Source organism: Ovis canadensis, chromosome 10 (genome assembly GCF_042477335.2).
Source record: "Ovis canadensis isolate MfBH-ARS-UI-01 breed Bighorn chromosome 10, ARS-UI_OviCan_v2, whole genome shotgun sequence".
In the NCBI taxonomy this organism is placed as follows: Eukaryota; Metazoa; Chordata; class Mammalia; order Artiodactyla; family Bovidae; genus Ovis; species Ovis canadensis.
Window position 1 is genome coordinate 32,392,823 of NC_091254.1, and position 72,089 is coordinate 32,464,911.

A 72,089-nucleotide genomic window follows, 5' to 3' on the forward strand; every position below is an offset into this window, starting at 1 on the left:
TAAGATCCCACTGTGAAATGGGGGAAAAAAATCTTAGTCATGGTTAGGCAATAGCACCACATCAGAAGGGAAAGGAAAGGAAACGTGTGGTAATTGATAAACTGTGCAGTTGAGGTCTATTTTGTGATAATAATTCTCCCACCAATCTTCTGAAGTTAGCAGTTTATAATGTTGGCCTATCAAGTTCCCTTCTTATAGAAAAGTAGATTGAAACTTTACAAGATTGCATTACTGGCAGGGATCATTAAGATTCATTTTAGAAAACGGCTTACCACATTTACATGTAGATACAAGTTGCTTTCCTTTTTTCCCCAAAAAAATATAGTAACGAAATTAAAATGCACTAATTTATTTTCTTTAAATTCCTTTTCTATGTGTATTACACTTCATCTTTGGTACACTCTACTGTGGCTAAATTTTTTGGTTCATTCCTTAAAATTCACTAGTTCATATACTTTGATGTGTTTATGTTGCTATTTGGTTTATCTGTTGTTGTTTAGTCGCTGAGTTGTGTCTAACTCTTTTAGGACCCCGTGAACTATAGCCCGCCAGGCTCCCCTGTCCATGGGATTCTCCAAGCAAGAATCCTGGAGCAGGTTGCCATTTCCTTCACCAGGGCGTCTTCTGACCCAGGGATCAAACCTGCATTGACAGGTGGATTCTTTACCACTGATCTACCTGGGAAGCCCTTATTTGGTTTACTTACTAGGACTTTTATTTCAATGATCATATTTTTGTGTGTGTGTTGTTTACAAGAGCAACAAGTGATTCTTTAATTAAAAACTGCCTGCTCTTACAGGTATAGTATCCTGTCATATCTCTGCAGTTATTGATCATAGTTAACCTGAAATACGATTTGTTCTAGAAACTGTTTCCTTGGGCATTCACGCTTATACTTATTGCCTTTGATGCCTGTCTTCCATGGTGTTGGTTTGCCTTAAAACCTTGGTGATTCTTGGCGCCCCGCTTGTCTTCGTGTTTGAGCAGCCCTTTCTGTGGGAGCTGCTTCTGCTCCTGGGAGCTGTACCAGTCACTGTGGATCTCTCCAGCCCTCTTCTCCTTCCTCCTCCTAGATACCTCCCCCCCACCCACCGCAATTTCACTACCCTCTGGAACATGTTTCTCAATCCTCTTTTCATTGTTGTTCTTCTAAGAAGCTTTTCTATGACACTTCCCCCCGAGCCACTGCCTAAGCTCAATGAATTTTAGTACCACACATGTGCTGTATATCTGCTTATTTATTGTTGCCCTTTGTTGCTGTTCAGTCTCTAAGCTGTGTCCGACTCTTGGCAGCCTCATGGACTGCAGCACACCAGGCTTCCCTGTCCTTCACCATGTCCCGGAATTTGCTCAAACTCGTGGCAACTGAGTCAGTGATGCCATCCAACCATCTCATCCTCTGTCGTCCCCTCCTCCTCCTGCCCTCAATCTTCCCCAGCATCAGGGTCTTTTCCAATGAGTTGGCTCTTCATATCAGGTGTCCTTTGGAGGGCCGCAAATTATTGCAATATTTAAGGGGTTCTTTGTTTTTCTTCTCTCCCCACTCCCCACCCCCAAACCAATTTTTGCCACACCTGGAGGAATAGTGTACACACCCCCAGCTGATGCTGTGTGCTCTGAAGAACATCCCTGCCTTTCTGCACCAAGTGTCCTGGAGGTAAATGCTCTTACTGCCTTCTGCTTAGAAAGTGAAAGTGAAACTTAGTTGCTCAGTTGTGTCCGACTCTTTGCGACCCCATGAACTGTAACCCACCAGGCTCCTCTGTCCATGGAATTCTCTAGGCAAGAATACTGGAGTGGGTTGCCATGCTCTTCTCCAGCAGATCTTCCCAACCCAGGGATTCAACCCACTTCTCTCAAATTTCAGGCAGATACTTTATCATCTGAGCCACCAGGGAAGCCTCTCTGCTTAGAAAACTGTTGCCCAAAAAACTCTCCTGCTTCTCCATATTCAGTGCCTCTGAGCTTAGAACATCCCAACATTCCCTGAGTCATTCCTACCTCTAGAGTCTCTGATGCACTAGGATGTCTAGTTGCTGTTGTTCTTTTAATAAACTTTATTCTTTAGAGCAGTTTTAGGCTCACAGCAAAATCAAGCAGGAAGTACAGGCTGCTCTCATACACTCCCTCCCCAACCCACACACAGCTTCCCTCACCATCAACATCCGCCTCAGTGTGGTACATTGGTTACAACTGGTATTTTGTTTTCAGCTGATGTTTACTCTGTTAATCCAATGATACAAGCTTTCGATATTTCTGGAATTCTTCAAACACAAGGACCTAATCAGAGCATATTTTGTTATTTTCAAGCAATAATATGAATTCTGCTTTGTCTTTATAATTTTTGTAATTTTGAGGGACTAGAACAGGTGGGTAGGGAGACCTTTCCTTATAGTCCTCCATCTGAAATCAATCTTCTAGACGTACCATAATTTAAAAAAAATGAGGTTGAAGTGGTAATTAACTTCCATAGACTGTTATTTTAACTTGTATTAGCAATCTTCCAACTTACCAAGAATCTTCTAAATTCTAAAAGACGAGTAAGTTATTCTTCACTAAATATTCTACATTCATAACAAATCATGTGTGTTAGCCTATGTATGATGAAGTAGCAGGGCTCTATTTTCATGGGTTCTTTCTTTAGTGTGCTATAATTATGACTGTTGGAGTTTACGATATATTTAATTTATATAGTATATTAAAATGATATATCAATACTATATGTTTAAGTAAATTTACAGAAGACCACAAAAGCCATTAAATTCTATTTCTATTGTTCCATGTTCACTTTTAATCTGTCAGTATATATGTACACATATTGCATAGTCCTGTCACCCTGCTTATTTAATGTATATGCAGAGTACATCATGAGAAACGCTGGGCTGGAAGAACACAAGCTGGAATCAAGATTGCCGGGAGGAATAGCAATAACCTCAGATGTGCAGATGACACCACCCTTGTGGCAGAAAGTGAAGAGGAACTAAAAAGCCTCTTGATGAAAGTGAAAGTGGAGAGTGAAAACGTTGGCTTAAAGCTGAACATTCAGAAAACAAACATCATGACACCTGGTCCCATCACTTCATGGGAAATAGATGGGAAGACAGTGGAAACAGCGTCAGACTTTATTTTGGGGGCTCCAAAATCACTGCAGATGGTGACTGCAGCCAGGAAATTAAAAGACGCTTACTCCTTGGAAGGAAAGTTATGACCAACCTAGATAGCATATTCAAAAGCAGAGACATTACTTTGCCAACAAAGTTCCATCTAGTCAAGGCTATGGTTTTTCCAGTAGTCATGTACGGATGTGATAATTGGACTATAAAGAAGGCTGAGCTCCGAAGAATTGATGCTTCTGAACTGTGGTGTTGGAGAAGACTCTTGAGAGTCCCTTGGGTTGCAAGGAGACCCAACCAGTCAATTCTAAAGGAGATAAGTCCTGGGTGTTCTTTGGAAGGACTGATGCTAAAGCTGAAACACCAGTACTTTGGCCACGTCATGCAAAGAGTTGACTCATTGGAAAAAACTCTGATGCTGGGAGGGATTGGGGGCAGGAGGAGAAGGGGACGACAGAGGATGAGATGGCTGGATGGCATCACTGACTCAATGGACGTGAGTCTGAGTGAACTCCAGGAGTTGGTGATGGACAGGGAGGCCTGGCGTGCTGTGATTCATGGGGTGGCAAAGAGTCGGACACAACTGAGTGACTGAACTGAATACTTTATACATACTATTTTTGTGCTGTTATGTTAGTGTATGTGTTTACTTAGAGTTCTACAAAGTTGCCATTTTTACTACCCACCTAATTACTTTTCAAATAATTGCATCTGTTTATGGCTGTGCTGGACCTTCACTGAGGTGCTCAGGCTCTCTCTAGCTGCAGTGCGCGGGCTTCTCATTGCAGCGGCTTCTCTCTTTGTGGAGCACAGGCTCTGGGGTGCGTGGACTTCAGTAGCTGTGGCATATGGGCTCAGTAGTTGCAGCTAGTGGGCTCAGTGGTTGTGGCGCATGGGCTTAGCTGTCTCTCGGCATGTAGGATCTTCCCCGACTATGGATTGAGCTCGTGTCCCCTGCATTGAGAGTAAATTCTTAACCTCTGCACCACTCGAGAAGCCTTAGTTATATAATTATCATACAGAATGTAAATCACCGATATTTATGGACATCTTCTCAGTATTAAGAAATAAGAATATTTTTATATTGTGTCAAAGAGTATGAATACTATCAAGCGGCTTTCCAAAAAGCATGTCCCCATTTACAATTCACCTTCAGCCTTGCCAAACACAAAATCTTTTATTCTTTCGGAAGTTTTTAAATTGGCTTTTTTTTTTTTTTCACATTTGTGACTGTGTTTTCCCACTCAATGACTTCCTATCTATATTGTCCCAGGCATTTCTTAATCTGTCTATATCAACCTAATCATCCAATACATTTTTCTTTGACACTCTTCCCACTGAGAGACAAGCTCTATGCTCTTCCCCTTGATTTTGGGTGGGCTTATGACTCTGGCAGAAGTGATACTATGTGACCTCCAAGGTTAAGTTTAAAAAAAAAAAAAGCAATACAGTGTCTGCTTCAGTTCAAAAAAAGTGCATCGAATTATACACTTGCTCTTAGGACTCAGCCACTTTGCTGTGAGAAAACCCAAGTCACTGTGAGGAGGTCCAGGTGAAGCAGCTATACAGAGGGCTGCAACGCATAGTCCTGGCTGAGCTCAGAACAAAGCCAGCACCCACTTGCTAACCGCATGCATGAGTCAGCTTGACTCACTAGTGCTCAAACTAGTCGCTCCTGCTGATGCTGTGGGGTGAGAGCAGAGGTAAGCAATCCTGCTGAGTACTGCCCGAATTAAAGATTTATGAGCAAAACACATAATTGTTTTTGTTTTAAAGCACAGGATTTGGGGCTGATTTGTGACCCAACAGTTGATAACTGATACAGTGTGCATATCTCCTTTAACCACTTATCAAGTGCAGTTAGGAATATTGTTTAACTCTTTATTTGGAAGAGCCACTTAAAAAAAAAAAGAGAAATATAGAGACATGAGAGGTAGTACAGCATAACATATGAGTATTCTAGAATTTGACTGCCTGGGGTCAAATTCTGGCTCTGCCAAGCACTTACAAATTGTCAACAGATAGCTTGTTATCTGTTAAGTGGGATGTTAATGGTAATCACCTCATTAGAAGTATTATGAGGATAAAATGAGTTAACATATATAAAGTACGTAGTCCAGTGCCCAGCCAACTTCAAACCTTATTTAAATGCTGGCCATCCCCAGCAGTTACATATTTTTGCATATTCTCTATTGTGTTTTCTTTCTTTCTTTTTCAAAAAAGTTGCACTGATACACATTTACTTTATTTTTATACTTGGTATCAGTCAGGATTCTTTCCAGTACAGCTATAGAAAACACAGTGAAAACAAAACACAATAAAAACTGACTTAAGGAGGAAGTAGCTTAACTAACTTAATCAGAGGTAAGGTGAGATCTGCAATGGGTCAGTATGTTATCTCAGTCTTGACATCAGAGGACTTCCCTGGTGGTCCAGTGGTTGAGAATCAGCCTTCCATTGCAGGGGACATGGGTTTGATCCCTGGTTGGGGAGCTAAGATCTCACATGCCTCCAGGCAACTAAGTCTGAGCACAGCAACTAGAGAAAACCCAAATCCTGCAATAAAGACCCATTGCAGCCAAAAAAAAAAAAAGAATAAATTAGTTTGCTACCATATTTTTTTGTAATGCCACGAAGACCCAGGTTCTATTTAGCTCTTAGATTTTCTCTTAGTAACATAGTGGGGAGAATTCTGTGGTGGTTCAGTGGCTAGGACTCTGTGCAAGGTTCTCAGTTCAGTCCCTGGTCAGGAAATGAAGATCCTACAAGCTGTGTAGCAAGGCCAAAAAGGGGGAAAAAAGTAACAGTGTGTAAATAATTCTAAGTCATATCCAGATATGGCAAAATGTAGAGGAAGAAGAAAAGTCATCTCTCTCTTGGTTCTTTCATAAAAGGAAAAAAGCTTTTCTTTGAAGACTTACATCCATTGGTAAAAATTGGGTATGTCCTCAATCTATAGCCAAATCTCTTCAATGTGATTGGAATGGAATAGGTGTTGGACTGTCAACTACAATGTTCAGTTGAACACTTTGAAGAGTATACAGCTTGATTCTGATAATATGTGCCGTTTCATCAATGTGTGTGTGCTAAGCTGCTTTAGTCACGGCCACCCTGCGCAACCCCATGGACTGTAGCTCACCAGGCTCCTCTGTCCATGGGATTCCCCAGGCAAGAATATTGAGTGGTTGCCGTGCCCTCCTTCAGGGGATCTTTCTGACCCAGGGATCGAACCCACGTCTCTTACATCTGCCTTGGCAAGTGGGTTCTTTACCACTAGCACCCCCGTGGAAAGCCCCTGTTTGATCAACCAGTTCAGTTCAGTTCATTTGCTCAGTTGTGGCCGGACTCTTTGCAGCCCATGGACTGCAGCACGCCAGGCCTCCCTGTCCATCACCCACTTCCGGTGTTAACTCAAACTCATGTCCATTGAGTCAGTGATGCCATCCAACCATCTCATCCTCTGTTGTCCCCTTCTCTTCCCACCTTCAGTATTTCCCAGCACCAGGGTCTTTTCAAATGAGTCAGGTCTTCACATCAGGTGGCCAAGGTATTGGAGTTTCAGCTTCATAATCAGTCCTTCCAAGGAACACCCAGGACTGATCTCCTTTAGGATGGACTGGTTGGATCTCCTTGTAGTCCGAGGGACCCTCAAGAGTCTTCTCCAACACCACAGTTTAAAAGCATCAATTCTTCAGTGCTCAGCTTTCTTTATGGCCTAACTCTCACATCCATATGTGACCATAGCTTTGACAAGACAGACCTTTGTTGGCAAAGTAATGTCTCTGCTTTTGAATATGCTATTGATGTTGGTCATAACTTTCCTTCCAAGGAGTAAGCGTCTTTTAATTTCATGGCTGCAGTCACCATCTGCAGTGATTTTGGAGCCCAAGAAAATAAAGTCTGACACTGTTTCCGTTGTTTCCCCATCTATTTCCCATGAAGTGATGGGACCAGATGCCATGATCTTAGTTTTCTGAATGTTGAGTTTCAAGCCAACTTTTTCACTCTCCTCTTTCACTTTCATCAAGAGGCTCTTTGGTTCCTCTTTGCGCTCTGCCATAAGAATGGTGTCATGTGCATATCTGAGGTTATTGATATTTCTCCTGGCAATCTTGATTCCAGCTTGTGCTTCATCCAGCCCAGCGTTTCTCTCGATGTACTCTGTATAAGAGTTAAATAAGCAGGGTAACAACACACAGCCTTGAAATACTCCTTTTCCTATTTGGAACCAGTCTATTGTTCCATGTCCAGTTCTAACTGTTGCTTCCTGACCTGCATACAGGTTTCTCAGAAGGCAGGTCAGGTGGTCTGGTATTCCCATCTCTTGAACAATTTTCCACAGTTTGTTGTGATCCACACAGTCAAAGGCTTTGGCATAGTCAGTAAAGCAGAAGTAGATGTTTTTCTGGAACTCTCTTGCTTTTTTGATGATCCAGCGGATGTTGGCAATTTGATCTCTGGCTCCTCTGCCTTTTCTAAATCCAGCTTGAACATCTGAAAGTTCACGGTTCATGTACTGTTGAAGCTGGGCTTGGAGAATTTTGAGCATTGCTTTGCTAGTGTGTGAGATGAGTGCAATTGTCCAGGTGGTTCATTACTTTTAAATTCTAGCTTTGTAGAGGATGGGCTTCCCAGGATGACTCAGTGGTTAAGAATCTGACTGCCAATGCAGGAGATGAAGGAGTCCCCAGTTCAATCCCTGGGTTGGGAAGATCCCTTGGAGAAGGAAATGGTTACCCACTCCAGTATTCTTGCCTGGGAAATCCCGGAGGTGGAGGAGCCTGGTGGACTACCATCCATGGGGTCACAAAAGAGCCCAGACACAACTTAGTGACTAAGCAAAGAGGACAAAGCAGAGACAGATTTAAAGATGCTGTACTTGAAGATTTGACTGATGAAGCCACAGGCCAAGGAATGTCAAGAGCCAGCAAAAGCAAGAAGAGTCAATGGATGGATTCTCCCTTTGGAAGACGTGTGCCTCCATCAACATCTTGATTTCAGTCTGGTGATACGAGTCCAGGACTTCTGACCTCCAGATCTGTGAGGGAATAAATTTCTATTGTTTGAAGCCATCACTTCTGAGATAATTTGTTAGAGCCACCATAAGAAGTGAATATGATTCCTATCCAATACACTTTTTCAGTTATAGGGAGATTTAAGAATCATACATCTGGGGGCTCCTGAAACCCTTTTTATCTTCCAGTTCTGACCTAATGGTACCACGCAAGTCAATCACACTGTAGACTGTGTGAAAGAAGCCGCTTTATAGGACCCTTCCACGCATGTTATCAGCCAGCTTGAGTCGTTTTTCGAGGCAGCTCAATAGTATGTAGATCAGCACTGCCTCCACCCACTGCCCCCAACAGTTCTGTGCAGGTTGATCTCCAAGAATCTGTTACCTGTCAAATTCTCCCATCTCTCAGGAGACTCTAGCCTTTAGGACAGTGTTTGTAATGACAGCAGGATTCCCGGATATAGAAGTAAGAACTACCTTTGGTATCTAATATGGAAACAAACAATTGTATGGAACAGACACACTGGTAAAGTAGGTTCCTTCACATGTAGAAAAAAATTCTGCCAGTTTCCTAAATACAGTTGGCTATAATTATCTGGCTGAGAAGAATATGGAAACGTTCTCGCTTCCATTGGACCAGAGTTGAGCAAAATGTCCCGCCTTATAAAATGCCAGTTGAATGAAACCTAAAAATGGAATGCAGCCATACAGGTACAGCATGTCATTTCTCTGCTTACAGAAGTTCCCACTTGACAGAGTGTCTTTGTGTTTAGGTTCCTTTAGAACCAGCCCACCCCGTGGGCACTGGAGATAGATACAAGGTCTTCAAGCTTTTTCAGGCACTTTATGTTTTGGGTTTTTTTTTTTAAGGTTTCTTTTGTTTTATTTTATTTTGTAAACCAGGAAAGCAGCTTGCATTTCCAAGGTCATCAGCTCCCTCTCAAATCTCTTCACGACCATATTGTTTTGTTTTTCTTGACCCTAGGGAAAAATTCAACCACAAATGTAATGTTTATCCTTCAAAATAGCAGCTGAAAAAAGCACAGGATGTGTGAGACTAAAAACACTCTTTTAGCTTCCTTGTGTGTGTGTGTGTGTGTGTGTGTGCATGTGTGTGTTATATCTTCCTCAGGTTTCTTCCAAAGGGAGCCTGCTCCAAGTAAGAATTTTCAGTTTGGCTGGGAAGGAGACGCTCCCCAAGTGAGACCAGCATCACCTTGGGAACAGAGCTTCGTGTGCTCTGCGCCTTTGGGTTCAGGGCTAACTTCAGTTTAGCAATGATTCTTCTCCTCCCTTGTCTTTTTTGTTAAGTCATGACTTCAAGCATGTTAGTTCTGCCTCCCTCCTTAGTTGTTTGAAAATACCGTTTAGATCATGGGTACTAGAGATTCCAAAAGACTGGCTTTTCTTGGGAACTCTATAAGAAAGTCCTCTTGGAAACCTGACGGAAGCAGCCACTCAGCCATTTACTTTCCTTTTGGATGCATTCCATTTGACAACAAGATATTTTAGTTTAAACTCTTGCCTCGCAGAACCCACTTGTTCTTAATGCTACGTGTCCTTTCTTCCACTTCTCATACACCACACCCTCTTTACTCAAGTTTTCCTTTATCTTTGTGTCCTTGTACACTGTTCTGAAACCAACTTGTTATTAACAAGGGAATCTACTTGTTTTTTTAACAAGGGACCTTTCTCACCCTCATTATTTCAGTTATGCCTTTTTATAAAGTGTCTATAGGTACTGTGGCCAATATTTTCTTAAAAAATTGAATTGAATTGCTTTGGTTAAATGCCAGTAAGATCCCTCATCTGCAGCATACACATGTTTGCGTCTGTTATAAGCACTCTCGTTTGCATTCAATTAACTCTGGTGTCTTAGAATGACGGCCATGTTATTTCTTGGGATTGTCTATAATGCAATATACTTTACTATGCCTCCAAAGTATCATCTTTCTTTTTGCAAAAATGTAACTAGTTCACTTCCAGAAAGAAATGAATTTTTTGAAAACCGAATAACCCAAAGGAAAGAAAAACTCGGTATGGTGTATCTAGAGCAGCAAGCTCCATAGGTGGTGTTTTGACCCACAGCACTGAGAGGCATTGAAAGAGCTCCCTGGAGATCCAGTGGTTAAGACTGCCTTCCAGTGCAGAGGGTGCAGGTTCAGGGAGCCAAGATCCCTAATGCCTCATGGCCAGAAAAACCAAAACATAAGACAGAATCAATACTGTAACAAATTCAACGAAGACTTTAAAAATGGTCCACATCAAAAAAAAAAAAAAATCTTAAAAAAGAGAACAAACGGTCCTCCTCTGAGTAGTGCAAGCCACAGTGAAGTATTGCCCCCATGTCTCCCTTTTCCTGTTAGTAACTTTAAGGATGATCATTGAGACTAGGTTACTTTAAATATGTGCCTAAGTGTATGGACATTTCTGAAACTACAAGGAATTTTTTCTTTGTATGACTGGAAGTTTATTTGCAGTTCTGCACGATTTTGTTCTTTCAGGGAATGTCTTACTGTGTTTATTCCCTCAATTCTTCTACATCTGAAAAAAAATGGCCCAGAGAGAGCACTTTGAAAGAGGAAGAAGATACTATCCTTTATTCCTTGGCTGTTGTCTCTGGTGAAACCAAAGGTGGGTCACTTCCTCAGTCTATCTTTTAGCATCTTATCTGATTTTCTTTTATAATATTTTTTTTTTCCTTCCATGTAGTCTCTTAAAGCAAATGGCAGCTAAATGAGCAGTTTCTGGCTTAGGTCAGGTAATTTCTCAAGATGGATTTTTAAGGCCTATTATGTAGTGTAATCAACCAGCTCCAAGAACATCCTAAGGAGAAACGTGTGTGTTTAGTATACGTAACATGCCTGAATTTCCCTTGGCCTTCAAAGCATATATTCCAGCTCTGCTCCTATTTTATCTGCCTGAAACATCTTTTAAAGGAAATTATAAACATAAAAAAAGAAGTTTCTAAATAAATACTTGGGTCTTGATTCTCTAGAGTTTTCATAAATCAAACTCCCCCCCCCCCCAACCTTTTCTTAAATTTAGCCAAAGGAAAGCTAAATGATAGATTATACAGAAATGATCCCTTTAGATGCTTTCTGACTCAAAGCACAATTTTTCTCTTGGGTATATGCCTTCCCTCTTATGCAATGATTCAAAGCAGAAGGAAGCTGATGATACCATATTCAAAGTAAAAATCCAAGTAGATTTCTCCTGTTCTGGTGGACTTATTTGCATTTCTCATGTTCTTCTGAAGTTGGTTAAAGTGATTTGGGACCCATATTCCCTAAGTGGAGAATAAAATAATTCCTTTTGTAGCCGAGTGTTTTTTAAAGTGCGATCTGTGATGGGGAGGCTCTTAAAAATACTTCCTAAGACCTTGTTTTGTCCCTGGCATGGGTCACACAGCACAGTTCATTGTTATACATCTTATCTTGAGCTCCTTTAGTTGTAGTCTGCTCATTTGTTTTACAGATATCACCCCCTAAAGATATATATTTTTAATAGTCTCCTCTTGGGCATGGAACAACCTTAAAGTATTTTTAGAGAGTACTGGGGCAGAACCGAAGAGAAGAAAACAACTCATTCACTATCCCAGAGATCTTGCAATTATTACCAAGTTTAAGAAACACAGCTCTGAATATATGCCCCACCTCTGTTTGCCCTAGGAGTGTAGTAGCAAAGAGTCAGAACTGGGCAACACAGATTAACTGTGCCAGTAGGTGCTAAGTAACTCATTGTAAGGTCTTTCCCAGGTCTTTGTGTCTACTAAGGGTTAGAAATACAGGGAAAGTTTCAGTTAGGCATAGACTGTCATGGTTATCTAAGAAATGATCTCTGAATAAGTAGGAAATAGCCTCCTCATTGGGCTTCCCAGGTGGCTCAGCAGTAGTGGATTCTTTTTACTGTTGGAAAAAAAGAGGTGCAGGAAACATGGGTTCGATCCATGGGTCGGGAAGATCCCCTGGAGAATGGCATGGGAACTCACTCTAGTATTCTTGCCTAGAGAATCCCATGGACAGAGGAGCCCGGTGGGCTACAGTCCATAGGGTTGCACAGAGGCGGACACGACTGAAGCGACTCAGGAACACACACATAGCCTCCTTATCAGTATCTATGGCTGGGTTTGGGTTGTACTACCACCTAGAAGTCATGAAGAGTCAATGTGGAATAAAGCCCTTAATCTTACTACCCCATTAATTATGCTGCTTTATGAATGTTTTACTTGCTTAATAACCATTGCTGGATGCAATGTATCTTGAGGTCCCAAGTTGGAAATATCATTTTAGTGATCATAGCTCAGTTGACCACAGTTGTGCAGGAGACCAAACGAATTCAAGTTTTTTGTTGATTTTTGAAAAATTTTTTTTTTTAAACGATCGGAAGGAAAGTTATTTTGCGTTGTGTCTGAAGAAGCATGACCTTCCCATTAGATTGTATTGCAGTCTGTTCTTGGACAAGGCAGTAAAAGAACTTTCAGAAGACTTCTTGAAGGCTTTTCCAGGATGGTGATTGTAGTAGGTAGAACACTGAACACAAGGCAAAATCTTCTGGCTATTTAGTTTGAGAACATGAGATTTTATATTTATGGTTTTCAGAAATTTGACTACTCCTAAACAGCCAGGTTAACTCTTAAATTCCCTGCCCAATCTTTATTTTTCTATTTTGACCTAGATTTAAAATTGTATATATACCTTAGATGTAATTAATGAGTATATATTAAATACAAGATATAATATACAAAAATATTTATAGAGATGTGGTATTTCAAACCATGATTAGACTATCCTAGCCATTCTCATAAAGCTTCTAGGCAAATTAATTTTACAAGTTATTTGGCAATTAAAGTTACGAAAAGATTTCCAGGAGAGAACATATGTTGCCATATGTTCCAATAATGAATGCACCTACAGTTCAAATAATATTTTTGGAGTTAGGTTTAAGTGATATTTTTTCCTTTATGTCACTAAAGTGTCAGAATGGTAAATAACTCAGCAGAATTCATGTGGTGAGCACTGTTTTTGTTTCAGCTGTAAAGAAAAAGTCAAAAAGTAAGGAAGAAAAGTATATTTAGGAATCACATGGGGACTGTTAATCCTAGGGTAATGAATACATAAAAAAAAAAAATCAGTGTTAGATGAAGTCTGCCTTCAGGAGTTCATATATGTCCTACTATCATTGACCAAGCCTGTTAATAATTCCTGGGAAACCAAAATAGAAAATAAAATCCAACCTTTTTTTTTTTCTTCTTCTGTGCTTAGTCTAGTTTCACGTGCTCATAGAGGGCCACGTGCAGAGGGCTTGAACTTGGAGCTTCAGACCAGAGTTCCTGGTTCAAAATGGCTCCCTCCACACCTCAGCTGGGAGGGCCATCTGCAGGTCTCACACACACACACACACACACACATACACACACACACACAGAGGATACCTCAATTCAAAATGGCAGCGGCGGGCTGTGTGCAGGCAGGCTGTGTGCAGACGGGCTGTGCGGCTCAGGTGTGCCTTCCTGGGAGAACCCTGCCCACTCCCTGCTGAACAGGTTCCGATAAAGCAGCTTTGCCCACGGCCTGTGGAGTTCAGTGCTCTGGAGCCCAAGCTCACACCTGGCTCTCCATTCGTTGATAAAAGAAATGTTTCCAGGACTTCCCTGGTGGTCCAGTGGCTAAGACTTCACCCTCCCAATGCAGGAGGCCTAGTTTCAAGCCCTGGTTAAGGAACTAGATCCCATATGCTATAACTAGAGATCCTGCATGCTGCAACTAAAACCTGGTAAAGCCAAATAATACTATAAATAAACATTTTTTAAAAATTTCCTTTGCTTCTAAACTGAACTTGGTCTTGTTCTATTGGTTCAAGCAACATCGGGCATGAGAACCTTTGTTGGGGCTCAAAAGTGTCAGTAACACTACATACAGTGTCTAATTTTTTAAAAAGTGAACAAAAAAAGTGGAACTATCTGGAAATTTAATCAAAAGTCTAAGAAACTCATGAAAATAAATGTCTTAGTACTGATTTCATATTCATTCCTCTTTTGTTGTAACAAAATGGCAAACTACCTGCTTTCTCTGTGCTGCTGCTGCTGCTGCTAAGTCGCTTCAGTCGTGTCCGACTCTGTGCGACCCCATAGACGGCAGCCCACCAGGCTCTGCTGTCCCTGGGATTCTCCAGGCAAGAACACCGGAGTGGGTTGCCATTTCCTTCTCCAGCTTTCTCTGTATTAATGAGAAAAAAGATTGTGATAAAGACACAAGTTGGACAAACTCCTGCACTGAAGACTGCCCAGAATAGACTGAAGAGAGTTCACTGGGGACATTAGATTGATTTGTTGATAGAGGACCTTACAAAGTTTAGGCTACACACATGCACATACATGCTCACAAACACACACTGCCTGTGTGTGGGGGCTATGTACGTATGCACTCGCAATAGAGAAATATTAGCGCCTTCCTCAACAATCCGTGTTGCCAAAATAATAGTTATGACAACAGCAGCACCTCTGCACCATTTGCCTGAAAGTTCTTAGGCTTCCTGGATGAAGGAAGGCCTATGATGCTTGGTAAAATTTAACTAGAGTAGGGCAGAGTTTCTTTAGTCTTCGGCTAGTCTTGGCATACCTGACTTTTATAATAACTTATTTGACCTAGAAACACACATACTCTCTCTCTATCATATGTTATTATTAGCTATGCTGATTTATATGGTATCCTTTATTCTAACATAAATAAAAGCATTAAGGAACACATTTATCCTCTTTTTTTTTTTTTTTAAAGAGGGAAGTAGATTCAATGGTCTGGAAAGCTGTTTTAATGGTTTTTGGTGTTTCCTTCTTTCTCATTTGCTCAGAATGCCAGATTAATCTTTATAGAGAAAACTTTTTTTTTTTTTCCAAACAGGTTATTTGCAGAAATGTTCAACAATCCCCTCAGGAAAAATTCCACACTAGTCATTCTAAGAGGACATGCAGATTTACAGCTCCATCCACCCTCTGCAGCTGTTGATCCCCACCTTGCTTAGCATACACCCTCTCCCAGAGGCTGCTCTTTGCCTGGCTCAATTCTTTCTAGTGGTCTTGGTGTTTTTCTCGCTGTTTCCTCCATTCAGGTGCTCTTCCCTTTCGTTTCCCTGCATCCAAATCCTTCCCATTCCTCCAACTAAAATGTTGTCTCTGTGAAAACTTACCAGGCCCCTCCAGGTCATTGCAGCCTCCAACCTCTTACTCTGAACAGATGGTTTATTTGTTGAGTATTGCTGATAAAATCTGAGGCAAGATGAGGTTTAAGCCAGAGTAGGGTTCAGGTCTGAGTGGATTCTGTCTGTTGGACTATCTTTGTGCCTTCTTGCCATATCTCTCAGTTCCTCTCTGTCATTTATTTTTTTAACTTGCATTTCTTATGGTTTCTTCCCGCCACCCCCGCCCCCAGCCCTCTCTTTTAAATGTGAAGACTCGTAGCATATCCTTAGCATGAATGGACTTGATAGCCAGGCTTTGGAGGAGGGCAACAGACAGATGGCAACTAGAAAACCAGAGCACTCAGAGTGGAACATAGCTACTCTTCTCACAATCAAACTGAAATACTGTAAAAATGTCAATGCCACAGTCAATCGAGTCGAAACGGAACTGCATTTATAAACAAGACAATTCCCAAAGGGTTGGCATATTACAGGGTGACTTCCCTTGTGGCTCAGATGGTAAAGAATCCGCCTGCAATGCAGAATACCAAGGTTCGATCCCTGGGTTGGGAAGATCCCCTGGAGAAGGAAATGGCAACCCACTCCAGTATTCTTTCCTGGAGAATTCCTTGGGCAGAGGAGCCTGACAGGCTACAGTTCATGGGGTTGCAAAGAGTCAGATATGACTGAGCGACTAACACTGGCATATTACAACACCCTTAAAAACTAATTTAGTTCATCAGGGAAAGCAGTTACATGGTATAAAATAAGATAATTAGAAAATATATATAGGATTGAGGACAGGAGGAGAAGGAGGCAACAGAGAATGAGATGGTTGGATAGCATTGGACATGAGTTTGAGCCAACTCTGGGAGATAGTGAAAGATAGGGAAGCCTGGCATGCTGCAGACCGTGGGGTCACCGAGTCGGACGCAACTTAGTGTGTCTGAACAACAAACAACAACAATGGAGGTGGGGAGGCAATAAAATATATAAACTTGGGAGGTAAGAAACTTAGAAACAATAAAGGCTATCTGAAGTACTGCCAGGGGAAACAGCAATAAACTCAGATATGCAGATGACACCACCTTTATGGCAGAAAGCAAAGAGGAACTAAACAGCCTCTTGAGGAAGGTGAAAGAGGAGAGTGAAAAAGCTGGCTTAAAACTCAACATTCAAAAAAAGTAAGATTGTGACGTTCGGTCTCATCGCTTCATGGCAAATACATGGGAAAACAATGGAAACAGTGACAGACTTTATTTTCTTGGGGACCAAAATCACTGCAGATGGTGACTGCCGCCATGAAATTAAAAGATGATTGCTCCTTGGAAGAAAAGCTATGACCAACCTAGACAGTATATTAAAAAGCAGAGCCATTACTTTACTGACAAAAGTCCATTTAGGCAAAGCTATGGTTTTTCCAGTAGCTGTACAGATATGAGAGTTGGACCATAAAGATTGCTGAGCAACAAAGAACTGATGCTTTTGAACTACGGTGTTGGAAAAGACTCTTGAGAATCCTTGGACTGCAAGGAGATCAAACCAGTTAATCCTAAAGGAAATCAACCCTGAATATTCATTGGAAGGACTGATGCTGAAGCTGAAACTCTAATACTTTGGCCGCCTGATGCAAAGAGCCAACCCATTAGAAAAGATTCTGATGCTGGGACAGATTGAAGGCAGGAGGAGAAGGCGGCCACAGAGAATGAGATGTTTGGATGGCATCACTGACTCAACGGACATGAGTTTGAGCAAGCTCCAGGAGATGGTGAAGGACAAGAAAGTCTGGTGTGCTGCAGTCCATGCAGTTATAAAGAGTTGGACATGACTGAGCGACTGAACAACAACCACAATTTTGAAATTAGGAAGGAGTGAGGAAAACAATGCTTGCTTAAGTCTCAGTTCAGTTCAGTTCAGTTCAGTTGCTCAGTCGTGTCTGACTCTTTGCAACCCCATGAACCACAGCATGCCAGGCCTCGCTGTCCATCACCAATTCCCGGAGTTCACCCAAACCCATGTCCATCGAGTCGGTGATGCTGGCGAGCCATATCATCCTCTGATGTCCCCTTCTCCTCCTGCCTTCAATCTTTCCCAGCATCAGGGTCTTTTCCAATGAGTCAGCTCTTCGCATCAGGTGGCCAAAGTAGGAGTTTCAGCTTCAACATCAGTCCTTCCAATGAACACCCAGGACTGATCTCCTTTAGGATGGACTGGTTGGATCTCCTTGCAGTCCAAGGGACTCTCAACAGTCTTCTCTAATACCACAGTTCAAAAGCATCAATTCTTCAGTGCTCAGCCTTCTTTATAGTCCAACTCTCACATCCATACATGACCACAGGAAAAATCATAGCCTTGACTAGACGTACCTTTGTTGGCAAAGTAATGTCTCTGCTTTTTAATATGCTGTCTAGGTTGGTCATAACTTTCCTTCCAAGGAGTAAGAGTCTTTTAATTTCATTGCTGCAATCACCATCTGCAGTGATTTTGGAGCCCAGAAAAATAAAGTCAGCCATTGTTTCCAGTTTTTCCTCATCTATCTGCCATGAAGTGATGGGACCAGATGTCATGATCTTAGTTTTCTGAATGTTGAGCGTTAAGCCAACTTTCCTCTTTAAGCCACTCTCCTCTTTCACTTTCATCAAGAGGCTCTTTAGTTCCTCTTCGCTTTCTGCCGTAAGGGTGGTGTCATCTGCTTATCTGAGATTGTTGATATTTTTCCCAGCAATCTTGATTCCAGCTTATGCCTCATCCAGCCTGGCAGTTTTCATGATGTACTCTGCATAGAAGTTAAATAAGCAGGGTGACAATATACAGCCTTGACGTACTCCTTTTCCTATTTGGAACCACTCTGTTGTTCCATGTCCACTTCTAACTGTTGCTTCCTGACCCGCATACAGATTTTTCAAGAGGCAGGTCAGGTGGTCTGGTATTTCCATCTCTTTCAGAATTTTCCAGTTTATTGTGATCCACATAGTCAAAGGCTTTGGCATAGTCAGTAAAGCAGAAGTAGATGTTTTTCTGGAACTGTCTTGCTTTTTCCATGATCCAGCAGATGTTGGCAATTTGATCTCTGGTTCCTCTGCCTTTTCTAAAACCAGCTTGAACATCAGGGAGTTCATGGTTCACGTATTGCTGAAGCCTCGCTTGGAGAACTTTAAGCATTACTTTACTAATGTGTGAGATGAGTGCAGTTGTGCAGTAGTTTGAGCATTCTTTGGCATTTTCTTTCTTTGGGATTGGAATGAAAACTGACCTTTTCCAGTCGTGCGGCCACTGCTGAGTTTTCCATATTTGCTGGCATATTGAATGCAGCACTTTCACAGTGTCATCTTTCAGGAGTTGAAATAGCTCAGCTGGAATTCCATCACCTCCACTAGCTTTGTTCGGAGTGATGCTTCCTAAGTCTAGAGAGAAGCAAGTAGATGCCTTCACCTTTTGCCTAGAAGAAACACCTTTAAATAAATAAAATCTAAGACAAAGCCACAAGGTGTTCAGCTATAGTCACACACTGGGTTAAGAGGGACTTTGTCAAGAACATATTTTAAAGGACATATTCAGGGATGTTGTTTCACTAAGGGGCCTATATTTGCAAAAATGTTTTCCTAATCAACCTGCTAAATCTGAAGGAGAGTGCACAGAAAGCATGAAGACGTAAAAGAACCCTGGGGCAGGCAGGGACTAGGGGCGGGGCGGGGAGGGTGTTGGCCCCTCCAAATCCCTTTCCAACACATCACACAAATCTAAATGATCTAAGATCCTTGAATTTATTTTGCTGACTCTAGTGTGTCCTCCCATCACTCTCTCAAGATCACCGTGAAAAGAGAAAACAGAGGTCTTCCAAGACTCTCTTCACATTCAGTAGTTAGCGGTAACTTATGACAATGTTTTCAACTTTCTTCTGTTGAGTCATTGACTCCTCCTCCCCTCTCAGTTTCCAGGGTCATTGGGCAACCCTTTGTAAATCACAGGACTAGATTTGCTTTGTTTGGTCTTGTTCCAGCTTCTTCATTATCTCTTCTGTTGTGTACTACACAGTTTCGTAGACACACCAGATAAAGTGGAGAAACAAAACCAGATTATTCCCAGACTGCTTGCCATCTGATTTTAAACTATTGCTTGCTGCTGGTACACAAAACAAGGAATAGTGTTTTATTCCTGAGTTTTTAGACTAGAAATTAACTAAGGGCTAGTTAATTTTTGGTTCAGGCAAACATCTTTGTTCAGTTTGTTAATTTGTTTAATAGTGCTGTTTATAATTTTGTTTTCTTCCCTCATTCTCTATAGTGCAAAATGCCTTGGGTGTTTTTCCACCATTCTAGTATCATTAAAAGTGGAGCAGGAAGGATATGCTGCTGCTGCTGCTGAGTCGCTTCAGTCGTGTCCGACTCTGTGTGACCCCATAGATAGCAGCCCACCAGGCTCCCCTGTCCTTGGGATTCTCCAGGCAAGAACACTGGACTGGGTTGCCATTTCCTTCTCCAACGCATGAAAGTGAAAAGTGAAAGTGAAGTCGCTCAGTCATGTCCGACTCTTTGCGACCCCATGGACTGCAGCCCACCAGGCTCCTCCGCCCATGGGACTCTCCAGGCAAGAGTACTGGAGTGGGGTGCCATTGCCTTCTCCTAGGAAGGATATGTATAACCATTTATAATCATCTAGATCTTGCTTCCAAAATTTCTTGGTCTTCAATTATAGAGTTTCAAGAAATCTCTGAAACTATGTCAGTTCACAGAGTCAACCCCACAGAGTTGATCCCTGGACCAGGGAAACCCAGGGAGTTTAAATAAGTCATTGCAAGTCATATGGCTAGCTAGGGTCAGGATGTGCCAGGACTTGACCTATCTCTTAGTATTTTCAACGGAACACATAACTCATTTGTAGTCGAATTTCAGAATGCTTAAGCAGACTCAGTGTTTGGTCTGGATTTCTACCTCAGTCCAGGATGACTCTTGCAAATATATGATCTGGAAGATTCTGAGATCTTGGTATGATTGCAGGGAGTTATGGTCTGATTATGGGCTTCCCAGGTGGCCCTAGTGGTAAAGAACCCACCTGCCAGTGCAGGAGTTGTAGGAGACCACAACTTCCATCCCTGGATTGGGAAGATCCCCTGGAGGAGAACATGGCAACCCACTCCAGTATTCTTGCCTGAAGAACCTCATGGACAGAGGCGCCTGGTGGGCTACAGTCCATAGCCATGCAAAGAGATACATCTGAAGGGACTTAGCACTCAGGCATGGTCGGATTCTGTGGAGAGTCTAAGAGACTTAAACCCCCTCCTTGAACAGAACCAAATTCCCCAGAACCTCACACTCAACCCACTTTCTTCATGGTTGACTCAGAGCAGAGCTGACACAGCTGAAACATTCTAGAGTACGCCCACATCTCTGGCTTAATGTGGACAGAATGGAGTGGAACAAGGATTCAAGATCAATCATTCATCCAAAGGTTCATCTGTTGACCGTCATTAACTCAGTATCACTGCAGGCCCGTATCCTCTCTCGAATTAGTGGTAAATGAAATCTCTTCAAAACAAAATTTTGCTTTATCCATAATTTTTTTTTAATTTCGTAGAAAGCCGCTAAAGACTCGTCAGCGAATATGAATCACAAATCAGCCCGTGTTCATGTGGGTTCTGTCCAAGTCTACACAAGAGGGGAACATTTTGTTTTAGAAATGTGAGATGTATGAAATACAAATCTGCCAAGAACCTTCCTCTGAATTGCTTTGGGACTAGGCAGGGCAGCCTGGGACCTTGCGAGGGCGGCGCGGGGGGAGAAAACAAGGCAAGTGTGAGTCAGGTAACGCCCTTGGGTGGGGTCCGGGAAAGATAAAGAAGTGAGATCACAAGGATAGAGAGCACTGAATATGTTCCACTGAGTCGGATCCATAGTAAAGTTAGACAGTGGAGGTATGGAGGCCCCCAGAGTCCACAGCCTTTAGGTTCTCGGTGGGGGCAGCAGGCAGGGAAGGGTCGACCTGGTTCTGCCAGAGGTTAACGCACGGTCCAGGCGGACCCAGGAAAGTTCACCTAATTTTGCTAAAAAGCTGCAATCCTGTGCGCGGCGGTAAACAGGGTTGGAAGCGAAATCGGAACTGCAAAATCCAGGCCCTCGCACAAGAGCACCCCTCTTTCCTTCCCTGCCGGATCGCCTCCTCCGATCCGGGATGAGGGCAGTGCTCGCCGCCCCCTCCCGCAATAGGTTGCTCACTCGGGGTTCAGACTGCGGGACCCCGCCCATCTGGCCTCCGGCCCCGCCCCTGACCCCGCCCACCCGGATCGGCCCGCCCCCGGCGAGGAGCCAGCCGTCTCCGCCCTCGCCCCCGAGCTGCGAGGCTGCAGGACTGGTGCCGCAGTCGCCGCCTCGGCCACCGCGCAGCTGCCGGTCCACCTCCGCCACCGCTTAGCCGCGCTCGGAGCCCGGCCGAGGAGGCTGCCACCGCCGCCAGGAGCCCGCAGCCCGCGCCCCAAGCCCGCCGCCGCCGCCCTCCGAGGGCGCCCCAGGCCGCGCCATGGTGAAGGTGACGTTCAACTCGGCTCTGGCCCAGAAGGAGGCCAAGAAGGACGAGCCCAAGAGCGGCGAGGAGGCGCTCATCATCCCTCCGGACGCCGTTGCCGTGGACTGCAAGGTCCGAGGGCCGGGGCTCGGGGAAGTGGGCCCGCTGGGGCCCCGGGAGAGCTGCGCGGGGCTAGGGCGGCTGTGCGCCCCGGGACAGCGCGGGGCGCGCGCGGGACGGGGGTCCGTGAGAGGGCCGAGTACTCCCTTTTCTCGGGCTGCTCCCCGTTCTTGTCCGGCGCAGCTTCTTTGTAAGAAAGTGCGTGTACAGAAAGCGGTGCCCGGCGCGGAATCGGGGGCTTGGGGGCTTCCGGGGGAGGAGGATTGGAGAACCGGGCCGAATGCACGGTGCTTGGTGCAGTCGAGGAATGTGCGTGGAGCCGTGCCGGGGTTCGTTCCACCTGGAGATCGGCGGCGACATGCAAAACGACAAAACAACAACAAGAGTTTGGCACGTCCTCCCAGTATAAATAATGTCCCTAAGATGGCTGACATCATTACAAGCCTAAACCGCAGTTGCTTCCTTACTTTCGTTTCCAGGCTGAACTGCACTGGAACTAAGTCCGGCTCCTGTAAGCCTCTTAATTTTAAAAGCGTTTTTTTTTTCTTTAACCTTCTCTTTTTCCACGGCCCTTTGGTAGCGGCACCTGAACTTCGCCGTGGGGTCTGGAGAAGAAGGGAGCGGGCGAGGGGAGAAGGCAAGGTGATGGTCTGCTCAGAATAGATTCTGGCTGTTCATTTTATAACTGAAATATTCCCGGTAAAGGTTACTGATTACTATCTGGATGTTAGTGTAAAACCGACAGTTCACTTTTAAATTATATCAGCAACTTTACGAGAACCCCTTAAGCTAAGTGAAACTAAACAAACTTGTCCTAAGTCTCTTTCAAAATTGTCCTTCATCCCTTTTAAAATTGTCCTCGGTCCCTTCAACAACTTTTCTTTATTTTACAAAATCCCCCTTTTAGCCCTAAGCAAAAATCCAGAGAGGAACTATTATCGTGCTACAGTAATAGTCGTTTAGGATGTGATTGTCTCAGAAGTTGAATAAACAGGAAAGGTTCACAACCTTTCTACCAGATCTTCTTCAGGCTGCAAAAATTTAATTCTATAGAAATTAGTTGTAGAATTATTTATGTTCCTAACTTTTAATTTTTTTGTTAGCATTTTTCAAGACCTGCTGTAAGTAGAGTAAACTTAGTTTTAACTTAAAAAAAAAAACCCAGTAACTTGTGCAGGTATTAAGGACTGTTATTTAATATATTACTACTACTGGGAAACACAGTGTGAAAAATGGTTGAAAATACAGTGTTAATCTGCACGTGCCTGTACTGGATGTTTGGAAATGTTCTAGTTAAAAACACAAATGTCAGGAGTTGATTTTTTAAATGACTGTCTTGCCTTGAAATAGGAAGTGGACAGATTGCCCAAAAGGATAAGCGTTTTGGCATTGGTATTGTTTGCCTGAATCCATTGCAGACAGCCTAGGTTTTAGAGAAAATGTTTGGAATCCACAGAGGATAATTGCAGCAGCAAATTATTATCTGAGCTCTGTATTTGTCTAACATTCATTGTACCTAAATTTAATTGATAGTCAAGTACCCCATCATAACAGACTGAAATACATATATAGAGATTAGGTAGATTTTAATCCTATTACATATCTTTTAAAAAATCCTATGAACAAATATAATTCCTCTCACTAAAAAAGAGAGGAAGAAAGGATCCGATGATGTCACTTCAGATAGCTTTTCCCTGTTCCTGTTGTGAAAGAGATTTGAAACGCTGGACAAAAATCAGACTAATTTGCTGGGTAGCTGTAAATCTGATTTTGGACATTTATTGTCATTTCTGAAACGGTGACTGTGTTTTCAGGTTCTCAGAATTTCTCAATTTCACCATATTCAAATATTGTGGTCATAGCAGCAGTTAAAAAAGTAACCATTCCTAGCTGTTTTCTCAGATCCCCATATCCAAAGAAAAATACTGGAACTAAGCTGTGAGGGCCTGTCTTCCTTTATAACCACACAGCAATCATGGATGAACTGGCACATACAAAATGACTAATGCTTTTTCGAGCTGTGAACTCAAAGACCTCTTAAGTAACAGAATATTGCTGTACATTAGAAGGAGAATCATTATAACCCGTCAGTCACTTAACAGTAAATGCAAACCTTACTTAGTAACAGGCATTTGCAGACGGTCTCTTACAGCTGGGACAGTGATTACATAATGTTCTGACTCCTTCGGGTGACTGTACCGTGACCACTGAGTTTGACTCTCCGAATTCTGCACAGAATCAGCCTTCCTGTGTTTGCCTGGGGCATTTCCTTGCCTGGTTGGTCAAGAGGATCCGGTTTAGCTAGTTATGAGCAAGAACTCCTGAACAAGAATTTTGAGTTATCTTTAACTCTCCCAGACCACAGTGTCCTGAAGACCATTGTTTCTCCAGATATCCCCTTAAGGATCACCTAGTATCACCTGGGATTCTGATTTTAAAATGCAGATTCTTCAGACCTTCTGCAGTAAAGAATTCTGATCGCTCCAGTCAGCTGGCTTATGTAACTCACATTCCAGTACTTTTACACTGCTCCTGTCTTTTGCCATTTCTTTAGCTCTTTTCTCTGGAAGCTGTTGCATTGTCCTATCTTTTAGATTTGTCTTTTCAGTAGCTATTAATCCCAGCAGCCACGTCTGTGGATTATATTGTCTCAACTAGCTTGCTGTTTATTATTATTTCTCTACAAATCCCCCTAGGTTTTATGTAATAGAGGTGAATTTGAAATTATGAATGTTTTATGTGAGAGGCAGCTATTCATTCATGAACTTTTGTGTTTTTACTTTGAACTTTGAAACATTGTTTGTTATATACGTGTAAATATCAAAGAAAATACTTACTGTCCTGAGTCAGAAGTCCCAGTTTTGTCAGTACACAACTGCTTGATCTTGGGTTTAAGCTTTTTATTTTTTTGAAGAGTTCTTTATGTGTAAGATGACAGGGTAGGACCAGATGGTCTGTGGAGGACTCTTCCAGTTTTAAAATTCTATGAAAATGGCAAGAATTACATAATTATATTTGGCAGGAGTCAGATTGTTTTAACTGTTCCCCTCTCACCCTAACTAGACTGTTCCTTTTTTCCTCCCCTTGTTCAGCTTGTTACATGTCTTCCTCTTATTAAGTAGCTGTGGGTCACGGAGAAAAGAGATGGCTAGAGGTATTATGTAATAAGCTAAATTTTGGTTTTGGGTTACCTCACTGTAGAAGAGTAGCTGTCAATAACTCCTGTTGTCATGCCTGATTATGAAATGCCTTTTCCCGTTTCAGGCCTTGAAGAAGCTCAAGTTTTCTTCCTAGGTATCCCTGTAAATTGTTTTGCTGATAAATAATGTTGCCTCTTCTCTGCAGTACATTGTAGTTGTAGACATCCTTAAAAGGAAAAGTGAAATGCTTGTGGAGGGGAAAGAAAGGGGAGGATGGAAGCCTAAGTGAAGGGCTACTAACCCAGTAAGTTCTGAGTCAGCCATCACAAAACAGCTATCTCCCTCCTAATTCTTTTCACTTTCTGGCATTTCTCTCTGCATAAAACAGGACTGGTCATTTAGCTTTTTGGTGATGTTGGTGTTCATTTTATTTTTTGTTTGGGGTAGGGGACTAGAGGGGAAGAGGAACATAAAGTCTGACGTCATATACTGAAATGTTTTGGTCTTTAGAGAAGGGATGGGGAGCTTGGTTCCCTTTAACAAAAGAGCATATCATTACCCTGTTGTATAGTTTAGTGTCAGTAAAACATTGACCAGCAAAAAGTTTACAGTCGCTGCATTTTAGTTCTTGGTGAGGATATTGATATCTGAAGTGAGGATTTAGTGATGGGAGATGAATTAATTGCCCCTGTGCATACCAAGTGACCTTGGCAGGATCTTTTTGTGTCCACATGCCTCATGGGTGGCTGCCGCTCCAGAGGGTGGAAAAGTTGTACATTGTGCAGCAGAAAACTGCCCCCAAGACCCTGCTTGGGGTCTTCCCAGTGTCACCTTAAACATAATCTTCTTTGGACTAGATAGAACCAAATATATTATCCTTGGCAAAATCTAGACCTGTAAGACATTTTGGAATTCAGCTCAGCCATATTAGAGATTTAGGTGCATAAAAGTATTACTTTAACCAGAAATATCTCTCGGAACACATGGTACAGGCCTATTTAAATTGACATAGAATTTAACTTTAAAAATTTTCAGTATGTATTGCTAGAGCTTGATGTAAAGTGGGACATTTTATTTATTTGTTCTTTCATACCCTAACTTAAATACCTGGAATGTCTGTTTAAAAGGCATTTTTTTCTCCCTCGAAAGGAAAATGCTTTCTGAATTCATGGCATAACTAAAACTTCAGGAACTCTTTTATCACAGTGTCAGCAGAGGAAGAACCAGAAAAAAATTTGTCTTTTCAAACTGACATCAGTGAATCCATCCTCTTAAACTTTTTGGTAAACTTGTCACTTTTTATTAGAGCTTCAACTAAAGGAGTTAAGGACTTTGCCATCAAAGGACTTTTTCAGGCCATAGCTGCTGCCTGTTAAAAATAAAGGATTTGACAGTGCTGAATTTCTGAATGTGGTGGTTTTTGTCAAAATGCTGTAGAAAGCAATAACACTGGAGTTATGTTTTCAAGAAGCTTATGTGTAAAGAGTTATTTCCTGTCTTTCCTATTTACTTTGCATGGCTTAACAATGAAAATTTTACAGACTGGACAACTGAAAGTTGAAAATTAGAAATTTTGTAACAGATGTGACCCTAAGAATATCAATAAAAATCATTCAATTGTGATTTTCCCTTTTAATCAATGTTTATGATATATACACTTAATAGCTTTAAATAATCCTATTTTATGTTACCAACAATTGAGCAAAATTGTTTGTAAACATTTGAAGTTTTTTTGAACTCTTGATCAAAGGGAAAAAAAGAACTTAATAACTTAATGAAGTATTTCTATAATTCTGTCATTTGGGGGAAAATCAAGTAAAATGAACATAGACTTATGCAGAAAAATTCTTTAAAAATGACAGAATTACTCTTGTTTTTATGATAGAGGGATATTCTAATTTTTCATTTAATATTTATCAATATTTATTGATAACTGATAATATTAACATTGATTAGTTTCTAGCAGTAATTATATGAGCTAGAGCTAAGATATATTTGTCAGAAGATAAATTAATGTTGGAATTAAATTTGCACAGTTTATGAATCCTAAACATTTTCAAATTAAAAATGTAGGGAGTTTATTTGGGAAATGGATACTAAGTGCGTGTGAGGTATTTAGTACCTTAAGATTCTGAAATACTTGCATAAACCTTTTTTGGCATAGTTGAATTTCATATTTTAAAAAAGGTTTAACGAGGTTTTGTACCTTTGAATGTTTTTAACTTTTAATGCCAAAGTTAATCTTGGATTGTTTTCTCTGCTTTAAATATGATTATGATGTTTAAAATTTTGTAATATAAAAACCTAAAAGGTAAGTTGCGTTATTAAGTCACTTACTGCAACATCCAGAAGAAGAATCATCTTTATGCTGGGAAAAATGACTTTTAAAGGTCAGTCCATCTAGGTCTGCAGGTTTTTGGGGGGTGGGGGTGGGAGGACACTGTGGTTTTTGTGGGATCTCACTTTCCCGACCAGGATTTGAACCCTAGCCACGAGAGAAAGCCTGCAATCCTCACCACTAGGCCACTCGGGAACCTAGGTCTGCATTTCTTAAAATTCTTTTTTTTTTCAGCCAGCCTCTCTAGTATTTCATTTCTGCTGTATATACCATGGCAGTTTTTTCATTTTTCATTTTCTAGCTTTCTCTTCAATTTATTTTACTTTGCTTTCATTTTAATGCTAGGAAGAGTTTCCCAATTCCATCAGTTTTAGCTCAAGCAAAAACTATGCATGTTAAGCAGAGATGGCAAATTCAATACTCTTGGGCCCAAGTAGATGTTTTAGTGAAGCCAAGCTTTTTACTTTTTTCTTTTTTTTTCTTTTTTTTTGCATATTAAGCAACTTAGAATATTCTTCATTTTCATTTAAAAAGTGAAAGATCCAATGTTGCTTGATCCTCCAGGTTTTAAAGGTAAGCTGGAATGGGTTTCATTCAAAACTTTTAAATATTTAAATTTTTAAATATTTAAATATTTTTAAATATTTTTAAATATTAACCACTAATTCATACAAGAATTTCATGCAGAAACACAGACGACTGACACAGGCCACCGATTTACAGTCTCCTTTACAGTGGAGAGCAGGACTGGCAGATTATGGCCTACCGCCTGTTTTTGTATAACCCACGAGCTAAGAATGATTTTTTTAAAAAATATATTTTTAGATGTTTGGGGAGAAATAATCAATTTCTCCAATTTGCCCCAGTTCCCTCACAGTCGAAAAAGGAGTATCATTTGGAAAGCCACACTGTCTACTTACTGAGAACTCAGACTATGCAGTTTATACTTTAAGGGTTTAGATTCTGTCTCTACCATCTACTGCGATACTTGGGGGGAAGTTACTACAACTCTCTGTGTCTTTCTCCATCAGCTAACTGGGGAATAAGATAATTTGTAAAAAGTGTATCACAATACCTGGAACAGCGTATGACTCAGTAGATGCTATTATTACTACTACAGATTTTTTTTTTTTTTTAATGATTCAAACTTTTATTTGGCACCACTGCAAAATTTCTGGAAGTGGACTTCAGGGTGGGTGTGCCTGAGTGCTCAGTCATGCCCAACTCTTTGTGACCGCAGGTACTGCAGCCCGCCAGGCTCCTCTGTCTGTGGGGTTTTCCAGGCAAGGGTCCTGGAGTGGGTTGCCCTTTCCTCCTTCCTCCAGGGGGTCGAACCTGAGGCTCCTGTGTCTCCTGCATTGCAGGCGGACTCTTCACCCTCTCAGCCATAGGGTAGAAGTAGAAACTTAATGAAGTAGAACTTAATGAAGTAGAAACTTAATGAAGCAGGGCAGTTACTCATTTTATACTGTTTTTTATAGACTAATACCTCAAACTCAACACTGTCTTCAGATAGTGTTAGAGCCTGCTGGCAAAGGTTAATAGTATTACCTGGATCTGATAATTTGGGCAAGTCCCACAACCTCCCAAGCCCCAGTTCCCTCACTTGTAAAATAATGTAATGGTGCCGACCTTAAATAGTGTTCTTGTGGTAGAATTAACAGTCCCTGGTACATAGAAACTCATTAAATGTTAGCACTTTTCCCCAAATCCCCATCTGTTAGAAGTCCCATTTTTAGCCCCCTCATCTTTCTTTTGTTGGAATGTTACTTCTTATGCTACTATTATTCCTCATCCCTACTTCACATGTCAGTTAAATTGCAGTATTGTTGATAAGTAACACCCTGCTCCCCTGAGATACTCTGCCAGAGTCATTCCTGCAACATAAAAATCCTTAGCATTCAGTAGCTATGTCCCTTTTTGTATAGAAGTATTTCTTATTACAGAATAGAATGTTGATATAATTTTATAAATTTATTTTGGGGTTTAACCAAAGTAATACTTAGGGCAGGACAGTTATTTGCGTTTTAAAACTTATCTCTGAAGAACGCACATTTTTGGGGGAACCCACTTTGTGCATTAATGGTTCTCAAACTTTTTGGTCTCAGGAACCCTTTGTACTCTTAAAAAATTGTTGAGGGTCCCAAAGAGCTTTTGATTTATGTTGGTTATATTTATTGATATTTGCTGTATTCAAAATTAAAACAATATTTATTGATTTAAAATAATACAAAACCTATAATGTTAGCAAAAATAACATTTATAAATAAAAATTTCCATATAACCGACAGACTTTCAGAACAGGAAGAGCAACGTCTTTTTTAATTTTTACCTTCTACTGAGTGGCTAATAGAAGACAGCTGAATTCTCCAGTTGGCTTCTATGCTGTGTCACGCATTCAGCTTCTGGGAAACTCCACTGTACACTGTCCAGAGAATGGGAATGGGGGTGGGGGAGGCTTATTTTTATTACAAAATTAGTTTTGACATTGTGGATCCCTCCCCCCCCCCCCCCCGACATTGTGCTGTCTGTCCCTAGAGCACATTTGGAGAACTTCTAAATACTTGCTATTTCATGGTTTTTGTTTTCATTTGTATTTTTTGCAATTTTAGATAGTACTTACTGGCTTCCTAAAATGGGAAGTGACTATTTAGCCTTTTCTATTTGTTTATATAGTATATACATAGTCTCTTCTCCTGGTATAGTTACAGTAATGTCTGGTTAAATTGCTGGTCCATGCTTTTATTGTAATTGACATGAAACTTACATCAGAGTAATGTAATATAACTTTTTCTACTTCCTTTCTTGTACAAAGCCATTATTTTCCCTGAATTTGATAATTGGCTTCTTGAGTCAAGAGAGAGGGTTACTTAATTTTCTGTGTATTGCTAGTTCATCCTCAGTGTCTCTGACAAACTTTCAGATAACAAACTTTCATATCTACAAACTTAGCAGATAATTTACCGAGTTTTCTATTTTTCTTGGTGATATTTCACTTGTCATTCAGTCTTTCCACTCAGATAGTCCTGCTCTAGGTATGTGGCTGCACAGATATCCCGAGAGTATTATTATCCTAGAATTCTGCCTTTGCCTCCATCCTCCATTGGATCTTCAGTTTTATAAATCCAAGAAACAGCATTTGAGATGGAATTTTTTTTTAAACCTGTCTGAGAATCTTTACTCTGTCTTCACATTTCATTGATAATTTATCTGGGCATAAAATTCTAGGTTAGCTGTAATTTTCTTTCAGCATTTTAATGGTGTTGCTCCATCTTCTGTGATGCCATTCTGATTCCTGGTTCTTTGAGTATGACCACTTTTGTTTTACTTTTCCTCCAGAAGCTTGAGGTTTTTTCCCTTATGCTTTCAGCTTTTAAAATTTCTATTGACATACTTTATCTTCTGTCATTTCCATTTCTAGCTTATAGTTTATTTGTTTATCCCTTTACTATCACTCTTTTGAGCTTTCAGGAGGAAGTAAAGATGACTTTAACTGGAAATCAATAACAGGACTTTCAACTCAGCTGTCTTCATAGCTTTAAGACTTACTAGATCGTTTTATTTAAAATTGAAAATGGAATTTTAATGATAATAGATAATAGGAATAGTAGATAATAATAGGAAACCATGTTCATTTTTATTAGCATCAGTTTAACGTCTGACAGGATAACCTATAGAGAGGCATCTGCTTGTCTCCTTTTTTAATATTCCAGAATTGTCTTTTCATGAGTAATTTTCTTCAGCTCCCTCACTGCCAACTTCATGATTTTTGCTTTGTGGCTTTATTTCCCTAACTTTACTAGCTTCATTTTTGTAATAACGTCTTGCCTTGTTCATCTTTGAAATGTTTATATTCTAGTGAGCCTGAGATATTTTCCTTCATTGTTCTTCCTTCATGTGCATATGATTTAAATACTTTTTGTTACTATCCTTTGTTAATTTGATGAATAATAGAAAAAAATTCTATTCTATTAACTTTGTCAACACATTAATAACAACACTACTGTTGTAACAGTTAACACAGTGCTTCCTATGAGTGTGAGTCAATTTGAGTAAACCTGTTATGATAGGGAAAAGCTGTAGAAACTCAGGTCATTTCTGGTTGGATATTTATCTGTAAAATGACGTATTGGACTAAATGACCTCTCACTGCTCTTGCATAGAGGATCTTTGCTTTCTAAGAAGTTCACATATTCAGGGGCCGCTGTTGCATGACCAGACCTTATACTAAGAAGTTAAAATTTACTGAAGGCCCAACCTTCAAAAAACCCCTAGTGTAACTCAGAGAGACTGACCGACTACGTAAACCAAATTAACCACAACCTGCTTAAATATCTGTATCTGTTTTCACAAGAAAACAACCCTCCTGGATCCAAGAGTGAGGCGAATAGTAGGATAAGGGAGCAGAATCAAGTGACCGCTGAATGTTTACTGCTCATGTATTTGGTGCTAGGCATAGGTTCAAAGCACGTTTTACCATGTATTCACTATATGGGTACAAATATCTGTGATCTCAGGACTGGAATTATTTTTTTCTAATAGTCTTTTTGTATAACTTCCAAATTTCTGAACTTGGATGGAAGATACAGCTTTCCGCCTTCGAATTATTTTATGCTTTAAAAAGACTATATGTGGAATTTTCTTGTCAAAAATGCTGCATTTTAAATGGAATGACTCATATTTGAATACAAATGTATAATTATCTTATTGAATGACATTAAAATCGAAGATTTATACAAAAATGAGTCCAGAACAGGTTTGTTCCCTCCCCCCTCTAATCTTGACATGTAATTCTATGATGAATTATAGAGTAGAGCATTCCTATCCTACTTGAAAATTTTTGGAAGATGGTTGATACTCTCATTAAGAACAGTATGAACTCGTGATTCAGCCAGTAGCAGAAGATATCTGTCTTGACCAAGTTGTCTATCCCTACTAAAGACTGTTACTAACGATAAATGTTATTTGTATATAATAGTGTTGTTTACAAACGTCTGTCAGTCAGTGCTAGTCTAAGTTTTTCTTTTGACTACCCACTACCTTTATATCTCACTAATACGAATTTGAAACCCTGATGAAATATTACACTTTTCTTCAGTGTAAATGGAATAAACACTATATAGAAATGGTCATCTTTTAAAATAAGCAGGAAAAAGAATAGAAGATTTTAAGGTATTCCTATATTAATATTCTGCTAGGTACCAGATACTCTGCTTGCTCCTAATCATGTAAAAAGTGATTAAGTGACAGTCCAGCACTAAAAGCATTTACAGACTGATCTTTTTCTTTTTTATAGCTCTGGCCTATTTTTTTGTTTAACCTCGGCCTGTGCTAATTTTACATAATGGCAATAATTTTGGTTCAGATTTTTGTATTTCTCACAGTAGTTAAATTGTTATGCAGTGGATTTACATTGTTAATTTTTTAATTCCTATTTTGCTGGTTGTGTCATAGGATTTGTTAACAAAGGACGTTAAAGAGAAATTGGTTTTGTAGACATTATAATTTTAGATTAGTTTGTTTTGAAAAATCTCTCCTTATGCAAGTGTAAAATAATGCAATAACCTTATGCATATAATGCCAATCACTTGGAAAACTGCTCCCTTTTTGCATCTTATACACAAGGTTTCTCGTGGACTTTCTCACATGGTTGAGATAGTAGCAGTCTTACTTGAAAAATCAAATGAGAAGATAAAATTCAGTTTTACGTGTTTAAATGAGCAAGAGAAACTGCAAACAGATGTTTGGTGGCTTTATAGATTTTTTAGCTTCTTAGCCATAGATTTTTGTGTTTTACATATAGCAGAATATAGTTGGTAACCAGTTAATGCTGTTAATGGTGAACAGGTTGCTGGATCATGTCTTTTTGATGCTTCCATGATAGGAAAGAAAGCTAATGTAGAAGCCAGGTGACTTTAGAACAAGTACGGTGGTAAACGAATGACCCCGCTATTCTACATGATAGTAATCAGATGGAGCAATTGCCTATGTTATTTCAGTGGTTTGAAGAGTCTAGTTAGGAAATTATTTTGGAAATATTTAAAAATAGATCTTCAGTAATGACCAAGGGTTTTATTTTTAATTTTTATTGGAATAGGAAGTCATTTTCTTTTCCTCTCTAGTAATGTCTTTTTCAATTGGCTTTTTCAGTACTTTGCTGTTCAGTTCAGTTGCTCAGTCGTGTCCGACTCTGCGACCCCATGGACTGCAGCATGCCAGGCTTCTCTGTCCATCACCAACTCCTGGAGCTTGCTCAGACTCATGTCCGTCGAGTCAGTGCTGCCATCCAACCATCTCATCCTCTGCCATCCCCTTCTCCTGCTGCCTTCAATCTTTCATTTATGAGGTCTTAGGAAAAAATCCTCTCCTTGCTCCTCATAAGCTGGGAAAGAGAGGAATTGAGATTTGTTGGAGTATTAGTTACATCCTGAAAATTTCAGCCCCTGGAACTTTATACAGTTCTGTTGATTTTGACCAATATATGCGGCTGTGTGATCACATCACTTTGTAGTTTGTTCCGTTTTTCTGTCTCTGTTATTTACCTTTTCCAGAACCTCATACCAGAGGTATTATACCGGGAGTGGCTGTCCTTCATTCTCATCGTTCCTGCCCTGAGAACTGGGCGTCCTCTCGAGCATCTTTGATGCAACAGTTCTTGGACCACAGCTTTCTCTGAGCTTATCCAATACCCGGCTCCTCCCTGTCACCATTTTTGCTTATGCCATTCATCCTTGGATCTATTTTTTGCAAAAGAATACCTGTTCTGCCATTTAACGGATTAAGATGCTTTATTCACCATATTAATCTAGTCTCTAAAACCCAGAACTCTAAATCCTTTTATGTGGAGAAGTGGTTTAAAATTAGATACTCAGAAGGAATCATACATAACCTAGTCATAGGTATGGAAGTGAAGATTGAAGTCCAAAACTAAGTGACTTTGTAGAAAAGAACTTAGTATGTTTGGTCTTAACTAGGAAGAAAAGTGATGAGGGAGGAATTGAGAAGACTAGAACATAGATGAGAAGTTTATTTATGAAAATTTGAATTATTCGCTTTTTTAAAATGTTGGCAGCTAATTCTGTATTTTGTAAAACAGTCGCAGGCTCAACAGCACACCCATGGGCAGCCAGCCTGTGCAGCCCCACGTTTATCAGTATTACTGAATGTGTTTTAAAAAGCACATATTTTGAAATAAACTAAATCTACTTCTGATGCTACTCTGAGTTGAATAAATTGTATTTTTTCCCCCTGAATTTCACGTTTTATATTGAAGTGTTTTTACACCATCACGTTCTTTTTCGTTTTTGTAATACGATTTTCAACTCTGAGAGACAGTTTCTTCTTTGGTAATTCTGGTTCTTACAGCATTGTTGTTGCACTTGCTCTAATAATGCAGAGTAATATTTCTGGGAGCTTTGAAGAAATGTCTCCTCATTCATTCTGCAAAGAAGGCTCATGAAGTGAGTTGTTAGGGTGGAACAGAATAAAAATTATATGAAAACCCTTGCATCTTGTCTGAGTTCAGTTTATAGTTGAAGCACATTTACTAAAGCCTCTTAGGGAACTCATTGAGGTGACCTAATTCTTAACTAATTGAAGTACCAGAACTGAATTTATCCTTCATTTTGCTTAAGATATAACTGGTTAAATAATTTTACTTTATAATACGGTGATAAGATTCATTTGAACCAGAGATTAGTAGTGTCAGAGTGATAATGCATTTGAAGCAGTTTCTTTCTTTTCCTACTGTGGAGGGTGACAAGGGTGATTATGGGCCAGAGTGTGCTTTGGCATCTTCATTTATAAACTGGGATGAAAACTTGAGGTTTTAGGAAGATTAATGAGAAGATAATTGTATAGCACCTGTGGGAGTTCTTTTACCTTATCAGCATAATTTAAGGTGCACCAGTTTTATTGCAGTGCCAGGGGAGGAAATGTCTGTTACTTGTTTAAATTAGGCCAAGTGAAGTTATAGATGTCAGTGAAGATGTTCTTGTTCATGAGTGGTTTTCCTTTTTCTTACTGTGGTGGTGAATTATGAAATAATCCAAACATCCCCCCCCCCCAAAAAAAAAGGTTTAGAGTACCATTTATTTTTTTTTAATGTTTTTTTAAGTGTTAAATATGTGATGTAAATTTTTAATTCAACTTGACTTTTTTTGGTTCAGAATTCTAAGATTAATCACAAAGTCAGCAGTGCTAGTTGGTTTCATTTAGACTTTAATTGTATGAACCTATACTTTATTATTTACTTGATGGACATTTAAGTTATTTCCAATTTTTTTCTTAATGACCATTCTGCACTTATCATTACTGAGCCTCTTTTTGTGTACAAAAGTGTTTATCTAGGATTATAGTGCTAGGACTGGAAACACTGGCTTGTAGGATGTATACATACCTTTAATTGTATTAGATCCTGCTAGATTGTCATTCAAAACATTGGTACCAGCTCCTGTCTTTAACTGTGCGAAAGTTCTCACTTCCCTTTGTTCCACACTCCAGCACTGGTGTTGTTAGGCTTCCTTTTATTGCCGACTGTATAGGAACTCGGTTGATATTTTTTTCTCTCACTCCCCATATTGAAATAAACTTTACAGGCAGTAGGTCTTCCTGGTGATCTAGTGGTAGGGAGTCTGCCTGCCAGTGCGGTGGACACGGATTCAATCCCTGGTCTGGGAAGATTCCTCATGCCAACGGGCAACTAAGGCCGTGCACCACAACTGCTAAGCCTGTGCACCCTAGAGCCCACGCTCTGCAACAGGAGACGCCACTGCAGCGAGAAGCCCGTGCCCCCAAACTAGAGAAAGCCCACGCACTGCAGCGAAGACCCAGCGCAGCCAAAAAGAAAAAGAAAAAACTTGACAGCAAAATACACCTGTTTTATGTATATAATTTGATAGAAATTATGGTCCTTGTATAAAGTCATATATCCACCACCACTCATGATATGAAACATTTCCATCACCCTAAAAGATTTCCCCATGGCTCTTCTATCTTCCTTTCACCCTGACAGCCACTAAGCTGCTTTCTGTCATTGTAGTTTTTCCTTTTCATAGCTAGTCGTTTGTGTTGGAATTTTCTCACTCTAATGTGTTTGAGATTCAGTGTGATTAAACCACACTTTATTTATCCATGCATCAGTTAGTGGATAGTTATGTTGTTTCTGCTTTGGGGCTATTATGAACAGTGATGCTATGACTATTTATGTATAAATCTTTGACCTGTTGATTTTTAATTACAGATCTTCAGCAATTTTGCTGAACTCTAATTAGTTTGAATAATGTGGCTTTCTCAGATTTTCTGCTTAGACAGTTATATCACTTAACATAATGACAGCTTTGTATTCTTTTTCCTAATCTTCTTTTCTGTTCATGTTCTGTCATTTTTGAACTACGTTGGCTCTCTAGTACAGTGTTCGAACAAAAACAAAGAATCCGTTCTAGCGAGCATCCTCATACACCTGACTTGAAAGGTTATGGTTTAACTCTGAAGCTTAACTGTTACATATGAGGTTTGGGACTGATTTTTGATCATTAACCTTTTTCATGTTAATGAATTTCAACTGTTCTAGTTTGAAAAGAGATTTTATTATGAATGGGAGTGAGAGTTTATCAAATGTATTCTACGTATTTTGAGATGGTCATGGGGCTTTTCTTTAACCTTATATGCGGCTTTTTTCCCCTCTGAGCTTACTCTTTCAAGTTTTAAAATTTAGTTATTTGAAATACATTTTTAAATCACTTAGGTTAAAAACTTTTCTATCTTGAATACACTTTCATCCCTTCTCCATGACTAAGACTGTAATAAAGGAACATCATTTAATTGTCATGCATACTGTTAATTTTAACTGTAAATTGCTTAAGGTCTCAGCCATATCTTAATCACATTTGAATTTCCCACAGGATGTAGCACAGTACGTTGCAAATAACAGGCCCTTAATGTTGAACTGGGCTCAGTACTTAGGGCTACTATTCTTCCCTAAAGAGCCACAGTCTCTTGTGGGTTAATAAATTCTTAGGTTGCCCCCACCTTTCATTACCATCCTGGCTGTTAATGTAATTTTGGGGGTCATTAAAAAATAAGTTTTAAAGCTTTTAAATTTTATCCACTCATCAATTATTTATTGAGTGCCAAGGTTGGCTTGGTGCTACCATACTAACCTTATAGGAATTTAGAGAAAACAAGAGATTAGTTAGACTTGGAAGACCTGGTACCTCTTTTATGAAATAAATGATTGTATAAGTTAGATTCTTTTGGGAAATTTAAATTTTTATTGCTGTAGTCCTGAAATGTGATTTTTGAATGAACAAGAGATAGCATGTTACATAAAGTACCTTTGTGACCTGCCCCAGTAACTTGTCCATTCTCATCTCTGCATCCGTTGCCACCACGTTGGGCACTCGAGCCATACCCCAGGTGACTGTGGAGAAGTAATGCGTTCTGGTTATTCATTCTTTGCCCTACATATGACGCCCGTTAACTCCACCTTCTACGCAGTTAATGAGTATTTGTCCTTCATTCCACTCCAGTATTTTCTCCCCTGGGAAGGCTTTCCCAAATTTAGTCCTCCTGTGTTCTCTACCTTCTCCTATTAGAGCTTGTAACGTATTTATGTTCTTTTTTATAGATTGATTTTCCAGGCTGACCTGAATGCTCCCTTTCTTGGCTGTGGCTATATACCCATAGCACTTGGTCCATAGTAGGCATTTATAATTTAGTCTTGAAAATATTGCTTGTTGACCCGTTAAAAATGATAGAGCAAAAGGCCTGGAAACTTGTCATCAAATTAACAGTTGGGACTGCGTATTCCTTTACGAGGGTCTGCCCATGCTCTCCGGCTGCTCCTTGAAGTGCTGCTACTGAAGAGGGCCTGCCAAAACAGGGGGCTGTTACACACACATCTGACGGTCTCAGCAGCTGATACCAAATGTGTAGAATTCACTGTTTCCATCTGCCATTTTCGTCTCCCCACCCTGCCTCCACCCTAAAATTAATTATCCTTGGAACTGTTTCCTGTCTTCTTAGATCTTTGTGTCAGACAAGGACTCAAGCAAAACACTGTATGTCCTTTGGTATTGGGGTTTCATAATACCTGATGACTCCATGGAATTCTGTTCACAGACGGGATGTCTTACCTGACCCGATAAATTCCTTAGGTTTATTCTCTGGTACACACTACTTCCTTGCAGTGCACTTGTCGTCCTCTAAGTATACATACAGTCTGTTGACAGGTACACCTACCACAGCAAAGTGTGATGATCTCACAGCATCTGAGTCAATCCCTAGACTGAGACACATTTTTTCTACAGTGTTTAAACTTCAACCAACTTTAAAATTATCCTTGGTTGGCTGGGACATCTGGGCTTGGGCTTTTCCCAGGTGATATCAAGTTAAGATTCCTCGTCTGAGAATTGAAAACGTAACTTTAGCTTTCAGTCTTTCCTATCTGAACTCTGGCTTCAACTATATCCAGTGTTGTTTTTTTTTTTTTATTGTGGTGTTTTGTTCTGTTTTGGCTGTGCCATGTGACTTGCAGGATCCCTGTTCCCCGACCAGGGATTGATCCCGGGCCAAGGCATTGAAGGTTCGGAGTCCCAGTCACTGGACCACCAGAGAATTCCCTCCAGCATTGTTCATGCAGTTTTCATTCCTAACTTATAAGTTATATCCTGTTTATCTATGTAATTGTGGGGTCAAGTCTCCTTTGTCCTCTAACTCATCCCATAGTGAGTTTTCCAAGTAAAGGTCAGAGTTGCGTACAGTACTTGAGAGGCTGCACACACATACTACTTACTGCTGCTGCTGCTGCTGCTAAGTCGCTTCAGTCGTGTCCAACTCTGTGCGACCCCATAGACGGCAGCCCACCAGGCTCCACTGTCCCTGGGATTCTCCAGGCAAGAAGACTGGAGTGGGTTGCCATTTCCTTCTCCAGTGCGTGAAAGTGAAGTCGCTTAGTTGTGTCTGACTCTTAGCGACTCCATGGACTGCAGCCTACCAGGCTCCTCTGTCCATGGGATTTTCCAGGCAAGAGTACTGGAGTGGGGTGCCATTGCCTTCTCTGATACTACTTAGTAGATCATCTTTTATTATGTTGGTTTCAAGTCCACTGGAGTCTCTCTTTTGCTGTCTGTCCTGTTTTTTGAGCCACTGGTTATATAACACCAGCAGCTAATCTCATTTGTTTGTTAGCTCTTTGCACATAAACCTGGGTACAGATAAGTTAGCTGTAACTTTGAAGTGGCAGGGTGGAAGGACTGAGTTAGAAGGGCAAGTGTATCTAAGGACTGTGCATATCCTGACCCTTGGTGATGTTTCAGGGCTAAATTACCTCCTTGAATAGGTCGGAATCAGAATTCTAACAATTGCATACTAGTTGTATGTCTCTTAATCATAAGTAAGTTTTTCTTACTGAATCTTTCCTCAATTTTCTACTGCTTCTATCTTTAAAGTGAATAACTTTGTTAAACTGGGATCCTTTAGGGTAGAGCAATGCATTAATGGAATTATTTCTGAATATGTTTGTCCTACTTCTTTGAGATTCTCATTATTTAAAGAATCTGTTTAATATTATTTGGTCTGCCCCAGTTTTCCTGTTAATTTTTCTTGTGTTTCGTTAGGAATGGCTTTGTACCTAGTGTGAAATATTAACTACCTGCAGCAGGCTGACGTATAATTTTAAGAATAACCTCACATACCCTGAAGTTGTAATACACAAGACGTGTGTGCGTGCTCAGTTACGTCTGGCTCTTTGTGACCCCATGGACTATAGCCTGCCAGGCTCCTCTGTCCATGAAATTTTCCAGGCAAGAATACTGGAGTGGGTTGTTATTTCCTTCTCCAGGGGATCTTCTCGACCCAAGGATTAACCTGAATCTCCTGCATTGGCAGGCAGATTCTTTACCACTGAGCCATAGGGGAAGCCCGATACACAAGGCGCAGCACCATAATTTTGCATGACAAAGTTGTAGCCTTTTCTAAATTTTTAAATATTAGAAGATATTTTAACCACAAAAGTTATGCACAGAAAGTAGAAGTTGTTGAGTATGTTATTGATTGCTCTGGAGGTATGGGTGGCAGATGGGATGCTGAAAGTCAGAAGAAGTCAAGAACTCTCCCAAGGGCCTGGTGTCTCAGCTCAGGAGGCATCGTGCTGGGGCCCGGTGCCACCACTGAATCATTCCTAGGGAATTGTTGAGTAGAGACTGGACTTCTTTGGTTTTCTGTATTTTTGTTTACAAAGTGATCATACTTAAGGTTTCTTTCAGCTTGACATTTCCGTGGTTCTGACTGGAGATAAGATACTGACCATCAGTCTTCCGCATTTCAGGACCCAGATGAAGTGGTTCCAGTTGGCCAAAGAAGAGCTTGGTGTTGGTGCATGTGCTTTGGACTGGCGTTTATGCTCGCAGGTGTCATTCTAGGGGGAGCGTACCTGTACAAATATTTTGCATTTCAAGTAAGTGGGGAAATGCTAAGGACACTTCTGCCTTTCCATCACCTGTATTAGAAAATTGGCCCAAACTTATTCTAAGCCTGTGCTTTTTGTCTGTGGCCTTTTTAGCCAGAGTGGTGGTACTGTTTTCTGGTTATGTTCAAAAATTCCCTGAGCATAAGTTCACTGAGCCTATTAGACAGTCATTAAAAGCAGAATAACATTGTTTTGAAATGCTGCTGACTGAAGGATATAGATGGCTAGATGATATTTCAAAACTGGCGAACCCTCCATTTTCCTACCATGATTAATAGCTAAGTTATAGGATTTTTCAGTTGCCAATTGAATAAATATACCAGCCTCAGATGTCGTGTTGATAAACTGTAATTTATTGGATCGACATTTTGGGCTTCCCCACAGTAGCTTTTTGCTTCCGGGCCCAGAGTACTCTTGTTGCATTTCTCTCTACCTCTTTCTCAGCCATTGGTTTATCTTAAGAATTGGGACTTTGGCAATAATGCTGATGTAATTTAGGATGAAAGTTGTTTGTATTTATTATAGAATAGGAATCCCAGTGGATTGAGCCATAGTTTTTTTCTTCTGATTACAATTATTGAGATTTATGATCTCTCTTTACTGCCAATAATCCAGTAGTTTTATTTCATTTAATATACCAGAATTTGGAGAAACTGTTGACAAATAGATTTTATTAAAATAATGAGACAGTCTATAGAGGATGTATAAGGTTTGTGCTCATTTTCTGTGTTTGAGATAATAGCATGGTGATAGCTATTAGTGAAATACAAGTCATCTTTCTTAATGCAGTTTTTTATAAGAAATGTATTTTCGATATAAAAAGTCATTGCAGCTCCACTGTCGAGAGATATTTGTTGATCTATCTTTTTGTTATATGCTCATAATCTTTATTATATATGCCTACTTAAAATCTTTATAATGATTTGCTATAATCTGATATTTTCCATTTAATTGTGATATATTTTAAGGAAAAATGAGAGCTACCTGTATGCCTGTAGAAATGACAGAAAAACCATCCCTTTCTTGGCTAATAAGAGAAAAATCATGTAATCAGTGAATCACAGCAAAATTAAAAGTATATTCTCTAAGAAAAATATTCCTGGTTTATGAATATATTCCTTTTATAAAATTACGGTCTACAGGTAGAAAGAGGCGTGTGTTTCTTCAGATTTACTTGTCACCAGATGGATAATTGCTTTTATAGTCTATTTTTAATCAAATACAAAAAGCAAAGGAGAAATCAACTGCTTTTTTCCTTCTGAAACTGTTTTTTTTTTTTTTACAATACTTCAACACCTGATCTTAAAGAATGTGTTAACTCTGTAATTAAACTGTCTGACTTGTCATCTAAAAGTAGGAGTTTGCAAGCAAAATGCTATTTAGATGAAGGTGGCAGCTTAAGTAATACTTACATTTAAAAACCTGTCTCCCACTGCATTGCTGAAATAGTGTTTAAACTCTCTGTAGCCAGATGACGTCTACTACTGTGGAATCAAGTACATCAAAGATGATGTCATCTTAAATGAGCCTTCTGCAGACGCCCCAGCCTCTCGCTACCAGACCATTGAAGAAAATATCAAGATCTTTGAGGAAGATGAGGTTGAATTCATCAGCGTGCCTGTCCCAGAGTTTGCAGATAGTGACCCTGCCAATATTGTTCATGACTTTAACAAGGTGAGCCAGGTGCCCTGAACTGTAAAAAGAATGCAGGTCCCTTGATGGATGCTTTTGTAGTTTTAATTTTAATATTGGCTAATTTATTCTATTTACGGTTTACTGTTTGAAAAGAAAATTTTAAAAAAGGCCTTGGGTTTTTTCTGCCCTACAAGAAAAACTCCAACATTTGATGGGCTCTTTGTCTGAGGCCAACCCTCGGGGAATCTACTTTTTCTCCCCCTTTCCTTGTCTGTCTTAATGCATACCAGATGCTGTTCCTTCTCTGCTGTTAAATTGCTTTTAGAAATCTAAATATTTACATGTTTTGGTTTAACTCATTTTAATCCTCAGAACCATCCTGTTGAGTTAGTATTTCTCAATCATGGTTTCTCATTTGAACCACAAGAACAGAGTCATTTAATTGATTTATTTCAGTCAGTTTCATCCAGTTCTCTGGTGGATGGTAGTAACTAGCCAATACTTTCTAGATGCATCAGAGAGAAGTTAATTTTTATATACAATAGATGGATGCCTTGGAGGGCATGATGGTTTATAAGTGCCGGGACTAAGTCTCTTAAATCAGATGATAGGGTGTTGGAGTTAGTTTTAATAGTTTGTTATTATCTGATCAGTATGTAAATTCTGACTAGTAGCAGAATTTCCTCTCCGCTTACTACTTCCATTCCTATCCTACCAAATTCTTGATTTGTTGAAATGCCAGTGACTGACACATTCTAAAGCCACCCCATTTTAATGGTACAAAATTGTTCTTAAAAATCCAGTTGCTGCCTGTTTGTATATTTGTAATATTTATACATGAATCTAACAAAAATATCATCTTTTTCTTCCCAGAAACTTACCGCCTATTTGGATCTTAACCTGGATAAGTGCTATGTGATTCCTCTGAACACTTCCATTGTCATGCCACCCAAAAACCTATTGGAGCTGCTTATTAACATAAAGGTATAAAACTTTCAGATACTTCTTATTGCTGCTGTTATAGGATCTTGGAATTCCTTATTGATAAATTAGCCCATCTTACTGACAGTATAGCTAATAAGCATCTTACATGACAAGTAACTGAGACTGGTGGTTTCGGATTTTTTTCCCTTGTCTCTTTTAATATTTTATTTATTGAAATTAAAATGTGATTTCTTAAATTACATCATAGGGCCAGAGAATAAATAGTAGGCTTTAAAGAAATAAGGTCAGTGTTGCAGCTATTCAATTTTGATGCCATAGACAATATGTAAACAGATGGGCACAACTATACTCCAATAAAACTTTTAAAAAGTTATTGATTTATTTATTTTTGGCTGCGCTTGGGTCTTTGTTGCAGTGTGTGGGCTTTCTCTAGTTGTGGTGCCTGGGCTTCTCATTGTGGTGGCTTCTCCTGTTGTGGAGCATGGGCTCTAGGTGCATGGGGTTCAGTAGGTATGGCTCTTGGGCCTCGTTTTCCTGTGGTGTATGGAACCTTCCCAGAGCAGGGATCGAACTGTGTCCCCTGCATTGGCAGGCAGATTCTTAACCGCTGGCCCATCAGAGAAGTCCCCAGTTAAACTTTATAGAAACAGATGGTGGGTGATAGTTTGCCAATCTCTGTTTTGCGTTATAATCCCTAAAAATTTTGTTTGTTTTCCTTGTCTGTTCAATGTATGTTTTGAGATATCCATGTAATATAATTCTTTTCCAAATGTAGGCTGGGACCTACTTGCCTCAGTCATATCTGATTCATGAACACATGGTCATCACTGATCGCATTGAAAACATCGATCACCTGGGTTTCTACATTTATCGACTGTGCCATGACAAGGAAACTTACAAACTGCAACGCAGAGACACCATCAAAGGTAATACTTAACGAATGTCAGAGTGTTGGCAGAAAAGTTGGTTTCACTTCATTGTGTTAAGTTAGATTTAGTTGCAGGCTTGTCATTGTTACCAATACATGGGCCATGAGTAAGAAATAAGCCTGTATTGTACACTGTATACTATTTCTAGATTACTGAAGAATCATCTTAATTCTGAATCTCCTCTTTTCAGATGTAGAGAATAGGGGAGTGTGAACTTCCTTCCCTGGATGTGCTGTCAGTTCACTTCCATATGGTCCCCCTGTCTGCCTTTCCATCCTCCCACTTTGGTTCAGCCAGACTCTGCAAGGGTTCTGCTTACCCAAAGAGTCTCTGAAGTAGCTCTCAGGTGTGCACTCGGGTTCTAAGCAGAGTGGGCCTTTTGGATCACGTTGACGATAACCACAGTCAGGTTAGTTAGAAAGGAACTGGGCTGAAGAATTACAAGCACTGACACAGTTAAGGTAACTTTGCCAAATCGCTTGACCTTTGTTTTCTCACGCGATGATGTTATTTATCTCCTCATTTCTTTTCAAGATCATTCAAAAAATAAAACGAAAGTACAGGTGACAGAGCTTTAGAAAGTAAGACATGCCATGCAGATACACTGTGATGTGATTTCTTTGAAATTGTGGCACCTGGTTAAATGGATTCCTGGCTTTTTGTTAGCACTTTTGATGATTCTGATCTACTATTTGATGATACTTTTTTGATGATGAGTTACCTGAAACCTGAGGCTTGATGTCTTACATTGTGAAATGAACTTCATGGTTCATAATTTTTTTTAAGCCATAATTTTATGTATAATAAAATTCACCCTCTTTTAGTGTGTAGTTCTGAATTTCAACAGATCCCCACCACATCAAGATATAGAATGTTTCTGTTACCTGCAAGGTCACAAATTTATATGTATGCCATTGTTACTGTTATCAACCTCTGTAAAGATGCTTAGTTTAGAAAAGAGCAGAAATTATTTTCTGCCATGTTAAAACAAATCAAACTACAGAAGTTAATGGACTATAGATAGAGTAAAATATTTGTATATGTCTGAATAATAGTTGTGAAGATTGATATAAATATTTATTACCAAAGAACCAGAAATTTTAAAAACTTTTTCTTTCAAACAGGTATTCAGAAACGTGCAGCCAGCACCTGTGTTACGATTCGGCATTTTGAGAACAAATTTGCCGTGGAAACTTTAATTTGCTCTTGAACAGTCAAGAAAAACATAATGGAGAGAAATTTAATACCACAGCATAACCCCACCCTTTGTATTTTGTGCAGTGATTATTTTTTAAAAAATCTTCTTTCATGTAAGTAGCACATAGGGCTTCACGATTTTTTCATCTCATTAACTCAATTAAAACCATTATCTTTAAAAATCTTTTTTTTCTTTCCAAGTGTGGTGTCTTTTATCTTGAATTAGTTACAGAAAGTCATAGGTAATAGTACACTTCATCATAGAGCTTAGGTATTAGGAAGTGTTTAAGTTTCATTAATCCATGTATCCAGATTTTTGTGTTTTACTGATGCATTCTCCAGACGAGAGGTTCTCTAATAACCACATATATGCATACGTAAAAATGGACCATGGGGACTTACTTGTAGCTGTTGCTCTGCTACTTAGTTTGTTAGAGCATTTTAGCACACATTTTAATTTTCTCCTCTAATTAAAATGTGTAGTATTTTCAGTGTCATATTTAACTATTTAGAGTATGATTTCCACCTCGATGTTTTAATATTCTAGGCATCTGGTGTAATGCTATTTTAGAAACTGTTTGGAATTTAAGGAATAACTTGTCTTACTAATTTGTATAATCTCTACCTGTGCAATGGAATATAAATATCACAAAGTTGTTTGACTAAAGGACTGTGTGTTGTTTTTCCCATATAATAAAACCAAAGAGTAATTTGGTTCTTCATATCTTGAGGTAATCCATATTAAAGAAAAAACCATTTCTTAAAACTCCAGTTCTCTATATACAGTGGGTAAAGACATAGGTTTTATAACTATATTCTTCATGGATACTGTTCAAGTAACATCTAAGACTGAAGATGCTGTTTAAAACATTTTGAAGGAATGTTTTTGTATTTAATGGAAGGGCTGTCATTAAACCTAAACTTTCCAAGGAGCATAACCTAAAGTGCTTTCCTGGGAATATCTCCTCACAAATGGAGCATTTTGATTATAGTGGTGATTCTTATATGTCTAAGTTTGTTTCCTATCTGAAATAATTTAGAATCCACCTCTATTTAAAATATCTAAGAGTAATTTCCTTGTAAATTCTTGAGACAAATTCCAATTCTGAATTTAAGAAGTTAGACTTTTTAAAGCTTTACAAACCCATAAAGGATTTAGTCTAGGAACCAGTACTAGGCTAACAAGGATATTATTTTGAGTCCTGGCTCTTGGTTTCCTTTCAGTAATACTGTAAAAGCTTTAGGCTGGCTAGACAGATACTTGGGGATTGAAATTTGTTTTAGAAGAGAATATATTCTGATGAAATGAGAACTGCTTTTCCCTGCCTCCAAGGCACTAACATTTCATGGTTTTTAGGGGCTATGAACACTTAGGAGCACATTATTAATTCATTGAGCAGATACTTCGCATCCTTTCTATATGCCCAGCACGCAGCATTAAGTGTTGAAGTTACACCTGTGAAAAAGAAAGACAACTGCGTCTTAGTAGAGACTGTCAGTCTCATGAAAGGAACCGATTAATAACCAACTAATTGTAACACAGTTGTGATTGGTGCTGGAAGAGGGGAAGATTGGGTCCAGACGTTTTAGGAGCCTTTAGAAGGGTCAGTGAGATTTTGGGGGATGTGAAGTGCATGGGACCAGGTTATGGTGGACCTTCTCTGCCATCCTGAGGACTTCTTTCTAAGAGATCATGGACTGGTATTGAAGGTTTGTGTTCTGCATGGAGCATCTTAATTTTTAGGATGATAGGATAGATGAATTGCTGTAACAATTCCAACATCTCAGTGGTTTCGGACAGCAGGTCTTCTGTCTGTTTTCATCATTACTTCAATGTGGCAGGAAGGTTCCCAGGGACCCAGACTTGCCCATCTTGTGACAGTGCCAGCTTGGAATCCTCAGACTTGCCCTGGAAGAAGGGGAGTTGGAGTGGTAGATCCTGCAGGGGTTTATGGGCAGGCCTGCTAGGGTGCGCATCACTGTTCCCCATTTCCATTGGCCAGCGCCCAGCCCTATGACCTTGGGCCAGTGGTAAGGGAGGTGGGGAATGTAGTCATCAGGTGTGTCCAGGAAGGGGACCAAAATGATGTGCTGAACACAAAGCGTCTTTTTTTAATTTTACCACGAGTGGACAGTTCAAATGAATGAAAGAAAAAAAAAAAAACTCAGAAGAAAATAAAGATCCTCTGTAATTCTATTACCCAGCAATAATCATAATAAGGAATTGAGTGTATATTTAAAACTGTATCATCTTACTGTAACAGCAGCATGCTCTTTGTAGATTTGGAAAATACATAGAAACACAAGGAAAGGGGGAAATTATTCCCCACCAAGAACTGACTGTGTTTTGTTGTTATTTTGGTGTTTGCACTTCTGTGTCTTCACTGTTTTGTAGTCTTTTCCTCCACTTAATGGAAGCACTTTCCCAGGCCGTTGAGCATTCTACCTCTTAAAGGCTGAATTATATTTATTGTGGGTGTAGTGTAACTTTCTAGTAAGTTCTCTCTTGTTGGACATTTCGGTAATGGGTAACATTTTTTGCCATTAAAAATGCTGAGGTGTGTATCCCTTATTTAGAGTCAGTTGAACAGAGGTATCCCTCTCACCGAAGCTTGGTCAGTCAGACATGGCCCAGGAGTATTGGAGCTCCAGCTGAGATTCAGGGTTGTACCCTTTGAACTCATACGCCATGCCTGAGACTACAGTCGTGGTGTGGTCGTGAGCTTGGGGAAAGCAGAAGGCAAAGGAAGTGAGAGAGGACCGAATCAGCGTGGCAGAGAGGACTGCCCAGTTTCCTGGGGGGTGGAGGAGACTCATACATGCTTCCCTACCCTTGACTTCCCTGGGGCTCTCCGTCTTGCGTATGTGCACGTTTGTCTACGATTGCTGTAATCTGGCTAGCTCCCTTCCAGAAACATCCTACTGCATGGCTGAATAAAGAGCACACGTCAGAAGATTAAAATCTTTGCACGTCGTTAGGACTCTGGTCTGATCACTGTGGCAGAAGATGGAACAAAATAAATGTGAAAGAGCTTTGTATAGTGCCGTCTAGTTGTTTGCAGCCGCTATCTAGTGTTTTGGGAACCCCCATCACTGGTATGTGTTAGCAAGTAAACACTGATCCTGTTCTTCAGTGCACGTTTTAAAATTTTCTGCTTTTGCTGTGTCCATTTTAGATTCTCCACATCCATGTTAAAATAAGTAGGATGCAAAAGCAAAACAGTGTTCTCAAGGGTGTTTATCTCAAACAGCGGAAGTGGGGTGTAGACTGTAAAGAAACCCAAAGGCAGTTGAATAATAAAACAAGAAGCAAATGGATTATTGGAAGGAAAAAGTCCAGATTCCACATTTGAATGTGGTTATGAGTTAATGCTGGCTAAATGGCTAACATCCTGCTAAGTGCACACTTAATAGTTTATTGGACACCTCCTTTCCACCTAGAGAGGAGTTTGCTGGCTGGAATTCTATGAATCCTGCTCTGAACGATGGGCACCAATCCTTGCATGTTTAACTCTTTGAGATTCAGTTTCCCAGGTGAGGACTTCACGTGTATGTGTTTATAAAAAGGACATCGTTTCAGCTCCACGAAACTGCAGAGCTGTCAGTTTGTTAAATGTCTTGTCCAAAGTCAGGGGTAGCTTTCTTCTCTCTGGGTCTTTCTCATTCAAATATTACATGAGGGAAAAGCATAGTCTAGTCCGCTCTCTCACTACTGATCATTGTTAGGCTTTTATCTTACTGACAAAATATTAATCACAGTTTAAGATTAAAAAAATAACACGTGTACTCAGGCATGTCTGACTCTGCGACCCCATGGACTATAGCCCACCAGGCTCCTCTGTCCATGGGATTCTCCAGGCACAAATACTGGAGTGGGTTGCCATTTCCTTCTCCAGGGGATGTTCCTGACCCAGGGATTGAATTCGCGTACCTTACATCTCCTGCATATACTGTAGCCTATATTTGGCGTGGACTCTTAATCCCTCCAGTCTTCTATTGCAGATGAGTCCCAAGAAGCAGATGGGTGGGAGTGGGCTCTTGAGAGCTCAAAATCCATTTCTAAGTGGCATAAAATAAGGTAATCCTAGCTTTCTTGCTTATATTTGTAAATAATTTGATGGGGTTTCTATATTCAATTTTCGGCTTATATTTGTATTCACGTTTTTATTGTAAAAGTCATGTCATATAGGAATGTTGATGGTAAAAAGCAAATGCCCCCCTCTTCCTAGCATCCTTTTTAGCCCCATTCCCACCATTCTTGACAGTTGAACGTGTAATGTAGCATGTAATTTTTAGATGACCAAGGCAAGGTGTAATTCTTGCCCTGGTGAGTAAGAAGGTGAGAACAGGGACTTCCCAGGTGGTCCCGTGGCTGAGACTCCACACTCCCAGTGCAGGGGGCCCGGGTTCCATCCCTGGTCAGGGAACTAGATCCCACATGCTGCAACTTGGAGTTTGCATGCTGCAACTAATGATTCTGCAAAGACTGAAGATCCTGCATGCCACAGCTAAGACATAGCCAGCCAAATAAACATTAAAAAAAAAAAAAAGCTTCTAGTCAGATGATGTGCTTTTACCTGTCATGAACTGGGAGCATGTTTTAAGAAGCCCAACCCAGAAACCCCATCCTTTCCCCAGTCACCAAGTCCTTCACATCCCAGCATCTTCGTGGTTTTTGCAGAGATGGCTTAATATCCACTTCACCCCCACAATCTATTCGTCATACTGCAGCCACAATAATCTCTTCAAGACACAAATTTGATGTGTTTTTTTTTTTTTTTAAATAATACACACGGCTTTAAAACCTGCTCAAGGCTTTCCCTAGCTCTTAAAGGACAGATTCCTCACTGCTGCATGATACAGTGCTGTCCCACCTCTGCAACCTCGTCTTCATCAAACTCCCCTTTGCTCTTTGGTGTCTCACACTGGCTTCCTTACAGTGTAAATTCTATTTTTCTTCCCTTGAAAATTATTCCTGTTCATTCTTCACCATGCCCTGCAGTTGACTTCTCAGTCAATCTGTAGACTCTAGTTCCCTTTCCCAAAGGAGACCTTTTCTGAAGCGTTAGGAAAAGGTTCACGACTTCATAGTATCACATATTTCTCCTTTATGGCACTGTGATTGAAAGTTTGTTTTGTTATTCCTGCTTATTTTCCCCACTTGACTCGTCAGTATCTTAACAGGGCACTGGCATATAGTTGGAGCTCTCAATTATTTACTCAATGAATCCATCATTCCTCCCTGTTCCACCTTCATTCCCTTGTCTTGCCCGCCATCAACTTTACTACGTAATATAACATTGCCCACCCAGTCGTCTAGATGTCACTTCCAAAATCTAAGTTGGCTTTCTCCAATCTATCCATTGTGGATCTGAATGAGTTGGGTTAAACATAAGTCTGATCATGTATTTTTTTTGGTTAAATTTTATGATGGTGATTTGCTACACTTAGGAGAAAGGTTGAAATCTTACCAAGCCCTGACATTCTGCCCTCATGAGATTTGTCTTCTCCACTTTTCTGTGTTCATGCTAACCTGTTCTGGCTTTTGTATAATCTGGTGCTCCTGCCTAATTCTCTCCCTAAACCCCTCCCTCCCCACAAACAAAACATTTAATTTCTCTTCATCCTTTATATCTCAATTTTAAAATTTCCTCAGAAAAAGTCACTATAACTCTTTAATTCTAATATTAATAATTTTCATATTTATTATCTATTTCCCTGAAACATTCCAGTAGACTATCAGCAAAGCTTACCACTGTGTCCTCTCTACTTGGCGTGTAATAGGTCTTAACACCAAATGAAGGAATAAACTAACTTCTTGATCAGTTGTATCTAGAAAACAAAAAGTTTTAACATCAACTTTATTATAACCAAAGTATTTGGGGCAGATAATCTTCATTATTCGAATGGACAGTTCAATTAATATTTATTGAATGAATGAGCAACATTTTGTGGGTTCTTTTCAGCTGCTGAGGATTTTACTTGGAGGCTGTTTCATCCTGGTAGGCTCATTGTGCAAAGACATAGCCTTGTTCTAAGTAAAATGTTCTGAGAACCATATTCAAGTTTTTGTATGACAGAAGTGGATAACTGATACTATATGTCCCCCAAATGTTTCAAACCAAGCTTATATCTTTTTCTGTGTCATGTGATTCCACTGAATTTGGGATCAGATGCTTTTCCATATTCAAAAGGATACCAACTTTGTTTTAAGCCCCAGTGTTTACTGAAAGGGGTGATGCTAAGTTTAAAAACAGAGCAGGACTATTTGGTTGTCGTAAGGCTAAGGATGCTACTTGCACTTCTTGAGTGGAGCCAAGGATGCTAAACGTGTTAAAAGCTGGGAGTCCTGAACAACAAAGTACTCTGTGTGTGTGTGTGTGTGTGTGTGGTGTGTGCGTGTGCGTGCGCGCGCATGCTCAGTCACGTCCAACTCTCTGTGACACCATGGACTGTCGCCCGCCAGACTCCTCTGTCCGTAGGATTCGCCAGGCAAGAATACTAGAGTGGGTTGCCATTTCCTCCGCTAGTGGGTCTTCCCAATCTAGGGACTGAACCTGGATCTCATGTCTCCTGCATTGGCAGGCAGATTCTTTACCAGCTGAGCCACCAAGAAAGGCCTAACAAAGTACTACTCTGCCTAATTTTGTCAATTACAGCACTGCTGGGAAGCACAGGCAGGAGTTGCAGAAGAGGTACCTAAATGCCAGAGATGAAGTTATCCATTAAGTCCCAACTAAGCAGGCCCAGGCATGGTTTTCTATTTGGGTGTGGATATGGCAGCTTCTTAGAACTTTTTTTTCTTTTAGGGTGTGTGTGTGTGTGTGTGTGTGGGTGTGTGTGTGTGTGTGTGTTTAAATTGACCATTTTTAAAGCCTTTATTGTATTTGTTACAATATTGTTTCCATGCTTTGGTTCTTTGGCTGAGAGGCATGTGGGATCTAAGCTCCGCCGACCAGGAATCCAACCTGTACCCCTGCATTGAAAGTCAAAGTCTTAACCACTGCCGACCAGGAATCCAACCTGTACCCCTGCATTGAAAGTCAAAGTCTTAACCACTGGACCACGAGGGAAGTCCCAGAAAGGTTCTTGAACATATAATTAACCAAACACAAGTTCAGTAGCTGAACTCCACATATATAGTTTTAACCAACTCCAGAGAACATTCCACTTTAGTTAACCCCTAATTATCTGATATCCAACTCCTGTCACAAAGCCAGCTGAGGCATGCAGAAAAGTGAGCTTATGAAATCTGAGAATGCTTTATTTCTCAAGAGTGAGTCCCTAGATTCTATCCTTGCAGCTAGGTGGCAGTCTAGAAAACTACCTTGAACGCCTCCTTCAGGTTCCCCATAGAAATTCCTTCATAGTGAAAGTCGCTCAGTGTCCGACTTTTTGCAACCCCATGCACTGTAGTCTGCCAGGCTCTCTTTGTCCTTGGAATTCTCCAGGCAAGAATACTGGAGTGGGTAGCCGTTCCCTTCTCCAGTGGCCCACATTCTGTCAGACCTCTCCACCATGACCTGCCCATCTTGAGTGGCCCCACAGCGCATAGCTTAGTTTCACTGAAGTGGGTAGCCGTTTCCTTCTCCAGGGGATCATCCTGACCCAAAAATCGAACCCGTGTCACCCGCATTGCAGGCAGACTCTTTACCACTGAGCCACCAGGGAGGCCCTCCTTCATGGACCCATAACTTAATATTCTCTTACTTCTGTTGAGGACAGACAGAAATAAAAATGAGCCCAAAATGTTTCTTCAACTTCTATGAAGGTTTTCTTGAAAAAATGTGTAATATGTTTTTATCTAAATAGTCATTTTTGACTGCACTTTGGTATACTGGATCTTAGTTCCCTGAGCAGGAATGGAGCTCACACCCCCTGCATTGAAAGTGCTGAGTCTTAACCACTGGACTGCCAGGGAATTCCCCTGGATATTCTTTAAAATGTAGTGATAGGAATTTTTTTTTTAATTTTATACATGCTGATATTAGATAATAGAGCTAAATAATGCTTCCCTTTTGCTTTGATTGCTGGAAAACAGAGCTCCCAGTTTGTGCTCAATTAGATTAATTGCTTTTCTCCTAGGTTTTTCAGTAGTATATAACCCTTTCAGTAGTTGGCTCATGTCCTGTTGTGTGTTTTAGATAGAATTTACATTTAATAAAATGTACATGTATTCAATACAGTGAATTATGACAATTTTCTATGTCTGGGTTAACAGTCATCAGAACAACTTCATTATCCCAGAGAGTTTCCTTGTACTCCTTTCCAATCAATTTTCCTCCATCTGATGAAACTACTTGCTGAATTCTATGACCCTAGATTAGTTCTTGGTTGTTCTTGAAATTTACTTGAATCGTAGAACTTGTAGTCTTTTATTCTGGCTTTTTTCACTCAAAATTTTTGACATCCACGTTGTTGCATGAATCAGTATTTCTTTTTAATTGCTGAGTAGTATTTTACCTAGGGGCTTCCCAGGTTGTGCAGTGGTAAAGAATTCTCCTGCCAAAGCAGGAGACGGGTTCAATCCCTGGGTTTGGAAGATCCCCTGCAGGAGGAAGTGGCAACCCACTTCTGTATTCTTACCTGGAGAATTCTATGGACAGAGGAGCCTGGCAGGCTACAATCCATGAGGTTGCCAGAGTTGGATATGACTTAGCAACTGAACAACAATTTTACTTTTTAATAAATACTATAATTTATCATTTCTCCTGCATATGGAGTTATTTCCAATGCTTGGCTATTATGGATAAAGTTGGTATGAGCATTCATGCACAATTCTTTGTGGATAGCTCATGTTTCAAAATCTTTGTTCAATGTTTTCATTGTGAAAGTCTGTTTATTGTAAACCTCACATCTGGATGGGGAGGGGGAGTGAAAATATAGCAGTCCCAGTATTAGATTTATATCATAACTTAAACACTGAAAACAACTTATATATTTTAGTTTCCCATTGTTTTGAAACTGAAGGCCAAGGCAAGTACATAACTTATCCCTTCAAATAAACATCTGTCATTTGGAAAACTTCTCATTTAAATTCCCCCTAAGCTAAAGGTTGGATAGCATCACCGATTCAATGGACATGAACTTGGGCGATAGTGAGGGATGGGGAGGCCAGGTGTGCTGCAGTCCATGGGGTTACAAAGAGTCAGACATGACGTAGCAACTAAACAACAACAAAGCTACAGTCGCTATCTTCACATCCTCATTTTACTTGTCCAGTAGGCATACCAGATTCAGCATATTCAAAGGAAAATTTTATCTACCCCACCCACCTCCACACACACAAAAATAAGCTAGCCAGCCCTTCCATATTCTCATGTCAACTCTTTTCTCAGTTGCTCAAACTAAAAATGTGTCTTCATCCTTGATACCTCTCTTTTTCAGAAACCTCACACCTAATCAAGGAGCAAATCTGGTGTGCTCTATCCTCAAAATACAGACTATCAGGAAGCCAGCCTCTTCTCACTCTCCCTACTGCTAACATGTAGTCAAAGCCACTGTCAGCTCTTGCTTGGATCAGTGAAACAGCCTCCTAACCAGTCTTGCTGCTTCTATCTGTGGTCCCTAGAGCCTAGTCCAAATAGGGCAGCTAGAGTGGTCCTTCCCCAGTCTCAGTTACATCAGTCACCGCAATCCATTTTCATTCAGAATAAAAGTCAAGGTTTTCACATGTTCTGCAAGGCCATAAATAATCCCCTGACCTCCCCTTCACTGGCTTTCTCTCCCCTTTCTTGCTCCTCTCCAGTCACGTGGCTGCCTCCCCTTTCTTTAAACTACCTAGAGCAATCCTGCCTCAGAACTTCAACACTTGCTATTTCTGGGCCAGGAATTCCACTCTTCCTACCTCCAGCCCCTACATACCGCCCAAGGCTCACTGCCTTACTTTAGATAGGTCTGGTCTGAGCACCTTTTCTAAAGTGAATCCCACCTCCACCCTCAACACCAGCAATGTCGATTTGTACTGTGTTCTTAGCCCAACCCAGGCCAGCCCACAAAGACAGCTTCAAGTTGAAAGAAGGGCAAATGTGATGACAAGAACTTGACTCAACGCTCTTAAAACAGCTAATAAGTAATGTAAAGAAGAATGAAATAAGAAAGTGACTGGGGGGACTTCCTTAGTGGTCCAGTGACTAAGACTCTGAGCTCCCAGTGCAGGGAGACTGGGTCAGGAACTAAATTCCACATGCCACAGCTAAGACCTGGAGCAGCCAAATAAAAATAAATATTAAAAAGGAAAATTTATTTTTTAAAGTGGCTGGGAACACTGTCTACAGCCTCCCCTGTTTCCTCGTGGAAGCTCCTCTGGGATTCGGTGATCCCCTCAGTCCACCTGGAGTGAAATGTCCACTAGAGTCGAGAAGCACAGAACTGTGGGCTTTGCCTTCCTGCCTCCCCTCACCCCTGGCCTCCAGCAGCTGGAAACCACCTGTCTTATCATTCTGCTGCACAGTGAGACCAATCGTCGGGGCCTTGTGCGTGGGTGACTGTGACTTTGATAATCTCCTTTTATCTCTGCCTGCACTCCACAGGGTCTGAGAGTTTTCTGGTCTGTCTTCTTAGAAGCCATGAATTACCATAATGCCTTACTTTCTTCATGATTCTTATTATCACCCGACCTATTATATCTTTATTTTTTTGCATATTTGTTGCTTGTTTCCCCAAGTAAAATGTTAAGTTCCCTGACAACAGAGACTCGACTCATTTCGTTCATGCTATATCTCCTCCCCAGTACTTAGAATGGCAGCTGGCACTCAGTAAATAATAAAGATTAACGGAATTAATTTTGTTCAATGCATTTAACATCATTCTGTGTAGTCTCTCCCCAAAATTGGTATCATTGTAAGGACTTTAGCCACTGTTAATGTCAAACCAAACCAAACCTCTCTTTTGGCTTTTTTCTTTCCTTTGAGTTTCAGAATGTCATTTAGGGGTTGGAATGGGCTTCCTTGGTGGTTCAGACGGTAAAGAATCTGCCTGCAATGCAGGATACCCAGGTTTGATTCCTGGGTCCTGGAGAAGGGCATGGCAACCCACTCCAGTATTCTTGCCTGGGGAATCCCACGGACAGAGGAGCCTGGTGGGCTACAGTCCTTGGGGTCGAAAAGAGTTGGACATGACTGACCGACTAACACTTTCTTTTCATGACCATGGGAATGCAAGCCACATACACCTCAGACTTGTCACTGGTTTTGTTGCCATGTTGGGACAGTGAGCTGGATACTGTGTCTTCAGTAGCCAGAGTATAAGAAAATTTATTTTCTTATTTAATGTCTAAAGTTCAAATTGCCTCTAATCTAGGGATCCCTTGAATGTAATAAGGCTGAATCACATTGGAGAATAAAAGGCTGAAATTCAGTCCAATTGACAAGTAAAAGGCCTCTTGGAAACAACATTCTGAGAAAGGTCCTGCTTATTCAACATGGAATATTCTGAGGTCTGAATGAGTGTGAATGGTATGGAGACTCAAAACAGAAACCGTAACTGCTCATCGATTCAGTCCAACAGATAATTTTATCAAGGGTCTAGTATAACAGAGACTTCCTTCAAATATGTAATCCTACTTGTGATCTATTTTTTTAAGTCAACATTGCCTCTATAGTAAACTATTTTCTGCTAGATGACCGAGAAAATCCAAATCCCTGGTGGAAAATAAGTACATTCATGAGCACTTTTGTGTGCAGATTACAGCACTAAGCTCTGACCTAAAGGAGTCTGCAATTTCTGTCTGCCTGGAGGTAGTGGTTGAAAGAAGCATGATAAGCTTCCCTCTCCCTATAAGTCTCATTGTTTCCAGCAGAAGAAAAGATGTTGACTAATAAAGCTGTTTTATAGATCACCTCTTTTTGTATTTTGGAAACAGCTAAACTTTGTTTTGCAGATTTTGATAGGATCTGTGAGTGATCGGAGAAGGCAATGGCACCCCACTCCAGTATTCTTGCTTGGAAAATCCCATGGATGGAAGAGCCTGGTGGGCTGCAGTCCATGGGATCGAGAAGTCAGACACGACTGAGCAACTTCACTTTCACTTTTCACTCTCATGCATTGGAGAAGGAAATGGCAACCCACTCCGGTATTCTTGCCTGGAGAATCCCAGGGACAGAAGAGCCTGGTAGGCTGCCATCTCTGGGGTTGCACAGAGTCAGACACGACTGAAGTGACTTAGCGGCGGCAGCAGCAGCATGAGAGTGATACAACCTTGATGTACTCCTTTTCCTATTTGAAACCAGTCTGTTGTTCCATGTCCAGTTCTAATTGTTGGTTTCTGACCTGCATACAGATTTCTCAAGAGGCAGGTCAGGTGGTCTGGTATTCCCATCTCTTTCAGAATTTTCCACAGTTTATTGTGATCCACATAGTCAAAGGCTTTGGCATAGTCAATAAAGCAGAAATAGATGGTTTCAAATAAGAAAAGGAGTACATCAAGGCTGTATATTGTCACCCTGCTTATTTAACTTCTATGCAGAGTACATCATGAGAAACACTGGGCTGGAAGAAGCACAAGCTGTAATCAAGATTGCCGGGAGAAATATCAATAACCTCAGATATGCAGATGACACCACCCTTATGGCAGAAAGTGAAGAGGAACTGAAAAGCCTCTTGATGAAAGTGAAAGAGGAGAGTGAAAAAGTTGGCTTAAAGCTCAACATTCAGAAAATGAAGATCATGGCATCCGGTCCCATCACTTCATGGGAAATAGATGGGGAAACAGTGGAAACAGTGTCAGACTTTATTTTTGGGGGTTCCAAAATCCCTGCCGATGGTGACTGCAGCCATGAAATTAAAAGACACTTACTCCTTGGAAGGAAAGTTATGACCAACCTAGATAGGATATTCAAAAGCAGAGATATTATTTTGCCGACTAAGGTCCGTCTAGTCAAGGCTATGGTTTTTCCTGTGGTCATGTATGGATGTGAGAGTTGGACTGTGAAGAAGGCTGAGCGCCGAAGAATTGATGCTTTTGAACTGTGGTGTTGGAGAAAAATCTTGAAAGTCCCTTGGATTGCAAGGAGATCCAACCAGTCCATTCTGAAGGAGATCAACCCTGGGATTTCTTTGGAAGGACTGATGCTAAAGCTGAAACTCCAGTACTTTGGCCACGTCATGCAAAGAGTTAACTCATTGGAAAAGACTCTGATGCTGGGAGGGATTGGGGGCAGGAGGAGAAGGGGATGACCGAGGATGAGATGACTGGATGGCATCACCGACTCGATGGACGTGAGTCTGAGTGAACTCCGGGAGTTGGTGATGGACAGGGAGGCCTGGTGTGCTGTGATTCATGGGGTCGCAAAGAGTCGGACACGACTGAGCGACTAAACTGAACTGAACTGATGAGAGTGATAAAATATCACTTTGATAGTGTATCAGCTCAATTTGGAGCCAAGGGTGGATCTCGTGGCTGGGAGGGTAGTGAATCTTGTATACCTGACTCATCTTCCCCAGATACTCAGAGACCGTGGCTTTTGTAAGAAAAGGGCATGCCACACCAAATTCTGGTCAGAAATAATAAATATGGAAAACAGAGTAATCGGCTTTCTAAGAAGCCATGTACATATAAAAACTGAAAGTGCAAAGTCAAATATTTATGTGGTTTCTGTGAAGGACTTTGCTAAATTAAACAAGTCTGGAATAGATTAACTCTAGGCAGAGGGGTCTGGCCAAGGATTAAGAGTGCTGGCTCTATTTGGTCACAGAGCCACACAAACAAGGCATTGCAGGTAGAGAGAATTTAAACCAGGGCAGAAAAATCACAGGGTGAAAGTGTTCAGACCAGAAAAACCCTAAACAACAAAACATAATTAAACAAACAAAAACCCACGGGGAAAACACAAGCTAATTGGTATAAACTTCCTTGTTTCAAAGTTGATGACTGTCAATGCAATTCACTTAGAAAGATGAGCCTGAGACCAGGTATGACTTGTTGACAAAGAATCAGTCTTTAGAAAATGGAAGGTCCTTTTCTCTGTAACTCATACCTTTACCCAGAAGTCACAGGCTTCCTGGAATGACTTAAAAATCTAAGATCTCTTGGAAATGACTTTGAAACTCAGTTTTTAATATTATTGACCCAGCCAGCCCTTTTTAGACATACAGATTGTATGGCCACATCTATGTGACTGGAACAGAAGACCAAGCAGAGAGAACAGCAAGGAATGAGCAGGAACAGAAGAGACATTTTGCTGTTGACCATTACTTTTTTGTCTTTTAAATATCACATCTTTGACTGTGTTTTGGCTGTGCTGGGTCTTAGTTGCAGCACTCAGGATCTTTAATTTTCATTGAGGCATGTGGGATCTTCAGTTGTAGCATGTGGCATATAGTGCCCTGACCAGGGATTGAACCCGGACCCCCTACGTTGGGAATTTGGAGTCTTAGCCACTGGACCACCAGGGAAGTCTTCATCTTTGACTTTTAGTTATGGAAAATTTCTAATACAGATACAAAGATAGAAACAAAAGTATAATAAATTCTCATGAGCTCATCACTGAGCTTTTAGTTCAGTTCAGTTGCTCAGTTGTGTCCCACTCTTTGCGACCCCATGAATCACAGCACGCCAGGCCTCTCTGTCTCCATCACCAACTCCTGGAGTTCACCCAAACTCATGTGCATCGAGTCGGGGATGCCATCCGGCCATGTCATCCTATGTCGTCCCCTTCTCCTCCTGCCCCCAATCCCTTGCAGCATCAGGGTCTTTTCCACTGAGTCAGCTCTTCGCATGAGGTAGCCAAAGTATTGGAGTTTCAGCCTCAGCATCAGTCCTTCCAATGAACACCCAGGACTGGTCTCCTTTAGGATGGACTTGTTGGATCTCCTTGCAGTCCAAGGGACTCAAAAGAGTCTTCTCCAACACCACCTGTTAGCAATATTTTCTTTATTATTTCATCTATCCCTCCCTTGTTTTACTTTTATTTCTGTTGGCATATTTTAGTAACTCTCAAACAAGTATTATTTCACCCATCAATACTATCTTTTTCTTTTTTTAGCAAAAATCACAAGACTGTTATCCTCATCCTCAACAAAATTAACATTATTTCTTAATCAACTAATGTATATCTAAATCTATGTTCAGATTTCTTCAACTGGCTTTTGATAGTTGGTTTGTTTGAACTGAGATTTAAGCAAGGTCCATACTTTGCATTTAATTGGTATATCCTTTTTAAAAATTTTTAATTGGAGGATAATTGCTTTACAATGTTGTGCTGGTTTCTGCTGTGTGATAACTGTTATATCTTTTACATCTCTTTTAATATATGATTTCATCTTCCCTTCTCCACCCTCCTAACATTCATTGACTGAAAAGTTGGGTCAGGTGTCCTCTGGTATTTCTTAAATTTTGGACTTTTCTGATTGCATTTCCATGAAATCATTTAAAATTCTCCTGTATCTCTTGTATTTTTTGTAAACTGAGTTAGATTTGGATGAGGAATCAAATTCAGGTTACTTATTTTGGCAAGAGCATTTCATTGGCTGTGCTGTAATCTTCCTATAACGTCATGTCAATAGGAAGTGATGGTCAGCTTGATTGATGGGTTCAGGTAGATTTTTAATTAAAATCTTGTTTTATTTAAAATTCTTTACTTAAAATAAAATTCTATTTTAAAATTCTTAATTATGATATGATACATTCCCTGTGGAACAATTAGAAAATACAGATGGCAATAAATACAAAAATCAAAAGTAAGTGCATTCCCACAATCTAAAGAAGACTACCATTTACATTTGGCATATGTCTTTCTAGGTTTTTACTGTTTTGATTGATCAATCTTGAAAGTTTTTCCCTTCTTTCCCTATTAGTCTTATGCTGCCTTTTAAAATATCATCCAATAAACTCTTCAGTTAACAAATATTTTGGGGTACCTATTATTATTATTGTGAATGATACTAGAAAGAAGAAAGGAAGGCAGGAAGAGTGTAGTCTGAGCACCTGCTATGTAGCAGTGCTTTTACATTAATTTTTTATTGAAGGATAATTGCATTACAGAATTTTGTTGTTTTGTGTCAAACCTCAACATGAATCAGCCATAGGTATACATATATCCCCTCCCTTTTAAACCTCCCTCCCATCTTCACCCCATCCCATCCCTCTAGATTGATACAGAGCCCCTATTTGAGTTTCCTGAGCCATACAGCAAATTCCCGTTGGCTATCTAATTTACATATGGTAATATAAGTTTCCATGTCACTCTTTCCATACATCTCACCATCTCCTCCCCTCACCCCATGTCCATAAGTCTGTTCTCTATGTCTGTTTCTCCATTGCTGCCCTGTAAATAAATTCTTCAGTACCATTTTTCTAGATTCCATATATATGCATTAGAATTTGATATTTATCCTTCTCTTTCTGATTCACTTCACTCTGTATAATAGGTTCTAGGTTCATCCACCTCATCAGAACTGACTAATGTGTTCCTTTTTATGGCTGAGTAATATTCCATTGTGTATATGTACCACAGCTTCTTTCGGAGAAGGAAATGGCAACCGACTCCAGTACTCTTGCCTGGAAAATTCCACGGATGGAGGAGCCTGGTAGGCTACAGTCCATGGGGTCACAAAGAGTCTGACACGACTGAGTGACTTCAATTCACTAACTTCACTCACTTCATACTTTCTCACTGGAGAAGGAAATGGCAACCCACTGCAGTATTCTTGCCTGGAGAATCCTATGGACAGAGGAACCTGGCGGGCCATGGTCCATGGGGTCGCAGAGAGTCGGACACAACTGGAGTGACTAAGTAAGCACCACAGCTTCTTTTTCCATTCATCTGTTGATGGGCATATAAGTTGCTTCCATGTTCTAGGTATTGTAAATAGTGCTGCAATGAACAATGGGATACATGTGTCTTTTTCAGTTTTGGTTTCCTCAGGGTATATGCCTAGGAGTAGGATTGCTGGGTCATATGGTGGTTTTATTCCTAGTTTTTTTAAAGGAATCTCCATACCATCTTCCATGGTGGCTGTATCAATTTACATTCCCACCAACAGTGCAAGAGTGTTCCCTTTTCTCCGCACCCTCCCCAGCATTTATTGTTTGTAGACTTTTTGATGATGGCCATTCTGGCTGGTGTGAGGTGATATCTCATTGTAGTTTTGATGTGCATTTCTCTAATAATGAGCAATGTTGAGAATCTTTTCATGTTTTTGTTAGTCATCTGTAAGTCTTCTTTGGAGAAATGTCTGTTTAGGTCTTTTCCCCATTTTTTGATTGGGTTGTTTGTTTTTCTGACATTGAGTTGTATGAGCTGCTTGTATATTTTGGAAATTAATCCTTTGTCAGTTGTTTCATTTGCTATTATTTTCTCCCATTCTGAGGGTGGTCTTTTCACCTTACTTATAGTTTCGTTTGCTGTGCAAAAGCTTTTAAGTTGAATCAGGTCCCACTTGTTTACTTTTGTTTTCATTTCCATTATTTTAGGAGGTGGGTCATAGAGGATCTTGCTTTGAGTTATGTCATCGAGTGTTCTGCCTATGTTTTCCTCTAAGATTTTTATAGTTTCTGGTCTTACATTTAGGTCTTTAATCCATTTTGAGTTTATCTTTGTGCATGGTGTTAGGAAGTGTTCTAATTTCATTCTTTGACATGTAGCTGTCCAGTTTTCCCAGCCTCTTTTATTGAAGAGGCTGTCTTTGCCTCATTGTGTATTCTTGCCTCCTTTGTCAAATATAAGGTACCCATAGGTGCATGGGTTTATGGACTTTCTATCTTGTTCCACTGGTCTATATTTCTGTTTTTGTGCCAGTACCATACTGTCCTGATGACTGTAGCTTTGTAGTATAATCTGAAGTCAGGAAGGTTGATTCCTCCAGCTCCATTCTTCTTTCTCAAGACTGCTTCAGCTATCTGGGGTCTTTTGTGTTTCCATATGAATTGTGAAATTTTTTGTTCTAGTTCTGTGAAAAATGCCATTGGTAATTTGATAGGGATTGCATTGAATCTGTAGATTACATTTGGTAGTATAGTCATTTTCACAATATTGATTCTTCCTACTCAGGAACATGGAATATCCCTCCATCTGTTTATGTCATCTTTGATTTCTTTCATTAGTGTCCTATAATTTTCTGTGTACAGTTTTTTTGTCTCCTTAGGTAAGTTTATTCCGAGATATTTGATTCTTTTTGTTGCAATGGTGAATAGGATTGATTCCTTAGTTTTTTTGATTTTTTATTGTTAGTATATAGAAATGCAAGTGATTTCTGTGTATTGATTTTGTATCCTGCAACTTGGCTGAATTCACTGATTAGCTCTAGTAATTTTCTGATACTATCTTTAGGGTTTTCTATGTACAGTATCATGTCACCTGTAAACAGTGAGAGCTTTACTTCTTCTTTTCCAATTTGGATTCCTTTTATTTCCTTTTCTTTTCTGATTGTTGTAGCTAGGACTTCCAGAACTATGTTGAATAATACTGGTGAAGGTGGGCACCCTTGTCTTGTTCCTGATGTTAGGAGGAATGCTTTCAGTTTTTCACCATTGAGAATAATGTTTGCTGTAGGCTTATTATATATGGTCTTTACTATGTTCAGGTAGGTTCCTTCTATGCCCATTTTTTGAAGAGTTTTAATCATAAATGGGTGCTGAATTTTGTCAAAGGCTTTTTCTGCATCTGTTGAGATGATCATATGGTTTTTATCTTTCAATTTATTAATATGGTATATCACATTGATTTATTTGCATATACTGAACAATCCTTGCATTCCTGGAATAAACCCAACTTGATCATGGTGTATGAGCTTTTTAATGTGTTGCTGAATTCTGTTCAAGAAAATTTCGTTGAGGATTTGTGCATCTATGTTCATCAGTGATACTGGCCTGTAGTTTTCTTTTTCTGTGTTGTCTTTGTTGGTTTTCATATCAGGGTGATGGTGGCCTCCTAGAATGAGTTTGGAGGTATTCCTTCCTCTGCAATTTTTTGAAAGAGTTTTAGAAGTATAGGCATTAGCTCTTTAAATGTTTGATAGAATTCTCCTGTGAAGTCGTCTGGTCCTGGGCTTTTGTTTTGGGGAGATTTTTTATCATAGCTCCAATTTCAGTGCTTGTAATTGGGTTATTCATAATTTCTATTTCTTCCTCGTTCAGTCTTGAAAGATTGAACTTTTCTAAGAATCTGTCCAATTCTTCCAGGTTATCCATCCTATTGCCATATGGTTGTTCATAATAGTCTAATAATCCTTCATATTTCTGCATTGTCTGTGTAACCTCTCCTTTTTTATTTCTAGTTTTGCTGATTTGATTCTTCTCTCTTTTTTTCCTGATGAGTCTGGCCAAAGGTTTGTCAATTTTGTTTATCTTGTCAAAGAACCAACTTTTAGTCTTATTAGTCTTTACTATTGTTTCTTTCATTTCTTTTTCATTTAATTCTTCTCAGATCTTTATGATTTCTTTCCTTCTATCAGTTTTGGGGTTCAATTTTGGGGTTTTTCTTTTTCCAGTTGTTTTAGGTGTAAAGCTGTGTTGACTATTCGATGTTTTTCTTCTTTCTTGAGGTAGGATTGTATTGCTATAAGCTTCCCTCTTAGGACTGCTTTTTATGCATCCCATAGGTTTTTGTTGTTGTTGTTGTTGTTGTTGTTTTTTTGAGTTGTCGTGTTCTCAATGTCATTTGTTTTCAGAAATTTTTAAATTTCTTCAGTAACCTGTTGGTTATTTAGAAACATGTTGTTTAATCTCCATGTGTTTGTGATTCTTACAGCTTTTTTTCTTGTAATTGACATCTAGTCTCATAGTGTTGTGGTTGGAGAAGATGCTTGATATGATTTCAATTTTCTTAAATTTACTGAGGTTTGATCTGTGACCCAAGATATGGTCTATCCTGGAGAATGTTTCCTGTGCATTTGAGAAGAAGATGCATTCTTCTGCATTTGGATGGAATGCCCTGAAGAAAACAATGAGATCCATCTCATCTAATGTATCATTTAAGACTTGTGTTTTCTTATTAATTTTCTGTTTTGATGATCTGTCCATTGGTGTGAGTGGGGTGTTAAGTCTCCTACTATTATTGTGTTACTCTCAATTTCTCCTTTTATGTGTAAGTGTTTGTCTTATGTATTGAGGTGCTTCTGTATTGGGTGCATAGATATTTACAATTGTTATGTCTTTCTCTTGGATTGATCCCTTGATCATTATGTAGGGTTCTTCCTTATCTCTTGTAATCTTCTTTATTTTAAGGTCTATTTTGTCTGATCTGAGGGTTGCTACTCCAGCTTTCTTTTGTTTACCACTTGCATGGAATATGTTTTTCTTGTAGACAGCATATACATGGGTCTTGTTTTTGTACCCATTCAGCCAGTCTGTGTCTTTTGGTTGGAGCATTTAATCCACTTACATTTAAAGTAATTATTGATATATCTGTTCCTATTGCCATTTTTTTTAATGGTTTGGGGTTGATTATGTAGATCTTTTTTCTTTTGTATTTCTTGACTATATAAGTCCTTTTAACATTTGTTGTAAAGCTGGTTTGTGGTACTGAATTCTCTTAACTTTTGCTTGTCTGAAAAGCTTTTTATTTTCCATCAGTTCTGAATGAGATCCTTGCTGGGTACTGTAACTTTGGTTGTAGATTTTCCCCATGCAGTACTTTAAATATATCCTGTCATTCCCTTCTGGCCTGCAGAGTTTCTGCTGAAAGATCAGCTGTTAAGCATATGGGGTTTCCCTCATGTGCTACTTGTTGCTTCTCCCTTGCTGCTTTTAATTTTCTTTCTTTGTGTTTAGTCTTTGTTAGTTTGATTAGTATGTGTCTTGGCATGTTTCTCCTTGGGTTTATCCTGTATGGGACTCTTTGCACCTCTTGGACTTGATTGACTATTTCCTTTTCAGGTTGGCGAAATTTTCAACTATAATCTCTTCAAAAATTTTCTCATATGCTTTCTTTCTCTCTTCTTCTTCTGGGACCCCAATAATTCAAATGTTGGTGCACCTGATTTTGTCCCAGTGGTCTCTGAGACTATCTTCAGTTCTTTTCATTCTTTTTACTTTATTCTGCTCTTCAGAAGTTATTTACACCATTTTATCTTCCAGCTCACTGATTCATTCTTCTGCTTCAGATATTCTGCTATTGATTCCTTCTAGAGTATTTTTAATTTCAGTAATTGTGTTGTCTCTGTATGTTTATTCTTTAATTCTTATAGGTCTTTTTAAATTGATTTTTCATTTTCTCCATTTTGTTGTCAAGGCTTTTGATCATCTTTAGTATCATTATTCTGAATTCTTTTTCAGGCACTTTCCCTATTTCCTCTTCATTTATTTGGACTTCTCTGTTTCTAGTTTGTTCCTTCATTTGTGTAGTATTTCTCTGCTTTATTTATTTATTTTTTAACTTATGTTTGAGGCCTCCTTTTCCCAGGCTTCAAGGTTGAATTCTTTCTTCCTTTTGGCTCTTGCCCTCCTAAGATTGGTCCAGTGGTTTGTGTAAGCTTCCTATAGCGTGAGATTTGTGCTGAGTTTTTGTTTGTTTGTTTTTCCTCTGATGGACATGATTGAGTGAGGTGCTAATCCTGTCTGCTGGTGATTTGGTTTGTACTTTTGTTTTGTTTGTTGTTTAGATGAAGCGTCCTGCATGGGGTACTAGTGGTGGTTGGGTGATGCCAGGTGTTGTATTACAGTGGTTTCCTTTGTGTGAGTTCTCACTATGTGATACTCCCTAGGGTTAGTTCTATGGTAGTCTAGGGTCTTGGAATCAGTGCTCCCACTCCAAAGGCTCGGGGCTTGATCTCTGGTCATGAACGAGGATTCCACAAGTGGTTTATCATGACATTCAGGTCAGTTCATTTCAGTTGCTCAGTGGTGTCAGATTCTGCGACACCATGAATCGCAGCACTCAAGGCCTCCCTGTCCATCACCAACTCCCGGAGTCCACCCGAGTTGGTGATGCCATCCAGCCTTCTCATTCTCTGTTGTCCCCTTCTCCTCCTTCCCTCAATCTTTCCCAGCATCACGGTCTTTTCCAATGAGTCAGCTCTTCACATCAGGTGGCCAAAGTATTGGAGTTTCATCTTCAACATCAGTCCTTCCAATGAACACCCAGGACTGATCTCCTTTAGGATGGACTGGTTGGATCTCCTTGCAGTCCAAGGGACTCTCAAGAGTCTTCTCCAACACCACAGTTCAAAAGCATCAATTCTTCAGCACTCATCCTTCTTTAGTCCAGCTCTCACATCCATACATGACTACTGGAAAAACCATAGCCTTCACTAGATGGACCTTTGTTGGCAAAGTATGTCTCTGCTTTTGAATATGCTGTCTAGGTTGGTCATCGGAGAAGGTAATGGCACCCTACTCCAGTACTCTAGCCTGGAAAACCGAGTGTATGGAGGAGCCTGATGGGCTGCGGTCCATGGGGTTGCTAAGAGTTGGACACGACTGTGCAACTTCACTTTCACTTTTCACTTTCATGCATTGGAGAAGGAAATGGCAACCCACTCCAGTGTTCTTGCCTGGAGAATCCCAGGGACAGGGGAGCCTGGTGGGCTGCCGTCTATGGGGTCACACAGAGTCGGACAGGACTTAAGCGACTTAGCAGCAGCAGCAGCAGCTCCAGCAGGTTGGTCATAACTTTCCTTCCAAGGAGCAAGCGTCTTTTAATTTCATGGCTGCAGTCACCATCTGCAGTGATTTTGGACCCCTCAAAAATAAAGTCAGCCACTGTGTCCCCTGTTTCCCATCTATTTCCCATGAAGTGATGGGACCAGATGCCATGATCTTCATTTTTGGAATGTTGAGCTTTAAGCCAACTTTTTCACTCTCCTCTTTCACTTTCATCAAGAGGCTCTTTAGCTCTTCTTCACTTTCTGCCATAAGGGTGGTGTCATCTGCATATCTGAGGTTATTGATATTTCTCCCGGAAATCTTGATTCCAGCTTTTGCTTCCTCCAGCCCAGCGTTTCTCATGATGTACTCTGCATAGAAGTTAAATAAGCAGGGTGACAATATACAGCCTTGACGTACTCCTTTTCCTATTTGAAACCAGTCTGTTGTTCCATGTCCAGTTCTAACTGTTGCTTCCTGACCTGCAAACAGATTTCTCAAGAGGCGGATCAGGTGGTCTGGGATTCCCATCTCTTGAAGAATTTTCCACAGTCTGTTGTGATCCACACAGTCAAAGGCTTTGGCATAGTCAATAAAACAGAAATAGATGTTTTTCTGGAATGCTCTTGCTTTTTTAATGATCCAGCAGATGTTGGCAATTTGATCTCTGGTTCCTCTGCCTTTTCCAAAACTAGCTTGAACATCTGGAAGTTCACGGTTCATGTATTGCTGAAGCCTGGCTTGGCATTAACTGAAATTAAAACAAATGTCCAAAAATGAGAAGCCAAAGATGAGCCTCAGACAAATGGCAGTTACAAAATCAGGCAAACAATAATTAAAATAATGGAACATACACTACATATACATATGTAATGTATATACTTATACACTCATGAGCCAAGTAAAAACAGTGCAACAAAATAAAGTACAGTAGATTGACTCGGCCAACAAAGTACATCAAAAATTATGTTTACCAGTTATGAGCAAAACTAAAGCACAAAGTGGAAAACAAAATTAAAGCAAGGTGCCAAGTGGAGAATAAAGCAATGAAAACAAAACTAACAAATATGTTGAGAGGAAAGGAAAGAAAGAATAGATATGCAAAGTTTAACAGAGGTAGATGAAGAAGATTGACATACATTAAAGATTAACTGCAAGGGGAAAATAACAATAGGAAAGGCAAGCAAGGGAATAAACGTAGAAAAAATACACTAGGTTTAAAAAAATTAAAAATTAAAATTATCAAAAAGAGAAAAAAAAAAGATGGAAGAAGAAAGAAAAAAGGAAAACTCCACAGAGCTGCAAAAGCCCAATGTAGAGGCAGAGGTTTATAGCAACCATAAAAAGTGTGACTGAATATACACATAGACATATACACTCATAAGCAAAATCAAAACAGTCCAACAAAAATAAAGTAGTATAGATTGACCAGGCAAACAAAGGAAACCAAAAGTTATATCTACCAGGACAAAACTAACTAAGCACAAACTGGAAAACAAAACTAAAGCAAAGTGCCAAGTGGGGGAATAAAGCAATGAAAATAAAACTGACAAATATGTTGAGAGGAAAGGAAAGAAAGAATATATATGCAAAGTTACATAGAGGTAGATAAAGAAGATTTATATATATATTAGATTAACTGCAAGGGGAAAAGAACAGGAAAACCAAACAAAGGGATAAATGTAGAAAAAATAATAATAGGTTTAAAAAATTAAAAATTAAAACTAAAGAAAAGAAAGAAAAAACTCCACAGAACTGCAAAAGCTCAACGTAGAGGCAGAGGTTTATAACGACAATAAAAAATGTGACTGAAATAAAAAAGCTCAAAAGCTTAATTAGATTTCATAGATCCAATAACATCAACAACTACAACAGAGGGAGTAAAAAAGGAAAAAAAAGGAAAAAAATCCAAAAGAATCTACAGAACAAGTCAGAACAAGAACAATAAACGTTTTTCTTGAGTCACTGCTGTCAGATTCTCCCTCATTGGGAGTCACAGTCCACCTCCCTTCCCTAGGTTGCCCTCCAACACTGCGCTCATCTCTGGACCTTCTGTGGGGGCAGCTCAGATTCTCATCTGTTCCTACTCCTTTGTGTTCTTGCCTCCAATGTCCACAGCTATCAGAACTAGTGCATTTTCTTTTGTGGGAGCTCTCAATGACATTTTATATATTCTATAGATAGAGAGTCTGCCTAGTTGATCGTGTGGATTTAATCTGCAGTTTATACAGCTGGTGGGAAGGTTTTGGGTCTTCTTCCTTAGCCACACTGCCCCTGGGTTTCCACTGTGGCTTTATTTCCACCTCTGCACATGGGTCGTCCACTAGGGTCTGCTCCTGAGGCTGCCCTGGAGGACTTGGGTTTGCCCCTGGGAGGGCCAGGTGTGGAGGTGGTAGCTGCTTAGGTCGCAGGGGTTCTGGCAGCACCAGATACTCAGGGGAGTTGGTGGCCAGAGCAGCAGCAGAAGGTGCTCTAGAAGGGTATGGCAACCCGTATTGACCAATACGCTTCAGTATTCTTGCCTGGAGAACCCCTCCCTGACAGAGAAGCCTGGCAGGCCACAGTCTACAGGGTTGCAAAGAGTCAGACACTACCGAAGCAACCCTGTGTGCATAGATCCAAGACTGTTTTTGCCTGTGGCAGCTGTGCCCCAGTGAGAATTGAGCATGAAGGTGGCGCAGCTGCTTGACTTGCGGGACCTTAGTGGCGCCAAGTGTGCAGGGACACGGACTGCCTCCGCCGCAGGAGTTATGGCCCTATCAGAGTCTTTTTTTCAAGCCTCTTGTAGTTGGCAATCAGAAGGCTGCTTTCCTCGGTCTTTTTCTGTAGCTCCACCTGTTCAGGCACTTAGAGGGCTCCCTTGCCTGGGGTCCTTCTCTGTTGTTCCGCAAGTTCAGGGGTCCTACTCCGTAGTTCAGCGCATCAGGCATTTGATGGGCCAGCCTCTGTTGATCAGCTGCTGATGCTGGCCTGTGTGGAGAGAGAGGCTATGGTGATGGCTCCACCCCTTACGCGTGACTCAGCAGTATCGCCTTGCTTCCATGGCTGCACAGCTTTCCTCCACAGGCATTTCCCACCACAGTCTCCTCCCTCACTTCCTTTTGATCCGTCTCTCCACAGTCAACAGCAGCCCTCACCCTGGGATGGCTCCACAATCCCCAAACTCTGCGTCCCTGTCCGGGGTAGGTATGGCTGCCGCAAGGACTGCCCGATTCTCATTCCATTTAGGCTGCCACAGATCAGCTGTTTCACTCAGCCTTAAATGTTTCTCCTCTGACCCAAGTGATTGCCGCAATGTGGGGATCAGACCCCTGCTTCAGTTCCCTGACCCACTGAGAGCAGGTCCAGTCCTATTAACACTCCTATTTTCCCCCCTAGTTCCTTCGTGCTACCGAGTTTTGCGTGGTTCAATATATTCTTTTCCTCTGGTCAGGCACTCCTGTCCGCTCTCAGCTGGTGTTCTCTACATTATTTTTTACTTATTGTCACAATGACCTTGTGAACAGAGGTATTAATGTTATACTCCCGTTTAACAAAAGAGGAGATTGACACTCAGGCTTCCTGGAGTCTTTAACTCTGAGCCCAGACTCTTGAAGTCTTCTGATTCAAATCCAAAGTCCAAACATTCATTTCCTTCCTGAATTTTGTGATACTGATATCAAACAGGGCCATTCTATCTAGTCAGTTAAATATGTACTTGATGGGCACAATAAAATGTGATCATTGCTCAACATGTTTGAGAGATTTTATCTGATCTTTAGTAAGGCAAAGCCATTTAGGCATACAGAAACAAAGTGCAGAAAGTTTTCCATTTCTCAGAGATTTAAAAAAAGTTTGACATGTTTCCTGTGTTCTTCATCTTTATTATTTCTCTCTTTTCTTGAGCCTCCCTGGTGGCTCAGACGGTAAAGAGTCTGCCTGCAATGCTGGAGATCTGGGTTTGATCCCTCGGTTGGGAAGCTCTTTTGGAGAAGGAAATGGCAACCCACTCCAG

At 40.3% G+C, this 72,089-nt stretch overlaps 1 protein-coding gene across 1 annotated transcript; it reads left to right on the forward strand.

Annotated features, from left to right (window-relative positions):
* Positions 1-21,016: 21,016 nt before the first annotated feature.
* Positions 21,017-46,240, forward strand: ITM2B (integral membrane protein 2B). The gene is made up of 6 exons (XM_069601342.1): positions 21,017-21,933; positions 40,727-40,855; positions 42,335-42,541; positions 43,376-43,486; positions 44,223-44,373; positions 45,501-46,240. The coding sequence occupies exons 1-6, from the start codon at positions 21,817-21,819 to the stop codon at positions 45,584-45,586; spliced, it is 801 nt and encodes a 266-aa protein (XP_069457443.1). The 5' UTR covers positions 21,017-21,816; the 3' UTR covers positions 45,587-46,240.
* The last annotated feature ends 25,849 nt before the right edge of the window (positions 46,241-72,089 follow it).

Coding starts and splice junctions, on each gene's coding strand:
- ITM2B (XM_069601342.1), top strand. CDS start 21,817: ATGGTGAAGGTGACGTTCAACTCGGCTCTGGCCCAGAAGGAGGCCAAG. Junction 40,856..42,334: donor ACAAATATTTTGCATTTCAA/GTAAGTGGGGAA, acceptor AACTCTCTGTAG/CCAGATGACGTCTACTACTG. Junction 43,487..44,222: donor AGCTGCTTATTAACATAAAG/GTATAAAACTTT, acceptor TTCCAAATGTAG/GCTGGGACCTACTTGCCTCA.